Source organism: Oreochromis niloticus, linkage group LG3, assembly GCF_001858045.2.
Source record: "Oreochromis niloticus isolate F11D_XX linkage group LG3, O_niloticus_UMD_NMBU, whole genome shotgun sequence".
In the NCBI taxonomy this organism is placed as follows: Eukaryota; Metazoa; Chordata; class Actinopteri; order Cichliformes; family Cichlidae; genus Oreochromis; species Oreochromis niloticus.
This window is the reverse complement of record NC_031967.2, coordinates 44,183,485-44,254,549: the sequence shown is the minus strand read 5'-3', so window position 1 is coordinate 44,254,549 and position 71,065 is coordinate 44,183,485. Positions and strand designations below refer to the sequence as shown.

The 71,065-nt window shown below is 42.0% G+C and overlaps 3 protein-coding genes and 1 long non-coding RNA gene across 4 annotated transcripts in view; 2 read left to right on the top strand and 2 right to left on the bottom strand.

The window, feature by feature from the left end:
- LOC109198903 (butyrophilin subfamily 1 member A1-like) overlaps positions 1-913 on the bottom strand; it is a 1,858-nt gene extending 945 nt beyond the window's left edge. The window contains exons 1-2 of the mRNA XM_019354221.2: positions 429-913; positions 197-310 (exon numbers count right to left, since the gene is read on the bottom strand). Of these exons, the coding sequence (XP_019209766.1) occupies positions 197-310; positions 429-750 (436 nt within the window). The 5' untranslated portion in view covers positions 751-913. The remainder of the gene's footprint in view (positions 1-196; positions 311-428) is intronic.
- Positions 914-19,761: 18,848 nt separating this feature from the next.
- LOC109198905 (uncharacterized) lies at positions 19,762-21,829 on the bottom strand. Its single transcript, XR_002059439.2, has 4 exons — positions 21,693-21,829; positions 21,480-21,542; positions 21,091-21,239; positions 19,762-19,852 (listed from the first exon to the last, which is right to left on the bottom strand). It is a non-coding gene; the product is annotated as an uncharacterized LOC109198905 (long non-coding RNA).
- Positions 21,830-54,038: 32,209 nt separating this feature from the next.
- LOC112843279 (uncharacterized) lies at positions 54,039-54,893 on the top strand (the record flags this gene model as incomplete). The annotated part of the gene is made up of 1 exon (XM_025901654.1): positions 54,039-54,893. A coding segment is annotated over exon 1 (855 nt), but the record flags the coding sequence as incomplete, so codon positions are not given.
- A 10,963-nt stretch (positions 54,894-65,856) lies between these two features.
- On the top strand, positions 65,857-66,853 carry LOC109198897 (CD276 antigen-like). The gene is made up of 5 exons (XM_025905038.1): positions 65,857-65,890; positions 65,980-66,357; positions 66,444-66,536; positions 66,638-66,727; positions 66,810-66,853. Coding segments are annotated over exons 1-5 (597 nt in total). The 3' UTR covers positions 66,812-66,853.
- The last annotated feature ends 4,212 nt before the right edge of the window (positions 66,854-71,065 follow it).

Below are 71,065 nucleotides of genomic sequence, written 5' to 3'. Positions count from 1 at the left end.
TTCATTCAGGTAAGATCATGCTGAAATAGTCACTTGTTAATTTCCAAAACCCAGAGCAGCATTACTGTCTGTGAACGAATGTATTCAGACTTCTATAGATTAACAACAAAGCTGACACTGTGCTGAATTTAGTCTCAGAAATTCAGCCTTTCATACTCCAGAAAATATAGAGAAGGGAAACAAACATGTGACGCACCAGGTTTTTTTGATAGTATGAAATTCCAGACAAAAGCGATAACTGCACCAACGTACAGCAGGCAAACGATCACGATGATGAAAGTGGCCGATGGTTGTTTTGTGACAGTAGAACCTTAAAAGATAAAGAAATAGAAGTTATTCCTGTAAAACTAGTTCTGATTTGGTTCAAACTGCACATGATGAGGGTGAAATAATGAAATAGTTTGTTTCTGAATGTGAGTCATTATTACCTGGAACATGTTTGTGTGTCTCTCTGCTCTGGTTGGTGTTCCTCTGTTGGACTCTGCAGGTGATGTTATTGCTGTGTCTCTTCTCCACAGTCACTCTGCTGCTGACAGTATAGAGGTCATCAGGACCTCTGAGGGTCTCTGTAGGTCCAGCAGAGAGGAGGTTTCCCTCACCGTCCAACCACAGCAGCTCAGGCTCTGGATACCAGCCTGCAGACTCACACTGTAACACCACCCTGCTGCTGTCATTTGACATCACCTTCATGATGGGTGTAGATGCTGAAGCTGATGAAGGGAGATGGGAGAAACCACTGAGCCATTGCATGCAGGGTACCAGTAAGCAATTGGATAGACCAAAGCTTTTTCTTTATTTTCACCTCTTTCTTCACAGTAAAAAAAAAAGTTTGATGTTTCTAGATGCTTCTATAATTAGTAAAATACATTTTAAAAAATAAAAATATTACCGGCTTTACCTTGTTTTACACCTCCAGCAGAATTGGTCTTTTAGGATTCATATGCAAAAAAAGCCAGTTTTTGTCTCACACATTGAAACTTCTCCACTCCGTAGAGCTTTATAAGACGGGTCCTGGATGAATATGATGAAGAGCAAGATGTCCATGACTGAGGTTCTAGAAACTGCCAAACTACTGCTCACAGGTCTGTTCACTCGTTTGAAGCTGAAGAGAAATGCCAGAGAAGCAGAGGCCTGGAGAATAAATGGCCTGCTCTCCAAATATAAATCCAAGGTATACTCTCAGCTTCAAGAGAAGACTAGAACAAGGCCTGCAAGAACATCTGGGAGAAAGACACATCACACAACACTAACAGCAAGTGGGTGGTGGACCTAAGATTAGACCACAGAGAGTCAGTCAACATCAGAAATGCAGACAACTAACAACGAGTCTCCAGAATGAAGAGCTGGACAGCATCATGACCTGACATGATCCATGCCTACTGACTGAGGAAGCTGTGGCATGCTGTGATGGCAGCACAAATAAGCAGGTTACTAACAGCAGGTACTCATCCAGAATGACTAACACAATGAAAACCAATGCTGATCATCAAGGATCCCGGCACCCTCGTATCACACCATCAACAACAGGCCGATAAGCTGCCTCTCTACAACACAGAAGCTCCTCTCAGGCATCGTAGCAACCAAGCTGAGTAGACACGAGTCAATACATGAACAAACCAGCAGGCCCCAGCTCCTGGTTGACAGTGTAGTACAGCTGGACCTCAAGACAAGGCAGACCAAGCTGAGCACTGCCTGGATTGATTGCAAGAAAGACTACGACTCAGAGCCTCACACATGGATGCCGCCTCGGTGCATAGCACTGTACGAGGCTAATAGTGCAGTTTTATACATAATATTTTATGGCAGTCATAAGATACTCAGCTGGAGTAACAAACCCGTCACATTAGAAGATAGATGTGACTGATTTAAAGACAAATACAGATTATTATGTGTGCAGGATTCCACCCAAAGTCCAGCATCCTGATGCTCTATGAGCAATGGTAGTTTTCTCTATATTAAAGTCTGAGTTTTGGACAAATGTGACCATTAGTTTAGATTCATTTAGGACACAAAACAACAGCAAGATCGACGACTGAGCAAAGAATTTTTACATCTTGTTTCTGTAATTGAAAAAACAACAACATTGCTTTAATGTAGTTTCCATCCTTTTAAAGAAGGAATGTTTCTTGAACGCTACTTATTGTCTTTGTTGTCTTTAGAAGTTCTGTTGGCACATAACTGTGAGAATGTTCAGTTTGGCCACATTATCTCAGTGAGGAGCTACTTCATAGCAGATGTGAGGAAAAATCCAAGAAATCTGATTAGTCCCCTTGTTAAAAAAGAAGGAGCAAGGTGATGAGTTTTTCCCATGAAGATGTTGATTCAAGGTTCAACAAGTTTATTGTCATATACACCACAAAACACAAACGGTTACACATGACAATGAAATTCTTACTTTACGAGTTCCCTTCATACAACTAAATAATCAACTAACTACAATAAAGAATAAATGTAACTCTGACCATAGAAAGTAATAAATAAAGTAAAACAAGTGTAGCTTATGTGTCAGAGTAAGAGTAAGTAGTTGCAACACTGTCACAGTGGTAATATATTATAATAATAATATAATATAATATGTTCAGAATATGCAATATTAAAATCTTTGTATTGTATGAAGTTGTATGAAATTGTATATAAATGTACAAAATAGCAAATTTACAGGTCAAAGATAATCATAGTTCAACAACTAGTCGGTGATTCAGTAGCCTGACGGCCTGTGGATAGAAACTTGTTTTTAGTCTGGTTCTCGTTGCTTTCACTCCTGTAGCGTCTGTCAGATGGCAGGAGTGTGAAGAGTGTGTGCTGTGGCTGGGTGTGGTCCTTGATGATGTTGTGTGCCCTTTTCCTGACCCGAGTGTTGTAAATGTCCTGTAGTGGTGGGAGCAGCACTCCACAGATGTGTTGTGCTGTTTTAATAAGACGCTGGAGAGCCTTCCTGTCCTGAGTGCTGCAGTTCCACCACACTATGATGGAGTTTGTCAGGATACTCTCCACTGTGCATCTGTAAAAGTTGCTGAGAAGCTTGGAGGTTAATCCAAATTTTCTCAGAAGAGTCGTTGTTGAGTCTTCTTGATGATCTGACTTGTGTAATGGGTCCAGGTGAGATCCTCACTGATATGGGTGCTGAGGAATTTGAAGGTCTTCACCCTCTCCGCATGAGTCCCGTTGATGTATAGTGGAGCGTGCTGGTTTCTCCTCATCCTTAGGTCAATAATCATCTCCTTATTCTTCTCAATATCAGGAAAGCCTGGAAGTGTCACTGTGACATTTCCGTTTCTCTGGCAATGAGGAAATGCTGGCTGCTGTGTGATGAGCTGCAGTTACTTAGTGCAAAAAGAGATTGTGATTAATCACACGATGATCTTTAACAACTCTTACCATTCTGCAAATGCTCTCCTTTCACTTTTAATCATAGCAATGAGTTCCAATGTTGATATTTTTTATGACTTGTCTTCACAATCCTTTAATCATTTAACATTTAAACATTTCTTCGCCAGAGGTGGTGTTGTCCTTCTACTGGACAGAAGAAGATGCTAATTTATCTTCCGCTGACAGACAAATCCTTAAACATGTAAGAGGAATTCAACAGCAGAAACAGATGTTTCATCCCGAAGCTGCAGAGCCGAGTGAACTCTGCAGTCGCTGAACACACAACACACCAAACGATCTTCTGTATTTGTAAATGTGAGACTTTAAGACTTAAAGATAAACCAGATATTTGAATTTGTGCTGTTAAGATACAATAAAATATATTGCATTGAACAGCACAGACAGCAATGAATTATTGTTCGTATTAATAATAATTGTAAAACCCGTTGAAAGTGCTCTGATATTTCGTTCTGAAAGAATGACTTGTTGATCCAGCTCAGCTGTGTGTAACAGCATTATTAATACGTCACTTCTGTTGTGTAGGGAGTAGTGAGAAACTGACAGCGTGATCAGCCTCTGTTGATACAACACACATGTATCTTTAATATACATTTTGTATGACACATATGACAGGCCTCAAAGCCTAAGACTATGTTCTTAACTTAAATTTTACAGATAATAAATAACACAAAGTGCAAAAACAGTGCAAATAAATGACACTGGTACCATTATAGTAGTTATCTGGTCATTTTCTGTGTCTTTTACTGTGGAAAAGTTTCTATAAAGTGTTGTCAAAGAGGTTGCCTCTTTCCTGATTTCTTATTTTTTTGTATGTTTATCACATGTTTATCTTTCAGATCATCAAACAAATAAAAATATGAGACAGAGATAACACAAGTAAACACAAAATGCAGTTCTAAATGATAGTGTTTATTATTAAGGGGAATAGTTCAGTTATACTTCACTTATAAGATACATTAACCTTGGTGTAAGACATATTTTAAAGGCTGAGTTCAAGTTCTCTGACCACACCCAGACCTGATTGCTGCCATGCCTGGAAATCTAGACCAAAAGATCCTCCAAACCCAGAAATCATCCAAGGAAATTCAGGAACAATTGAGAAACAAAGTAATTGTTTCTCGAGAGATCTCTCGGTGTGGAAAACCTTATAAAGCCGCTTCTAAAGCTGTAGGACTGCAGCGAACCACAGTGAGAGCCATCATTCACAAACGATGAAACATGGAACAGTGGTGAACTTCCCCAGCAGTGGCCGGTCAACCAAAATATGCCAAGAGCACAGCGATGACTCATCCAAGAGGTCACAGACCTCACAAAGACCCCAGAACAACAACCAAAGAGCTGCAGGCCTCACTTGCCTCAGTTATCTGCCTCAGTCTGTTCAAACTCCACCATAAGAAGGAGACTGGGCAAAAAAAGTTCAGAGACTAAACCACTGAGCACTGAGCTTCAACTGACTTCATTTATTTATTGATTTTATTTTTTGAATTCAAATTAAAGTTCAAGAAAATCTGATTAAACAAGATTTTTTTTCTTAAGATGACATTTTAACTGTGTCCCTCCTGCAGATGGAGCTTAACATCAACTAATAACACAGATGTTACTTTAAGACAGTGGTTCCCAAACTTTTTTTGCCAGGCCCCCGTTTTTTACAAGAAAAATGTTCGCGCCCCCCCACCACCTAACCCCCTCCCCCACAAACACATCCTCCAAACACACACACCCATATTTTGCTCCATTGCGGTTTATTTCACACCTGAAACATTTAGTAAACAATTAAGCAAATACAAGTAAACGGCAATAAATTACAGGTGGTAATAAAATATACTGTGGTGGACCACTAGAGGGCTCCACTCACACCCAGTGTTGAGGAAGTGTGTTCCTCTGTTTTGTGGCGCGATATGAGCAGTTGATGTGAGAGACGAATAAAGAAGGAGTGAGAACTGAGAGCTCTGTGTCGTTGATGCTTACCTCCACATTGGTGACCCCTGACTCGAGCATGCAACGGGCCGCAGATGACGCAGACTCCGCTATGGAGGCATCAGCGGCCGCCGGTCCTCCGCCTCCTGTTGCAGCTACGTTCGCTGTGGCGCTGAAACTGCCGGACTTTTGGCTCCATGACCCCCCGTCATGGTTCATACACGTGGAGGCTCAGTTCGCCCTTCGCGGCATCTCGGCTGACAACACGAAGTATCACCATGTGGTGGCCTCGCTCGACCCGCTGGCCACCCGTCGCGCGATGACGCTCCTCCGGGACCCACCCGCCCAAGGTAAATACGCCGCCCTTAAAGAGCTGCTTCTTTGGCGCTATGCCCTCTCCGACGCTGAACAAGCCGACAAGCTCCTCAACCTGTCAGGCTTGGGTGGCGGTACCGCGCTCGAGCTCATGGAGAACATGTTATCGTTGCTCGGGCCGGAAGAGGTGGGCGAAGAGGAATCCCCCGTCATGGGGGATTCCTCTTCGCCCACCTCTTCCTCCGCCAGCTACCGGCCGCCGTGAGAGCTGTCCTCGCAAACTCCCCGCTTCTGCCCGCGAAGGATTATCGCTCCCTGGCTAGCCGCACTTTCAACGTTCACGCCCTGGCTACGGACTCGCCGGCGGCGCCTTCCACGCCTCCACCTGCCTCCCCCGGAGCATCCGCCCCCTTGCTGACGGCAGGGATTGCTACACGCCGGCACCGCGGAAAGAACATCTGTTTCTACCATCAGCGTTTTGGCGACAGAGCGCGTCGCTGCCTGCCGCCTTGCGCTTTCACGGCCCAGGGAAACGGACCCGCCAGCGCGCCGTAGCAGCCGCGACTGCTGGCAATACAGAAAGGCTGCTCTTCATAGAGGACTCGCGCTCCGGGAGACGTTTTCTCGTGGACTCCGGCTCCCAGAAGAGCCTCCTTCCCCCTACCGCTGCCGACGGACTAGCAGCGAACTGTGGCCCGCAGCTCCTGGCAGCTAATGGCTCTCCCATCAAAACGTTTGGGGAAAGGTTGGTGACTGTTTGTTTTCATGGCCGGGATTTCCAGTGGAACTTTGTTGTTGCCGCTAGCTCTGTACCTATTTTAGGTGCTGATTTTCTGTGCGCTCATGGACTGCTTGTCGATGTTGCTAACAGATGTTTAATTGATGCTCTCTCGTTTTCTTCGCTACCCTGTTTTACTCGGGCCGCCAAACCCCTGATTCGGGCTAATGTAGTGACCTCTGGGGATGCTTTTCAGCGTTTGCTTTCGGAGTTTCCATCGCTGTCTGTCCCTGATTTCTCTGGCACGGTAACGAAGCATGGGGTTGAGCATTATATTCCCACGGTCGGGCCCCCGGTGTTCGCGCGCGCGCGCCGCCTCGACCCCGCGAAACTGTCCGTCGCTCGGGAAGAGTTTGCAGCCATGGAGCGCCTTGGCATTGTACAGCGTTCGAACAGTGCATGGGCCTCTCCGCTTCACATGGTGCCCAAATCGGACGGACGGTGGCGGCCATGCGGAGATTTCCGCCGTTTAAATAATGCCACGGAGAATGGCCGTTACCCCATCCCCCACATTCAGGATTTTTCTGCCAATCTCGCCGGAACGTCGATATTTTCTAAAATTGACTTGGTGCGGGGGTATCACCAAGTTCCCGTGCACGCCGAAGACGTTCCTAAGACCGCTGTCATTACCCCCTTCGGCTTGTTCGAGTTTTTGCGCATGCCGTTTGACCTGAAAGGTGCCGCCCAGACCTTTCAGCGGCTGATGGACTCAGTTTTGCGTGGGCTGCCGTTCGTTTTTGTTTATCTGGACGATATATTGGTGGCCAGCTGCTCAGCGAACCAGCACGAGTCCCATCTGCGCCAGGTTTTCCAGCATTTGGCAGCGCACGGCCTGATCATCAACCCTTCCAAGTGCCAGTTTGGGTTGCCTGTTCTGGATTTCCTCGGGCACCGCATTTCCGCTGAAGGTGTGGTTCCGTTGCCCGACAGAGTCCAGGCCGTTTAAGCTTTTCCGCGCCCCATGTCGGTTAAAGCGTTGCAGGAGTTCTTGGGGATGATAAATTTTTACAACCGCTTTCTCCCCAGAGCTGCCCACCTGCTACAGCCACTCTATGCTGCCTTAAAAGGTAAAACAGCCAAAGATCCGGTTGACTGGCTGCCGGAATGCGTCCAGGCGTTTTCCGCAGCCAAGTCTGCGCTGGCTGACGCCGCCCTGCTAGCACACCCGCTTCCGTCGGCGGAGATCGCGATGACCACCGATGCGTCCGACGTGGCAGTGGGTGGGGTGTTGGAACAGCGGGTTTCAGGTCTCTGGCAACCGCTCGCCTTTTTCAGTCGTACGCTCCGGGATGCCGAACGCAAGTACAGTGTTTTTGACAGGGAGTTGCTGGCCCTGCACCTCGCCACACGACATTTTCGTTTTTTCCTCGAGGGTCGCAACTTTACTGCGTACGTTGACCACAAACCTTTGACGTTTGCGATGTCCAAGGTCTCTGACCCATGGAGCGCACGCCAGCAGCGCCAGTTGGCGGCCATTTCAGAGTTTACCACAGACATTCAGCACGTGGCTGGTAAGTCCAATCACATCGCTGACTGTCTGTCACGTGTGTTGGTTTCTCCGGTGTATGTCGGCATCGACTACGCTGCCATGGCCGCCGAGCAACGTGCTGACCCGGACATCCTGGCCCTTCAGTCAACGAAAACGGGCCTCGTGCTGGAGGACACCCCGGTGTGGGACGGCGGTCCGCACCTTCTTTGCGACGTTTCCACCGGCCGCCCCCGCCCGGTGGTTCCCCTTTCGTGGCGTCGTCGTGTTTTTGACTCGGTGCATGCCCTCTCTCATCCCGGTGTCCGGGCCTCGGTCAAGCTGGTCAGCGCCAGGTTCGTTTGGCCGGGCCTTCGCAAGACGGTGAAAGAATGGGCGGCGGTTTGTATCCCATGCCAACGCTCGAAAATCCACCGGCACACACAGGCACCCCTCGAACCTTTCCGTATCCCCGGTAGGCGTTTCGATCACAGTCATGTGGACCTGGTTGGTCCCTTGCCGCAGTCACAGGGTTTCACGCACCTTTTGACTGTGGTGGACCGCACGACCAGGTGGCCGGAGGCGGTACCCCTGGCGTCCACAACAGCGGCGACGGTGGCCAGAGCATTTTTGTCGACGTGGGTTTCACGTTTCGGTCCCCCTGCTGACATTACCTCGGACAGGGGCCCCCAGTTTGTTTCTGAGCTTTGGTCTGCCGTGGCTGACGGCCTGGGGGTCAAGGTCCACCGCACCACAGCATACCACCCGCAAGCTAACGGGATGTGCGAACGGTTTCACCGGTCTCTTAACGCTGCGCTCCGGGCTTCCTTAACAGGTGGCGACTGGGTCGACCGTCTTCCGTGGGTTTTGCTGGGATTGCGTAGCGCGGTTAAAGAAGACCTCGGGGTTTCCCCGGCTGAACTGGTCCGCGGCCAGCCCCTCCGGGTCCCCGGGGAATTCTTGCCTGAGAGCCCTCCCCCATGTTTTGATACCTCTTTGTTGCCTTTTCGCCCCCCACGAGACTCATTTTCTGTTCCTGGTCCTGTGCACCACTGCCTGCCTGACACTTTTGTTCCGAGTTCGTTGGACTCTGCTCGTTTCGTTTTCGTCAGGCACGATGCCCATAGGACTCCGCTGCGTCCCCCATATGACGGGCCATACAGGGTTCTTAAACCAGGCAACAAACATTTCATTTTGGACTTTGGCGGTCGGCAGGAGGTTGTCTCTGTTGACAGACTTAAGCCTGCACATGTTATGCATGAGGATCAGGTGGTCCCGGCCCAGGCCCCTCGCCGCGGCCGCCCACCTGCCACCGGGCTGATGGATTCTGTTTTTTCCCCCAGGAGCGACCCACAATCAACGGAGTCCGAGTCGTCTGCAGCTTTTTCTGACCGCCAGTGCCAGCCTCGCTTCCGGGCTGGGTTGCCCTCTGTCAGTTCCCCACCCCCCGGTTCAGCCGTTCCGGCCGTTTGCTTAAGCCCCGGGTCCTGGACTAGTTCTGCTGGGTGTTCGGGGGGGCATGTGTGGTGGACCACTAGAGGGCTCCACTCACACCCAGTGTTGAGGAAGTGTGTTCCTCTGTTTTGTGGCGCGATATGAGCAGTTGATGTGAGAGACGAATAAAGAAGGAGTGAGAACTGAGAGCTCTGTGTTGTTGATGCTTACCTCCACAATACTACTAACTCTTTTACGCTACGTCCACACCTACACGGGTATTTTTGAAAACTCAGCTGTTTCTATGCGTTTGGGCTTTTCGTCCACACGTAAACGGCGTTGCGATTCACCGAAAACGGAGATTATTTAAAACTCCTTTTTTGCGTTTACGTGTGGACGAGGATTATAGAGTTCGTCACGCAACGACAAAGGTATGTGCCTCTTTTCACGTCACGCTGTGCGCCACGTTATTGTTTACATGAGATGAATTGCAGAATGGCAGATAGAGACAAAATACTGTTACTATTACAGTTTTTCTCGATTGCTAAAACACATTTCTTGAAACTACGCCTCATATCCGCACAACAGTAAACACAAATCCATAACATCTCACTCAATTCCCCAAACATCCTATTTCCAGGTCAAAATGAAGCTCTACACCCAAAACTATTCACTCCTGCTGAAAAACCGAACTTTGCCCTCAGACATCAAACACAAGCCCTCAAAAACACACACACTACAACAGAGTTTTGCACACTGGTACAATTAATTCAAAACATTAGTTCCAAAACAATTAGGTTGCTTATGGTTCTCCCCTTCAAAACCCTTGTCACATGATAAACACAAAAGACGCAACCAATGTATGTACAGTGGCACATTGTCATTCATGTACTATACAGTACAACACACACCAGAAACATTATCCCACCACAGCATCTTGTCTTTGGTCTGGGTCAGGCCAGAGAATCTCATCCACATCACAGGCTATATTGGCCCCAGCCAGGCAGCGGGGGTAAAATCCTCTTGCATGCCTGATCCACCCCTGGCATGCATCTACTGATATGTCTAGGCAGGCCTCTTCCATGGCCTGAAGGAGGTGAACACGGACATAAGGTTCTCGATCATACACTTTCCACCGCCATGCCGAAAATAACTCCTCTATCGGGTTTAGAAAGGGGGAGTATGCAGGCAGAAAGATATTAGAAAACCTTGGGTTATTGGTAAACCGGTCACGAACCAGAGCAGCGCGATGGAAGCTGACGTTATCCCACACAACAACGTAGTGAGGCTGCTCTGGCTGTGCTGGTTCCCTGTAGTCCAGCTGGAACATATGTTGTCTTAAACCATCAAGAAAAGCAAGGAGAAGCATAGTGTTATAGGGTCCTAGTACGGCATGGCGGTGGAGTACCCCTCGTTGGCTGATGGCTGCGCACATAGTGACATTCCCCCCACGCTGACCAGGGACATTTACAATAGCCCGATGGCCAATTATGTTCCTCCCCCTTTTCCTTCTTTTGGTCAGGTTAAAACTCATACCTGAACATATTCCACACGTTGGTTTTTCACTCTGTCAGAGTTTCGTTCGAAAGGGACTCGGTATGCCTGTTTCATCCGGAATTGATTCTTTCGGAGGATGCGGTCAATTGTGGAGAGGCTGATGGCATTTATGCCTCGAAAAAGATGATCATCCTCAATCACTCTCCTTTGAATCTCTTGCAGGCGGATTACATTATTTGCAATTACCATGTTTACAAGTTCCCTCTCTTGCTCCTCCGACAAAAGCCTTAACCTGCCTCCACCAGGTGGTCGTCTCTGTGTCCTACAAAAATAGAAGCACTCATTACTGTAACTGTCACACATTCATTTTACAGGAAAATAATGGAAACATACTGAAACTCAAGACACATAAATTCAGTAACTTAAACGTTACTGTACAAAGCAGTCTTACTGCAAGTATACCAGTATACATGTTTTCCTCCCTGAAGGTTCTGATGATGGAGGCAACAGTGAAGCGACTCAAATTTGGTTGTACTCGTTGCCCAGCCTCCCTCATAGTCATCCCATGGACAAGGACATGGTCAACTAAAGTGGCTCGAATTTCATCCGAGACTGACTGTCTTCGTGCCCTTGCTCTTCCCCTTCCTTGTCGCCGTCGTTCTCCACCTCCACCTCCTTCACCACCTCCTCCTCCTCTTCCACCACGTCCTCCTCTTTCACCATGTCCTCTTTCTCCACCACGTCCTCCTCCTTCACCACGTCCTCTTTCTCCACCACGTCCTCCTCTTTCACCACGTCCTCTTTCTCCACCACGTCCTCCTCTTTCACCACGTCCTCTTTCTCCACCACGTCCTCTTCCTTTGCATCTCTTTGGATCCATTGTTTCAAACCTGAATGAGCTGACTTTGGCCCTTTTATCTATCCATCGCAGGTTCTGATTGGTGTGTGCTAAATTTTGACTCCTAGTGTTTCCACCTGGTTAATTGTGTGCTAATTGGGCTCAAGCTATGCTGACTTAAGTTAACATTATTGCATGCTAGTGCTTTCTACATGACTACATGGTGTAAGCACTGTAAAATGTAGGGATTTGTGTGTAGAGTTTTGCAGTACCAGTTCACCAAATTTGAGTCATGTGTCAAAGCAGGGAATAGTGTTTATAGTTCAGGGAAATGGGTGAGCTTTTTGACCAATAGCGTTTATGGTTTTGAAATTTTAGTTTAGAGGCCTGGTTATAGTGTTTAAGCAATCGAGAAAAACTGTAATCTGACTATCTGCAGGTTTTACACGCTTACATACACACACGCAGTTACTGTCCCTCCATTTAGAAAGGCAGAGGCATCACGGTGTAATTATTTTACGTGTAGTTGTTTTTTTTCCTGTGTAATAATATTCAACATTGCTATCAATACATTTTTCAAAAAATGTCTGTCTGTGCAAAATGGGTTTAAACACATAAACAGCTGTGGGATACTGTTTGTCCGTGATTTGAACCGGGGGAACAAATTACGGCAGGATCAGCCTGATATTATTTGTATCCCACTGTAACTTTACTGTATAAAGAGCTAACATGTCCAAAATGTCAGGAGTAGTTAGTTATTACAAGAAGTGTTTGTGAACTAAAAATCAAGAATGTGGGATACTGTTTGTCCGTGATTTGGAGAGCCCAGCGCTGCTCCCGAAGCAGGGAAACTAATTTTGCAAGGGAGACCTACCTTGGCACTTGTGCAGGTGAAGCCAAAGGGAAGATATGCTTCACCATATTTTCCTGTCTTTGGCTTGGAAGGAAGTTGGTTTGGAAACATATTTGGCGATGCTTCATCTCCTGCCTGCTTTGCGTTTGTGTGGGAGCCCCGTCAAAAACCTGTCCACAGTGTCCAAGCGCTCTTTTTTTTTTTTTTTTCATACCGCGCCCCCCTGCAATGGCTCTGCGCCCCCCCTAGGGGGCGGGCCCCACAGTTTGGGAACCTCTGCTTTAAGAATTACAAGAAAAAACTGAAAGCATTTTGTGGTAGTGCCGTCAAATCGGGCAAAAAAGCTGAAGCTACTGCCTGACCAATAAGCTCTTGGAAGATTTAACCAATCAGCTGCTGGCTCCATCGAGGGGGCAGTACCATTCACTTGGTACATGCGGATACTTCGTTTCGTGTGTTAAACTTAAAACAGCTCGTACTTTCTTGAATCCACTTGCACTGTTTTATTCATTTAAACATTTATCAGCTCAGTTTGGAAACACAGAGACTCTGAAACAGTTTCAGGATTGTCCTGCTGGAGAAACAGAGCAAAACTCTTCACTGTGAACATGAAAACGGGAAACAGTAACTAATGCTAATGGTTTGTGTTTGATTTCCACTTCTGCTCGTGTCTACAGTGTTTAACATGTCCTTTTACATGCATGGTTGCTGTTCATTATATCATTATAGTTCTTAAAAGTGAACTCAAAGTAGAGTCTGTTAAAAACATACTTATTTACCTTCAGCAAAATCCAAGCTGAGAATAAAAATCCACAGAGAAACAGAGTGAAACCAGTTCATGAAGACTGCTCAGATGATGGACGAGAACGAGCCCACAGTCTGAAGACTGAAGTCAGTATATGTCTCCTCTTCACAATCAGCCTGCAGACAGTGAATCACTCCATGAAATCCCAACACACAAGTGTGAAAATCACATTTTTAGAAATATTTTTGAAAATAAAATTCAATCTCAGTGTTAAACAGAATTAAGTTGTTCCTAAAAGTGCAGAACTTGCCTGAGAAACATCACGTTTTCAGCTCCTTTCAGTGTTAAAGTGATTCGCTGACAGCTGTCATCACTGACACATCAAACAGCAAAGAAGAAATGTTCACAGTGAATTTAATTAATTTACCAACATGTGAATCAAATCTAGCTGATCAGCTGTGATAGTCTGTAATCTACACAGCTGCTAATGTGACTGAGAGTGATTCTAAATAAAAGCTGTTTACCTTGAAAGCAGAAGAGCGAGTTTAAAGACACGACACAGATCAGTACAAGAACATCATGACTGTAGGACGGAGCTTTGACTCTGGTACCAACCTGCAGTTTGTTGTTGAGCTGCTCCACCCACATTACTGCAACTGGGATTTTAGTGGTTTGAATGTGAGATTGGACGGAGTCTGCAGTTCCTCAATCTTTCATCAACTCATGTATAATGACATGAAAAACATTCCAGTAAAAACAGGAACTAATGACCACTTGATTTTGCTTTTTTTTAAAAAAAATACTGCTTTTTTGGTGCAGTGCTGAAAACACTCTTCGGTAACGTAAACTGAACTCAGGGTGACTTTGATAAATCACATCACAAATATTGAAAACCTGTTTGGTCTTCAATGGTTTGTCTCAGGGTGAATGTCTGAATATAAAACATTTAGATCTTAAACTATGATTTTATTTGTTGATAATGTTTTTATTGTGTGTGAAAACCTGAACATATTTGATTCTCAGCACTTTAAAAAAACTGTCAGTGTTGGATTAACCTGGTCAGAGTTCTCCAAGTATGATGTTTTTTTCGCTGAACATCAGCATCACTGGGTTTTAGATTATTGACGGTAATAAAAGTTTAATCCTCAAAACATTTGATCCTAAATGAAACAAACTGTAGTTAAATGACTTTAATGGCACCAATAATCTCCTCCTGTTCACAGATGTGAGGCTGTCACTGGGCGAGAGGCCAGTTCATTATGTGACTTTGGGGTTTTTTCCTCAGTTCCGATTTTCTGCTTCCTGTTTGTCTGTAAGAAGATCAGTCACATGATAAATGGAAGTTGCTGCTAACATTATTTAGATCAGGATCACAGCCATTAAATAAATTCACTGTCAGCACTTTGAAGTTGTGACAGAATCAGAGTTTAAGGTTTCAGATATAATTTTATAATCAAAGTCAAATCATACGTGAGGATATGATCATCGTGTTTGTAAGCAGAGATTTAACAAAGTTATTGTTGAACACAGCTGTTTAAACTGCAGCAGCTTTATTAAAGAAAGCCTCACTGTTCAGCAAATGATACACTTTGTTTTATCATTTGGGTATTTTATGTTCATTGCAACAGATTAAAGGTTAAAATTAAAGAGTAGATACTTTGGTTCATTTATGAGTGATAACACAACCAGAAAACAATAAAACAAAATAACAAAAAGGTCATGTTGAAGCAGAGATGAAAAGATTCACACAGTTTTACTGCCTGAAAACATAAAATGTAACATTTGTTCATTTCTTTCTTTAAAGAAAATTATGATGTTTGATAATGAATGAAAATAAAATAATATCATCCAGGATGAAGCTGCAGATCTCTTTATGATTAACCTAAACTCTGTAATATGAAGCAAGTTCACTTAACCTGACATCAGTCATGATGACGAGAGCTGACATGAAGCTGGTTACTGATGTGAATGTAGCTGTAACACTGTGATAAACAATGGAACTATAAAAACATGAAGAGGTTACAAACACAACTGGAAAAGAGTTCCCAGAGCTCTGTCAGTCACACATGAGAGGATCTGATTTCAAGGGCGTAGATTTGGCATGGACGGAAAGGACATGTCCCCACCAATAATTTGATCTCTTCGAGTAGTAATTTAACATTATATAATTCAAACTATGAATTGTAATTTTAAATGGTTTAAAAGCATGTAGAATAGCATATGTAGGCAAGTATATTTCTCCTTTTTTTTTTTTATCAAGAAGCAAAGACAAAAAGGAAAAAAAAAGAAACAGGGCAGGGTTCGGTGGTTGAATCATCCGTCCCCACCAACGCCAAAAACCAAATCTACACCCTTGTCTGATTTATTCTGTTGTTTCATTAAATGAATGTTTCAGCCTGATGATGTTTCAGTATAAACTGATCAAACATGTTTAATCTGGTTGTGCTCCGTGTGGATGTGATTTACCTGCTTATGTATGATGGTTACAGAAATGGCTCAGATGTATGTGACACACATAGGTTGAATTGATAAATGAAACACAATTAAAACTTAGTTTCACTGTTTCTAACTTGTCTTATTGTGGAATGAAACACTTCCTCTTTTAGACAGCTTAGGACACGGGTTAGTGTTAGTTTTATGAGTAATTATTTTAACTTTAAGAAGAAGAATTCTGGGATATGTTGGGCCACGAAGGATAAACCGACCCATCCTTAAAATTCAGGGAAATGAAGGATGCATTTGAGGCTGCATTTGGAGCAGCATTCAAATTGGAACAGCCTTTGTCGCATCGCTGTGATGTAATCAGGCCTTAAAATGCAGCCTTCAAGGCTGCAGACCCTGAATTTGGATACAACCGTATTTAAGGTCAGAGAAAGGTGAGCTATAGGACCAGAGAGCCATGTTGGTGGTAGCAGCTAGTGAGCTGCGTGTGTTCTGATCCAATTCTGCAGAGAGGAGTGTTTAGTGACTAATCCTTCTTTACTTACTTTTCAGTTTACTGACCAACACTGGAGTTTTGTTTTGTTTCTATAAATGGTGACAGCGGCTTGTCTGTCTCTTTTAGTTCAGTTATTAATAGAAGCACATTGTTCATTCACTCATGAGCTGCTGTAACAGGAGTCAAATGGTAAAAACTTCTTGACACAGAATTAAATTGAATTCAATTTTAATTCTTTTTTATTAATGTGATTTACATATTAAAATATATTATATACAGTATGTTATTAAAAAAATATATGTCCATGTCCATCACTTAACCCAGATCTTTCATACTGAGTTGTTGTCACAGCTGTGTGCAGTGCAGAGATACAGGACACAAGAGGCAGAGCTGATCATATTCAGGCAACAGAGCAGAAGTAAACATTTTAAAAACAGAACAAAGCAGATTTATATACAGCAAGAACAGGAGTATTTCTACACTGGACACTGATCGAGGGTTAGACACAAGAAATAAATCAGCTGCAGGTGAGAGCAGCTCTATCCTGGGAAAAACTTTGGATTGGGAACATAAACCTGACCAAGATCTTGGAGTCTTTCTGAGAGGAACAGTTCACTGATGACTTTGAATTTAAGATGATGTCCCTAAAAAAATTCAATTACAGAAAAAAGATTTTTATATATGTATAGATGTCTTGTCCAGTTTACATCCAGACATCATGTGTTCAGTTCCTGAAATCAAATTTCAAGTTGTATAAATTTGTGTTAAGGTTTTGTTACTGAAGCTCTGATGTTGATGATGAAGGTCGATGAATAAAGAGAAAGCAGAGGGAGGAGAGATGCCCTCAGCTAGTTTAACCTCTAAGTATCCAGACTGCAGTTATCTGTCGGTGAGTCGGTCCTCACATCAGCATCAACAGCTGAGGTTCATTCAGCAGACAGCGAGGACACAGAGACTGTGCAGGGGGGGGGGGACTGTGAGGGCATCACCAGCTGATATGAAACACTTCAGTAATCATCACATTTATAGGGACAGTTACATCTGAATATATCAAATCAATAAGTCAAGTCAGACCCAGTGCAGCACAGAGCCTGCTACTGCCCTGTTTCCAAAGTAACTGTGACTGTATGTACTGTAAACCATCACATACACCAGCACTTCTAAACTATTTGTAACTTAAAGCTCTCGTCTCCAACCTTTAGTATCATATGTAATTTAGAAAACATGCTGTTATATTAAAAATATAGCAGCAGAACAAACGATTAAAAAGTTTTATGTTCAGTGTGGAATAAAAATTAAAATTAAAAATACATCAAACACCTGAAGTGGTTTTGTTGATCAAGTTTATTCATTTAAGGAAACAATACAAATAATATACACACTGTGTACAAACCAGTATGCATGTTTACTATAAATATAATATAAATAACATTGTGCAGGCAGATTAACAGGATGCTGCCATCTACTGACTGATCTGCAGAAATGCTGTTTGTCAGAAATCAGATTTTTGATGACAAACATATTTTTTTAAGGATGCCACTGAAACCTGCAGTCAGAGTTTATATTGTGCTGTCAGGTTTATCTATTCTCATCATTCATAGCAGGTTTCTTTAAACCCACTTTAAATCAATATAAATCACAGATTCTTTAAAGTTTTGGAAATCTTGTTCAACTCGATCCAGCTGGTTTGTCTCAGAATGAGTTGAAAGATGTCAACATGAGACTGAAGCCCTGGATTCAAATGTTTCCCTCCGCTGGTTCTTGACACTAACTTACTGAACATCTCATTACCTTGTTCAGTAAGCAGCAGTGTGGGACAGAGCAGAGTGAGAGGTGGTTGGAGCCACAGGGCCACACAGGAGCTGATCCAAGACTTCAGCTCCAAACATTGTAAATGAAGTGAACTCCAGCTTAACCCAGAGGTGTGTGTGTGTGTGTGTGTGTGTGTGTGTGTGTGTGTGTGTGTGTGTGAGAGAGAGAGAGAGAGAGTGTTGTGCTGGGTTCAGGTAAAAACTTGTTACAAGCATCAAACTAAAAATTTCCAAATATCATCATGTTGTTGTGAAGAGTTTCTATTCACAGTCTGGCTCTACAGTTTCCAGCTGTTCTTGTCAGTCCTGACACTGAATGAGGAGTTTCACCTGCTGAATAGTTCTTCATTATGAACTCCCTGGATTTGTGTGAGGAAGTTTCAATCTGTTTAAAATTGAAAGACAATTCAAAGATTTACTGAGTTATACCGAGTATAATTTAAGAAACTTTAAAGTTTGACTGAGAACAAACATACTGACAGGAACTGATATTTTATATTTACAGCACTTCACAAATATTTTTTTTTTTTTTTATCTCTGACAGACTTACTTGGTTTAGACATTTCAGAAGAAGCACATATCCACACAGCATCAGCAAGCCACACATATATACAGCAAGGATAATTATTCCCCACACTAAAAAGAAGAAATCCCACAGTTACATTATAAACACAATTCAGTATTCATGATAAAAACAAGCAGATTTTTTTTTAAATGGAAAAAAGGAAAACTCAGAAGCCCAGGATGTGTTTATGGATGGGTTTTACTTTGTTTGATGTATTTTTAGAGCTAATGCAGCTCTGAATTTTGGCACAGATCACCTGCCTTATCTGTACTAAAGAGTGAATAAATTATCTTAATATTTAAGTGAGCTTTAAAGACTTCATTTATTTTTGTGTTTTATTTTTACCTTTGACTTTGGATTCTTTATCCAGATCTGGTCGGATTCTTCCAGTTTGCCGAGATTTTTCTTTTTTCTCAGACTTTGATTCTGAAATTAAATAAAATATTTTTTTTTATATTTCATATACATCTCCAAAAGTTGATTCTGTTCATCTGGACGTAGCGTTTTGTGGGAGAAACGTTTCGTCACTCATCCAACTGACTTCTTCAGTCTCAGCTGACTGCAGGTTTCCCCAAACCTTATAAACAGTACATTTGCATAATGACTGAAACCAGCGCACTGAATATACAGTACATATACAGTTGAAATTTGATATAATATTTTGGCAGTGAATTAAGTTGCTGTGATGATGTGTTGGATCCTCACAAGAATTCTGATGTTTAAATACAGCATCCTGTATTGGGACACCATATTGTCGACTCCATTAATCAAACAGGATATTTAAAAAGAAAATGTTTGAAGGTGGAAACTTTCTAAACAAACGAAACCTTTTTGTTTTTTTGTCTCTTCTAAAAATAAATTTTAGAATTACAAATAATTATTTTATGTTTGGATCCAGCCTTGATCCAGTTTAACAGCTCACAGTGATCACATGTGTATAAATGAATCATCTTACCAGAGACGGTGACTCTGCAGCTGTTGGAGCCGCGGCCATAACCTGTGTCCACCTCACACAGGTACAGACCCGAGTCCTCAGTCCTGAGTCTGGACAGCTGGAGTCTGATTCGTCCTTCTCTGAGGGCGTCTTTGTCACTCTGGACTCGTCCTGAAAACTTTTCATCCTCTGAGAACTCAACACTGTCACGAAGACAATAAGTTAAGTGTTTATGGTCATTATTGAGTCTACAGAGGATGTTCAGTGCTGAGATGGACGTGTCTGGTTTGGTGGTGAACGTCCACTCCAGTGTGATGTTGTGGTTCTCCTCTGCCTGATAGGAGCTCTGTGTCACATCCACTACAAATGATCCTGTTGAGGAGACAGAGAGGAGCAGACACACTCACAGCTTTATACAACATCAGAACTCCTTTCACAGTGAGGCAGAGACAACACTGTCAATAATCACTGCTTTGTTGGTTGATTTGTTCAAAAAGATCAAACACACATCTACAAACTACAAAATCAACAACAACAACAATCTCATGAAGTTCTGCTGTGACAAACATGGAAACAATGATTTTTCCTCAGCATGAAGGAAATAATGAAACCATCAGAGAGCTGTGCTGCAGGACGCCTTTATTAAGGCCATTAATAGAGTTCATTATTAGTTACTTATTAAAACAAGATCAACTAAATAAAACAATTATCGTGTTTCATTGTTCTTGGATCAGTTTCTGATTTTGAACTAAAGAGTTACTTAAACTTGAATAAATCCACTTTGTTTCCACAGTCAGTGAGATGAAGGTGATCTCAGTACTGACCAAGATAACTGTGATGATGATTTTGTTTCCATGACTTTCATCATGAATCTGTTGATCAGACTTATTCAGTCTCTCTGCAGTCAGCACAGTTAAGCAGCCACAGTTTGACCATCCACCAAAATCTAAAGTCAATTTAAACAGCTCACAGAAAACTTGATTCACTGAGAGGTTTTGAAATCATGAAGAAGAAACTGGATGGTTGTAATTTACATGTGAGCTCTGAAAACATGTCACATTAGAAGGATTTCAGCCTGTAAGCATCCACAGCAAACATCCACTCCCACTGAGATCTGCTACATGATAAATGAACACTGATGACATTTTAACTGTGTCCCTCCTGCAGATGGAGCTCAACATCAACTAATAACACAGATGTTACTTTAAACATTTCTCAGCTCAGTTTGGAAACACAGAGACTCTGAAACAGTTTCAGGATTGTCCTGCTGGAGAAACAAAGCAAAACTCTTCACTGTGAACATGAAAAATGAGGAAATATAAACCACTGTTTATGGTTTGAGCAGGATTTTCCCTTCTGCTTTTGTGCACAGACTGTTTACCCATCCATGTTTGTTTCAAACAAAGAAAAAATTAGGGGGAAGTTAAATTGTCTCTACTCATGTTCATGGGAAACTTGCTGTAATCTGACACTCTGTCTTCTCAGTTATTTTAAAAAAGAAACAAACGGTTTGTAAATTACAAATAGAAAGTAATTAGAAAGCATTAGAAAAGTCCCAATCAGAACTATTTTAACACATGAAACTTGATCAACAGAAAAAGTTTAGTTACCTTTAATGAAATTGAAAGAGAGGATAAAAATCCACAGAGAAAGAGAGTAAAATGACTCCATGAAGTCACGATGCTGACAGACAATGGACAAGAAAAAACCCAGAGTGAGTCTTCATTTGGCTGGTTGCTGTCCCCTCTTCACACGCAGCCTGCATATATAATGACTCCATTAAATCTCAACACACTAAAGAAGAAATATTCAAAGTGAATTTAATTAATTTCTCAAAATTTGAACCAATCAAATTTGATCAGAAGTGGTAGTCTATAAAGTGCTCCATGAAATCTCAACACACAGACATGAAACTCATATTTCTAGAAATATTTTTGAAAATAAACCTAAATGTCAGTGTTAAACAGATTTAAGTTCTTCCTAAAAGTGCAGAACTTACCTGAGAAACATCATGTTTTCCGTTCCTTTTAGTTTCAAAGTGATTCGCTGACAGCCGTCATCACTGACACATCAAACAGCAGAGCAGAAATGTTCACAGTGAATTTAATTAATTTACCAACATGTGATTAAATCTAGTTGATCAGCTGTGATAGTCTGTAATCCCCACAGCTGCTAATGTGACTGAGAGTGATAATAAATAAAAGCTGTTTACCTTGAAAGCAGAAGAGCGAGTTTAAAGACACGACACAGATCAGTACAAGAACATAATGACTGTAGGACGGAGCTTTGACTCTGGTACCAACCTGCAGTTTATTGTTGAGCTGCTCCACCCACATTACTGCAACTGGGATTTGATTGGTTTGAATGTGGGACTGAGTGGAGTCTGCACTGAGAAACTTGATAATTTAATGGTTTTACTTCTGCTTTTTTGTTAATCTGTGTTGGTAAAAACACTTTGAGTAACTCAAACTGAAAGTACAGTAAGTTCAATGCATTGTGTTACAAAAGATGGAAACCTGTTTGTTCATTAATGATTTCTTGTTGGGTGAATGTCTGAATATAAAACATATTGATCTTGGACTTTGAATCCATTATGATTCATTTTTGATCATGTGCTTTATTATTCTTGTATCTGAAAACATGAACATGTGTGATTCACAGCAACTTAGAGAAACGTACCAGTCTGCTGAGTCAGTGAGGCAGAAATTGATTTCCTCACTCAGCAGACTCAAAATGTTCAATTGTGCAGGAGAGCACTGTTATTAGTAACTGAGCAAATGTGTGAAAGTTTCCAAACAAATGCAGAGTTCTGCATTGGTGATGTTTTTTATGCTGAAAATCAGCATCACTGTGTCTTAGATTATTGAAGCAAATAAAGTTTAATCCTCAAAACATTTGACCCTAAATGAAACAAACTGTAGTTAAATGACTTTGATGGCACCAATAATCTCCTCCTGTATGCAGTGATGGTGAATGTTTGGCGGTCATTTGCTGAAAGATCAGCTACAGTCTCAACAGGAATCCAGTTTCAGGAACTCACTTATTCAAACTACTACAGTCTACACTGCTATTTCTTCTTTCAGCAACAATTATTGAAGTGCTGCTGCTTTGCCTTTTTTTTCATTTGATCTTTCTGCGTTACTCTGGTTCAAGTGTTTTAGATTTTGAGGGAAATAAACTCCGAGAAATAAACACTGCTTTCTGTGTCATTTGCTGAAACAAATGAAAAGAGTAACGTTTCCAGTGACATAAATCTTGTCCTTCGCCTACAGATTGGACATATTCATGTGCAGATGTTCATTTACACAGATCAGTGATCTGTAATCAGTGACATGTTCCATCAAATCAAAGGACCTTCTTGCTTTGAGGCACTTAGTAACCACTGAGTCTATGGTATTATTAAATCTATTCTTTTTTTTTTCTTTTTTTTGACAAAACAAATATGACATTGGAGAATAGCTGTGTTAGAAGTAAAAATTTCAAGGGAGAAAAATGCTGTTAAAAGCTTTGGTAGAGGGAACTTCCCAAATGTGTTTCACTGTGGTGAAAAATGTTAGGCTTTTATTTTCTTGTTCTTGCAAAGAACCACAAACCAAAAAAATTGAGGAAGTTTGTCTGTAGTTTGTCCTCAAAGAGGAAGTTTCTTTGTGTTTCGTCCTCAAAGCTTGAGGAAGTTTTTTTGTACAAGAACCACATTGGATCAAAAACATCAAACAGTGCTTTTGATCATCTGCTCTTAAACCCCGGATGTTGACCAATCCTTAAGTCTTCCACTCTCAGCACTTCCTGTGACTCAGTGTTACAGCGTCACTAACAGCCTATATAGCAAAGTTAAATGCCACTCGTGACCCTGTGTTAAAATCTGACCATTAAACTAACATCGCAACAACACAACATCAGGGAGTGTAAGGAAGCAAGACAGAAACAAATGATGATGACAACACACACTATGATGGAGGTGTGGTGATTGAGAGCTTAAAAGCTTTAAGAGTACAGGAAACTAACTGTTCAGGTCATTTAAAACATCCATCCATCCATCCATCCATCCATCCATTTTCTTCCGCTTATCCGAGGCCGGGTCACGGGAGCAGCAGCCCAAGCAGACAAGCCCAAACCTCCCTCTCCCCAGCCACCTCCTCCAGCTTCTCGGGGGAACACTAAGGCATTCCCAGGCCAGCCGAGAGATATAATCTCTCCAGCGTGTCCTGGGTCTGCCCCGGGGCCTCCTCCCGGTGGGACATGCCCGGAAAACCTCACCCAGGAGGCGACCCGGGGGCATCCTTGTCAGATGCCCGAACCATCTCAGCTGGCTCCTTTCGATGTAGAGGAGCAGTGGCTCTACTCTGAGCCCCTCACAAATGGCCAAACTTCTCACCCTATCTCTAAGGGAGACGCCAGCCACCCTTCGGAGGAAGCTCATTTCTGCCGATTATAGCCGCGGTCTTTTTCTTTCGGTCACTACCCACAGCTCGTGACCGTAGGTGAGGGTAGGGACGTAGACTGATCGGTAAATTGCTTCACTTTTACACTCAGCTCCCTCTTCACCACAGCAGACTGGTACAGCGTCTGCATTACTGCATCCGCTGCACCAATCCATCTGTCGATCTCCTGCACCCTTTTACCCCGAGATACTTGAACTCCTCCACTTGGGGCAGGGTCTCGTCCCTGACCCGGAGTGGGCACTCCACCCTTTTCCGGCAGAGAACCATGGCCTCAGATTTGGAGGTGCTGATCCTCATTCCCGCTGCTTCACACTCGGCTGCAAACCATTCCAAGGCGAGCTGGAGGCCTTCACCCGATGAAGCCAACAGAACCACATCATCTTCAAAAAGCAGAGATGAGATTCTGAGGCCACCGAAGTGAAAGCCCTCCACCACTTGGCTGCGCCTAGAAATTCTGTCCATAAAAATTATGAACAGAATCGTGACAAAGGGCAGCCCTGGCGGTCCATCACCCACCGGACACGAGTCCAACTTATTGCTGGCTATGCGAACCAAGCTCTTGCAATAATTGTATAAGGACTGAATGGCCCGTAGCAATGGGCCAGACCAGTGGCGGAGCGGGTGGGGGGCTTACTGGGCTTAAGCCCGGGTTGTTTTTTCAGAAGCCCGGGGTCTTTTGGAGTGTAATTTTTTCATAGTTAGATGCCTGGCTGACAATTGTTAAAAACAAAAAACTACACACAATATTCGAAGCACATAGTGCACACTGTGGGAATTTACAACTGTGCGTAAATCCCCCCTAATATTGGTATGATCCGAGCTCAGACACTAAGAGGGGCGGGGCAGCTGCTGCCTGCCAGTGCGCTGTTGGAGAAACGGAGCGAGGCAGACAGGAGAACTGAAGTCTGACCAGGTACCAAAGCAAATCATTCATACTGTACAAATAATGTAAATATGACGGTGTATCACGAAAGATTGATATCAAACTGATCACTTGACCCATATTACGTTACTTGCTCTTCAAGTGAATCAACAAATGGTGAAATGAAAAGCAGAACAACAACAATGCTGTTTTTTTAGAGAGTCTTAGCTTACATGTGTGTTTATTTCATATTTTCAGTTGTTTCCCTTCACGGCTAAATACATCGGTTTCAGTAATGTACTGATATACAAGAATGGACATAAGGAGCTTCTTTCAAAGAAAAAACTCTGGTAGATGTTATTTTATATATTATGCTTTGTATGTTGTTCAGTATATCTATGCAAAACAAGAGGAATTTCAATACACAGCAGTATATTCACAGTTGAAACCAGATATTTACATACACTTTATGGAAAACACAAGAACATTTTTTTACTGTACAACATCAATTTAGAGTAAACTTGTTTTGTTTTGGATAAATAAATATTGAAATATCTTTTGAAATAGTTAAATGTCAGAATAAAGAGAGACAGAGCTGTCTATTTTAATCACTTTCATCAAATTCAGATAGTTTCTCTCTTTACTCTTAAAGTTAACCAATATGTTTTTTATATTTATCAATCTAAAAAAATAAACATTTAGTCTGATTTGATGTTACAATTAAAAAAGCGTTTGTGTTTTTATCTGAATAGTATAAATATCTGGTTTTAACTGTATATTTGATGATGTTGGTGTTTGGCTTGATTGTCAGCACAAAGAGGGAGAGAGAGGAACAGAGAGGGAGAGAGAGAATGAGGAAAGAACAGAGATGGAACAAGAGCAGGTGAGACAGACATGTTAGTCAAATGGTTGTTTACCAAAAGTATCACCGGTAATGTGGTAGGTAATGTGAGTGAAGTTGGCCCCCCCACCTTGTTCAAATCCAACAAAAGTGGTATCAAACGTTTGTGCTGGTTTGTGCTGCAACAATTTTTGTTTGTGCCGCTATCATTTTAAAGATATTAACAAAAATTTCTAGAGGTCAACAGAGGTCAACATGCCCCCCCACATTAATGGAATCAAACAAAATTGATGTCAAACGTTTGTGCTGGTTTGTGCTGCAAAATTTTTTGTTTGTGCTGCTATCATTTTAAAAATTTTAATAAAATAACGTCTTGATGCGTGCTTAATCATCCAGGTAAGTAAATCCCAAAAGGTTGATTCTGTTCATCTGGACATTTTCAGTTGGAGAAACGTTTCGTCACTCATCCAAGTGACTTCTTCAGTCTCAGCTGACTTTAGGTTTCCCCAACCTTATAAACAGTACATTTGCATAGTGAAGGAAACTAGCACCACTGAATGAACAATGGGCTGGGGGGTTAGTTCCATGATTGTTAGTATGCAAATTCTTATGACCATTGATCAATGACAACTAATCAAAGCCTACTGATCAATGGCCATGAGTACCATTCACAGAAAGTGGGGAATGGCTACAATCACAGCGTTGTAGGATGGCGAAAGATGTACCCTTGGGCCCCCCTTCTCGATTCAGAGATGGCCAGCATCCTGACAGCTGATTGAAGCATGGATGGATATCTGCACAGGCCTCAAAGCCTAAAAGACTATTTTCTTAACTTAAATTTTACAGATAATAAATAACACAAAGTGCAAAAACAGTGCAAATAAATGACACTGGTACTGGTATTGTAGTTATCTGGTCATTTTCTGTGTCTTTTACTGTGGAAAAGTCTCCATAAAGTGTTGTCAAAGAGGTTGCCTCTTTCCTGATTTCTTATTTTTTTGTATGTTTATCACATGTTTATCTTTCAGATCATCAAGCAAATAAAAATATGACACAGAGATAACACAAGTAAACACAAAATGCAGTTCTAAATGATAGTGTTTATTATTAAGGGGAATAGTTCAGTTATACTTCACTTATACGATACATTAACCTTGGTGTAAGACATATTTTGAAAGCTGAGTTCAAATTCTCTGGACACACCCAGGCCTAGTTGCTGCCACGCCTGTTCTCAATCAAAAAAATCTAGACCAAAAGATCCTCCAAACCCAGAAATCATCCAAGGAATTTCAGGAACAATTGAGAAACAAAGTAATTGAGACCTCTCGGTGTGGAAAACCTTATAAAGCCGCTTCTAAAGCTGTGGGACTGCAGCGAACCACAGTGAGAGCCATCATTCACAAACGATGAAACATGGAACAGTGGTGAACCTCCCCAGCCAGTCAAAATTATGCCAAGCGATGACTCATCCAAGAGGTCACAGACCTCACAAAGACCCCAGAACAGCAACCAAAGAGCTTCAGGCCTCACTCGCCTCAGTTATCTGCCTCAGTCTGTTCGTAACTCCACCATAAGAAAGAGACTGGGCAGGATTTGAAGTGTGCTAGGACCAGCTACTCTAAGCACTTTGTAATGCTGCCAGGTAGTTACAAAATATCCCTTCAGCTATTTTTAGTAACTGTTTTTGCTCTCATCCAAACTGCTGCCATCAGCTTCAAACTGAGCCGATGTTTTTTAATAAACAGTGAAACGTTAACAAACAGTTGATGTTTTCTATGTTCTGCTGTGAATCAAATAGGAGTTTATGTACATTGAAAATCACTGTTTTTAATTACATTTTCTACAACGTCCCAACTTTTTTGAGATACACAGAAAGAGATCAGACAATTTATTGGTCAACCTGTGAAATTAATTACCCAGATCGTGATAGACATGACATTTAAAAATAAGTGTTTGAGCAACAGTCCATCACCATTTATTTTTTTCTATATGTTCAGTAAACATGTATTGTACTGGTGGATGTAACAACCTCACTTTTATGGAGGATCTTAACCCTAGTGTTGCCCTGAGGCAACAAACCACATTTTGTAGAGATGTGTTTGTGTGCATTTATATGATCATAGTCAATGTTTTTTACTTTACAATCTACTCATAATTACAGGACATGGATGTAAAAACATTTTATGGAAGGAAACCAAGGGAATGTGCACTCAGAAAGTGAGGACAGTGAGCTTTCAGGGAGTGACAGTGAAGTAGAGGAGTGGATCCCTGAATCAGGTTTGAGGGACACTTAGGGGCTCAGGGGTCAGTTGGTAAAGTAACTGTGTCTGTGTGTGTGTTAGTGTGTGTGTGTGTGTGTGTGTGTGTGTGTGTGTGTGGTCATGTATTACTTATTGTTGTGGGGATGCAAATTTGTTTACACACTCACATTGTGAGCTCTCACCTACTTAATCATTCAATTTTTGGGTGAAGGCTTGAGTCATGGTTAGGGTAAGGTGTGTGTGTGTGTGTGTGTGTGTGTGTGCATGGAGTTAGGGTCAAATAGTGGATGTATTTTGGTGTTTTATTGTTCTGTGAAATGTTTACATTATTTTTTGTTGTTTATTTATTTTTTCATCCTTGTTGCCTTGAAGCAACAAACCAATATCTGTTTTGGGGGGGGGGTCAAATTTTATGATTGGTATATTATTAGGGACCCTAAAGCTCCCCCAAAATAGAGTGAAATATTTTTTCCCCAAAAAACTAAAAGTTCATGCAGTAGAGGGTTATTATTTCTGCCATTATGGAAAAAAATGGCTGAGGTAACACAGACACAGGAGCAGAGTGAGAGGAAAAGCTCTCCACAGGCAGCAGGTTAGTATTAAACTGTGTGGTTGTGTGAGGGTCAGTGAGACCAAGATCTTGGAGTCTTTGTGAGAGGAACAGTTCACTGATGAGTTGGCACTGAAAATTTGAATTTAAGATGATGTGTTAAAAAATATGTACTGTAAACCATGAAATTCACCAACACTTCTAAAGTATTTGTAACATAAAGCCCTCACCCCCACCCTTTTTATTTTTAACCAATAATAGTAATAATACCAAAAAAATAGCATTCGATATTTTGTCTTTGTATGATCTTCAATAAATGAATGAATGAATTAAAAATATATATTTAAAACACATAGAATAAAAAATATCAGAGCTGTTATGATAAATGTGGAATATGAACTGGTTTTATTGACCAAGTTTATTGAAATAAGGAAACGTGTTCTTATTTGTCATCATAGTTGCATGATACAATGATACAAAATTCAAGCAATAAAAGAAATATAGGGTGTACATACTAATATACATATTTATACTATAAATATAACATGAACAACATTATGCAGGTAGATTTAACAGGATGCTGCCGTCTACTGGCTGATCTGTAGAGATGCTGTTTTTCAGAAATCAGGTTGTTGAGAGTTGATGACATCACTGAAACCTACAATCAGAGTTTATATCGTGCTGTCCAGTTGATCTACTCCTCCACTCATCATTCAAAACAAGGGGTTTTTTTTAACCCACTTAATATAAATGACAGTTTCTTTAAAGTTTTGGAAATCTTGTTCAACTTGATCTAGTTGACAGATGTCAGTATCAGACTGAAGCCCTGAATCTAAACATTTTCCTCTGTTGGTTCTTCGCACAAACATGCTGAACAGCACCAAACTGAAAACTTCAAATCTGGTTTTTCATCATGTTGTTATGAAAAGTTTCTATTGCAGTGTGAGATCTGCAGCTTCTGGCTGTTGTCTTCAGTTCTGAAACTGAATGCTAGGGTCCATTTGTTGAAACTTTCTTCATCAATAACTCACCGTCAGAAAGTGTCGATCTGTTTAAAATTGAAAATTAAAATTAAAGTTGTGCTGATTTCAATTTAGGAAACTTAAATGTAACTGAGAACAACCACACCGATTGAAAATGGTTAGATATATTTTTTATTTACACAAAAATATTTTGTCTTAAACAGACTTACTTGTTTTAGACACATCTTCATCAACACACCTCCACACAGGATCAGAAAGCCACAGATAAATGAAGCAATAATAATTACTTCCTGGCCTAACAAAGAAATTCTACAGTTAGATCATGAAGAACATAATTCAATGTTCATGATGAAAATGAGCACATTTTAAAGACAGGAAGTCTAATTAGGGAATGATCAGTTTAATTCTTTTTTTTTTTTTCCCCCCCTGTCCCGTTTGAATCTTTAGCCATCAGAATTGTTGTCTTAAGGCCAAGAGAGATGCCAAGCGGATTTACTTTACCAACTGGATCATCATGGCCTTGCCATATTGGTCCATTTGATTGACCTTTATTATAATTATGTATTTATTTTATTTTCAGTTGTTACAGTCGGGACAGACATGACTGGGAGATAGGACAGGGAGAAAGAATGAAAGAAAGAGAGGGAGAGAAAGAAAAATTGAGGGGAGAAGAGATGGTGAGAAAGGGGAGAAGAAAGAAAGAAAACAAACAAAACACCTGGATCACCTGTATGGAGAGAAAAAACAGAAGAGACAACAAACAAACAAACAAACAAACAAAAAAAACAGCTACATAATAAATACAGCACCATCACAATAAACTAGCTAGCAGTAGATAACAGTAGATACTAAATATTAAATGTTGTTGTGCAGCACGCAAGATAGATAGCGCACAATGTGCTTTGAGGTAGCAGCCAAGAAAGGTGTAGTTTGTGTCTGTGCACACCTGTGTGGATAAGCATGCTTGTATTCCAAAGGTTTCTCCATGTAACGATCTGCTAGGGAGTGTGGGGAGCCATAGCCCCGTCCCCCAGGGCATGAAGCAGCTATGGAGGAGATCCAGGCCCCAGACATCCAGAGGCCCCAGAGTATGAGGACCCAAGGAGGACCACCAAAGGGGGGGGAACCGTGCCACCCTCCTGGGAAGAGCTGAGTAGACCCCCAAACGAGATGTCACCCAGCAGCCACAGAGCAGAGGCCGGAGGGGGTTGCAGTGGCGTGCCCGGGGGCTCTGCCGGCAGCCGGCTGCGCCAGAGAGGACCGAGCTTCAGGCCCAGAGGCCAGAGGCCTGAGGGCACCCCAGCCCCCGGAAGGGGCCCAGCCGGGCCACAGGTGCCAGGCCCCGCCAATCGGCCACCAGGAGTGAGCCGGTACATACATGAGTGCCCAGCCCCAGTTGACAAGAACCACCAGCACACCAACGTCTGAGGGCATCAGCCACTGGCAGGGAGTGTGGTGAGGGGAGATAGGCAGTGTTGGGAAGGTTACTTTTAAAATGTATTCCACTACAGAATACTGAATACATGCCCCAAAATGTATTCTGTAACGTATTCCGTTACGTTACTCAATGACAGTAACGTATTCTGAATACTTTGGATTACTTAATATATTATCATGCTGTTTACAACTACGTGAATGTACTATTGCTGTGATTTATTACTGTTACTGAAGGTCCGCGGCTCCGAACCGTAGTAAAGGGACCTCTGGCTAATACGGTGGGTTCCCTGTCGGGCTGGTAGCCGAAAACTAGCTTCACTTTGTTGTCTGGGTCAACTTTGCTTGCCAGAGACAGAGAGAGGCGTTGAAAGGCTGCTCCAACGGAACTTATTTTTTCCGGAGGAAAACACGAACACAGTGTACAGTTGAGTCTTAATAGCTTACTTACAGCTGGGCTCGTCAGGCACTCTTCTTGGCTGCAGTGGTTATTATTATATTTACATGCTTCCAGCTCCCGTTTTTGCTCCGTGACAGCTCAGACTTTTCCTTTCTCTCCCTCCCTCGCTCACAGACACATAACGTGTATGGCAGTCCATTCTCCCTGCAGCACGGACTACACTGCCCATCAGGCTACATTCTTTAGGGAATCATGCCTGTAGCAGTCTGCCTTTTAGCTTAGCACAACAACAACGACAAAAAAGCGCTCTCTCACCCAGGAAACACGCAGAGAGAGAGCGCGTCACCCTGTAACCATGGCAACCGTAACGCTGCCGCCTGGAACAACAGAACACAGCTGTCAAACAAACCCAAACAGTCCTGACCCGCGACAATATGAAACAGGGAAGTACCGCCGTGTAATCCATTTATTTCAACAAAGTAACTGTATTCTGAATACCACCTTTTTAAACGGTAACTGTAACGGAATACAGTTACTCATATTTTGTATTCTGAATACGTAACGGCGGTACATGTATTCCGTTATTCCCCAACACTGGAGATAGGCCTCCGTACTTTGGAGGGCCTGAGATGTTCCCAGAGAGGTAGAGTCTAAGGCCCAACCTGACATATAGACACAGACAAACAGACGCACACAGACTCAAACGTGCATTCCCACCCCCATATACACAACCAAATACTCGGCACTCAGTTTAATTCTGAGAGTTGAACACCAGACTTGATTTACACATTTGTGATAATCAGAAGCCCAGGGTGTGTTTATGGATGGATTTTAGTCTGTTTTATGTATTTTTAAAGACAATGCAGCTCTGAATTTTAGCACAGATCACCTGCCTTAACTGAACTGTATGAGTGAATACATGGACTTAATAGTTTTGTTAAATTTAAAGACTTTGTAATTTAGTTACCTCCATCTTTGATCTCTTTCTTCAGATCTGGTGTTTGGAGACTTTCGGGTTCCAGAGTTGTTTCTGTCTTACCAGAATCTGATTCTAAAATAAATTAAAACAAAATATAAGTTGCTCTGATTTCCTCAGTAAGGATCAAAGTAAGATCAATAAACTATTTTTATGGAGTAAATGTTCTAAAGAGACCAAAACCTTTTTTCTGTTATTGTCTTTGTCTCTTCCCAAAACTAAATGTTAGATTTACAAATAATTATTTTATGTTTGGATCCAGCCTTGATCCAGTTTAACAGCTCACAGTGATCACTTGTGTCTAAATGAATTGTCTTACTAGAGATGGTGACTCTGCAGCTGTTGTAGCCGCGGCCATAACCTGTGTCCACCTCACACAGGTACAGACCCGAGTCCTCAGTCCTGAGTCTGGACAGCTGGAGTCTGATTCGTCCTTCTCTGAGGGCGTCTTTGTCACTCTGGACTCGTCCTGAAAACTTTCTATCCTGATTCTCTGAGAACTCGACACCACCAAGGAGATAATACAGAGTTAAGTCATTATTCATGTAACAGAGGATGTTCAGTGCTGAGATGGACGTGTCTGGTTTGGTGGTGAACGTCCACTCCAGTGTGATGTTGTGGTTCTCCTCTGCCTGATAGGAGCTCTGTGTCACATCCACTACAAATGATCCTGTTGAGGAGACAGAGAGGAGCAGACACACTCACAACTTTATACAACATCAGAACTCCTTTCACAGTGAGTCAGAGACAACACTGTCAGGATCACTGCTTTGTTGGTTGATTTGTTCAAAAAGATCAAACACACATCTACAAACTACAAAATCAACAACAACAACAATCTCATGAAGTTCTGCTGTGACAAACATGGAAACAATGATTTTTCCTCAGCATGAAGGAAATAATGAAACCATCAGAGAGCTGTGCTGCAGGACGCCTTTATTAAGGCCGTGCCATTAATAGAGTTCATTATTAGTTAGTTATTAACACAAGATCAACTAAATATGGATGGTTGTAATTTTCATGTGAGCTCTGAAAACATGTCACATTAGAAGGATTTCAGCCTGTAAACATCCACAGCAAACATCCACTCCCACTGAGATCTGCTACATGATAAATGAACACTGATGACATTTTAACTGTGTCCCTCCTGCAGATGGAGCTCAACATCAACTAATAACACAGATGTTACTTTAAACATTTATCAGCTCAGTTTGGAAACACAGAGACTCTGAAACAGTTTCAGGATTGTCCTGCTGGAGAAACAAAGCAAAACTCTTCACTGTGAACATGAAAATGAGGAAACAGAAAGTACTGTTTATTGTTTGAGCAGGATTTTCCCTTCTGCTACTTTGACTTCATAGTGTTGGATATGTCTCAAACAAAGACAAAATTAGGGGGAAGTTAAATTGTCTATACTCATGGTCATGGGAAACTTGCTGTAATCTGACACTCTGTCTCGCCAGTGATTTTTAAAAAGCAACACATTTATAAATGTATAAATCTATATATGACCATTGAAAAAGTCAAAATGGAAATATTTTTAACACATGAAACTGGATCAACACATAAAGTTTAGTTAAATCAGTTACATAGTTATTTAAAATGAACTAAAAGAAGAATCTGATAGAAATAGATGTATTTACCTTTAATCAAATCGAGGATAAAAATCCACAGAGAAACAGAGTGAAGTGACTCCATGAAGCCCACGATGGTCACAGATGATACACGAGAACAAACCTTCAGTCTGAAGAGTAATGAGTCTTTTTACGTCTCACTTCACACTCAGCCTGCAGACATAATAACTCCATTAAATCTCAACACACACACCCAGAAATCTCATATTTTCAGATTAGACTAAACTTGATGATACAATCATTCTGTTGAATAACATCACTTTTCAAGCTACAACATCAAACAGCAAAGAACAAATATTCACATTGAATGTAATTAATTTACCAACATATGAATCAAATGTAGTTGATCAGCTGTGATAGTCTATAATCTCCACAGCTGCTAATGTGACTGAGAGTGATAATAAATAAAAGCTGTTTACCTTGAAAGCAGAAGAGCGAGTTTAAAGACACGACACAGATCAGTACAAGAACATAATGACTGTAGGACGGAGCTTTGACTCTGGTACCAACCTGCAGTTTGTTGTTGAACTGCTCCACCCACATTACTCCAACTGGGATTTGACTGGTTTGAATGTGAGACTGAGCAGAGTCTACATTTCCCCTGTCTTTGCATTAGCCTGTTTACAATGTCATGAAAAACAACTCTAGTTAAATACAGGAACTAATGACTGCTTGATTGTTCTGTTTTTTCAATGCTGCTTTTTGTTTTTTGTTACAAAGGTTTGATGTGGTAAAAACACTCTTTTGAAACTTGAACTGAAAGCAAAGTGAATCACATCACAAATGATAAAAAACTTGCTTGGTCATTAATGATTTTTCTCTGGTTGAATGACTGAATATAAAACATATAGATTTTATTTGTTGATTTGTCATGTGTCTTAAAACATAAGCATATTTGATTCTCAGCACTTTAAAGAAAAGCTTCATTGTAGGAGTAACTGTCAGTCTGCTGGGTCACTGAAGCAGAAACTGACTTTCTGGACTTTTGTTTCCACCACATGAAACTACAGAAAGATTTTTTTCTACTAAACTTTATTGTGATGATTTACTGTCTCACTAAAGTCTGCAGATTTCTGCCTGTATGATGTTTTTATGGTGAACATCAGCATCACTGTGTTTTTGTTCAAACTGCAGCTGACTTTGTTATTACATATATTTTTGTTTAAAACTTTATTGCAACAGATTAAAGGTTAAGATTAAAGAGCAGCACTCACTACAGTAACAGAGACTTTAGTCCATGAGCTCCTTGGTCTTGCTGACATTTAGGAAGAGGTTGTTCTCCTGACACCAATTCTCCAGGTTCGCAATCTCCTCCAGGTAGGCCTTTTCGGTGTTGTCAGAGATCAGGCCCACCACAACAGTGTTGTCAGCAAACTTGACAATGGAGGTGGTGTCTGATGTGGTTACACAGTCGTACGTATACAGTGAGTTATTGGACTGTAACAGGTTTAATTCATAAAAGTGGCAGCATCGCGTCACCACACCAATGACCACCTCAGTGGCTTCAAGTGCAGGCTTAGCCTCTGCACTCTCCTTTTCTTGAACTTCTCTTGTCTACATCTTTCCCTTTCCTATCCCTGGTCATGTCTGTTCAATTTGCAATAACTTAAAACTTAAACTTAAAATAAATAAAATAAATAAATAACAAAGATTAATCATTTTTTTTGCCTGTCCCGTTTGGTTCTTTTGCCATCAGAATTATTGTCGAAAGCTGAAGAAAGATGCCCAACAGATTTACTTTACCAAATGGACCATCCCAGCCTTGCTGTATTGATCTATTTGATTCACTTTTTATTGTTTATTTTTTTTTCACTTTGCTAAATACAGGACAGACATGACTGGGGAAAAGAAAGGGGAGAAAGAAAGAGGGAAAGAAAAACAGCGGGGAAGAGGGACGGGGATAAAGGGCAAAAAACAAAAACCAACAAAATAAGCAGACAAAAAATACATATATCAATCACCTGGATCACCTGTTGAGAAAGAAAAAAGAGAAAACAAGCAAAAAAGAGAGCAATATAATAAACAACAACATCACAATGATCTATGGGAATATAACAGTAAATACTAAATATTGAATATTATTGTGCAGCACATAAGATCGACAGCGCACAGTGTGCGTTGAGGTAGGAGCCAAAAAGGGTGTAGTTTGTGTGTGTGAGCACCCGTGTGCACACCTGTGAGCATGGACGCGCTTGTATTTAAAAGGTTCCTTCATGTAATGATCTGCTCGAGGGTGTGGGGGGCCACAGCCCCGTCCTCCAGGGCATGAAGCAGGTATGGAGGAGATCGAGGCTCCAGAGACCGTCAGAACACAAGAGACCAAGGTGAGACTGAACCCCCTCCATGAAAACAGCAAACAATTGAATGTCACCACAATGCCTCCCTGTTGACCATCCATGGAGGGGGGTTCACTCTTTTTCACTCTGCAATTTCATCCTCTGCTTCAGTTTCATTAAAGGTGACAACTACTTTGTGTTCATTTAGTATATAACTGGTAAGTAATGCTAAGAACCATTTTCTGTGTTGAAATGTTTCCAGTATTATTTTTCTAATGCTCACATGGAATTTAAAAAATATCCAGCTTTCAAAACCACAAAAGAGACAGTGTCAGGTTACAGCAGAGGCTCAAAGGAGTTTTCCTTTTTATGCCGTCACAAGAAGAACACTAGATGTCAGCAAACACCACATGACTATGGTAAAGTAGTTTGTGTTTCATAGTTTTTCAGGTTCACAGTGAGGAATTTTGCTTTGTTTCCCCAGCAGAACAATCATGAAACTGTTTCAGAGTCTCTGTTTTTCCAAACTTCATCAGATTAATGTTGCTGATTTTGTAGTTTGTAGATGTGTGTTTGATCTTTTTGAACAAATCAACCAACAAAGCAGTAATTATTGACAGTGTTGTCTCTGACTCACTGTGAAAGGAGTTCTGATGTTGTATAAAGTTGTGAGTGTGTCTGCTCCTCTCTGTCTCCTCAACAGGATCATTTGTAGTGGATGTGACACAGAGCTCCTATCAGGCAGAGGAGAACCACAACATCACACTGGAGTGGACGTTCACCACCAAACCAGACACGTCCATCTCAGCACTGAACATCCTCTGTAGACTCAATAATGACCATAAACACTTAACTTATTGTCTTCATGACAGTGTTCAGTTCTCAGAGGATGAAAAGTTTTCAGGACGAGTCCAGAGTGACAAAGACGCCCTCAGAGAAGGACGAATCAGACTCCAGCTGTCCAGACTCAGGACTGAGGACTCAGGTCTGTACCTGTGTGAGGTGGACACAGGTTATGGCCGCGGCTACAACAGCTGCAGAGTCACCGTCTCTGGTAAGATGATTCATTTATACACATGTGATCATTGTGAGGTTAGTCTGGAACCTGAGATAAGAATATATTTATAAATCTAACATTGTGTCAAACACTTGCCTTCTGTTTGTTAACAATCTAACAAAAAGAAGAGTTTTGTCTCTTTGATAGTTTCCACAGCTGTACTGAGGGTTAAATTTCTTTGCACCCCCCTATTGTGTTCAGGCAAGACTGCCTTGCTCAAAGGAACATTGGTATTAATGAAACTGAGGGGTTTTTTTATCTTTGCTGGATCTTCAGTCAGGTTGGGAGTTCAAACCTGCAGCCACAGGGAGACAGTCATGCCCATCAGTACTGAGATCATCATATTGACAGATAAAAATTTAATCTACACTAAAACTTGGCAGCTGAACCCTCCAAACTGCAACAGCACAAGAATCGGTGAGAAACCAGTCCAACTTGTCTCTGCATCGTTTCTGTTTGTATGTTTGCATGAGTTTTTGTGGTAATCTTGGGGGGGGGGGTTGTTTTTTTTCTTAATTTTACATCAGCAGGTCTGTCCAGGGTCAACGTGTTCCTGATAATTTCCACCTCGGTTGTCGCTGCTCTTGCTGCATATTTTTCTCAACGCCTTCATCAGGAACTAAAAGCAAGTCTGACACAGACAAACACGGACGTGTTGTGCTGTCAGACTGACTTCAACTACTTAAAACAGAAACATTCAGAAGACGAAGATTTTTCTGGATTTATTCTTTTGTTCATCTTTGATGTGTGAAGTTGCTTTTTTTGCTTTTGCTCGTCTTTATAAACTTTGTTGTGCCATCAGTGATGTCATTCCATAGCTTATGTTTTATTACTATTTATATTTATATTATATTACTATTTTATTCATTTATTGTTTTTGTCATGAATCGAAGTTCAGTGCACAAGCTGAACCCAGAAGCAGAGCCAACACACACGCAGGAGTACGAGAAAATAAACTTTATTCTAACTAAAGGTGTCCCGGGAGGGTTAAGGAAAACACACGTGAAACTAGAGAAACCAAGGCACCGGGAGACGAGTCACGCAGGAACGCCGAGAACGGGACTGAGGGAGGCTGCAACAGAAAAAGGAGAAGAATTACTGGGGCGCGGGGAAAAGCAGCATACGTGAGGGAGAGTATGAGTCTTAGAGTCAAAGCGGGGCCGTGAGAGCCGGAGGGAGGGGTGAAGGTCCGCGGGGAGCTCTAGGAAAGGCGAAGTGAGGGATACTGAAGGTGATCAAAAACTCCAGGCGGGCAGGTGGACGGGCAGGTGGACAGGCAGGTGGCTCAAAAAACACGCCGAGCTGTTATCTGAGTGCACAGGGAAAAATCAGCGCTCATACAGACAAATGAGGGTTTTCACAATCGCTTCCCCGTAGGCATATGTTACCGCTGTGAGACGACTACGGACTGGCGTGGAGCAGCAGGCTGGGCTGGATCAAATAGTCCACCTGATAATCGCCTGGGATGAGATGCAGGTGTAGAGTTAACAGCCATGCCCGTGGGCGTGAGTATCCCGTCAGCTCCTCGGATGCCGGCCGCGGACCATGACAGTACCCCCCCCTCAAGGGTCGCCCCCAGGTGACCGGCCGGACTGCTGCCTGTGGAGAGAAGCATGGAAGGCAGAGATGAGACGGGGATCTAGAATGAAGGAGCGCGGGACCCAGAGGCGGTCCTCGGGGCCGTACCCCTCCCAGTCCACGAGATACTGCCAACCCCGCCCGCGCCGGCGCGCATCCAGGATCCGTCGGACCGCATAAGCAGGATGGCTGCCGACGAGCTGTGCGGGAGGAGGGGGCTCGGGAGGAGGGCACAGAGGACTGCAGCGGACCGGTTTAATCTGAGAGACATGGAACGTGGGATGCACCCGCCAAGAGGCCGGAAGCCGGAGCCTGACTGCCACCGGGTTGATGACTCGGTCCACTTCGTATGGTCCAATGAAGCGGGGTGCCAGTTTTCGAGACGAGCCCCGAAGCGGGATGTTTCCAGCTGCCAACCAGACCTTTGGTCCCGGACGATACTCAGGGGCCGGGGCACGGCGGCGATCGGCATAGTGCGCGTGCCGTTCCTTCGCGCGCAGGAGGGCCCGGCGTACGCTGCGCCACACCTGTTGACAGCGCCGGAGGTGATGTGGAGCTGATGGGACGGAGAGGGCCAGTTCCTCTTCTGGATAGACCGGAGACTGATAACCGAGGGACGCTTCGAATGGAGATAAACCGGTGGAGGACGAGGTGAGAGTGTTATGGGCGTACTCCACCCAAGGCAGGTAAGTGGCCCAAGAGGAGGGATTTTGACTGGCTACGCACCTTAGCATAGTCTCCAGCTCCTGGTTTAGACGTTCGGTCTGTCCGTTGGACTGCGGGTGGAAACCGGAGCTCAGATTGACCTTAGCGCCCAGAATGGAGCAAAAGGTCTTCCACACTTGTGAGGAGAACTGGGGACCTCGATTGGAGACGATTACAAGGGGGATTCCGTGGAGTCTGAAAACATCAGTGATTAATGTTTGGGCTGTTTCCGCGGCCGAAGGTAGCTTTGTCAGTGGGATGAAATGAGCGGCCTTAGAAAATCTATCCACAACGGTGAGGACTACACATTTCCCGGAGGAGGTAGGGAGACCGGTAACAAAGTCTAGGGAGATGTGAGACCATGGCCGGTGGGGTGTAGTGAGTGGGTGGAGCTGACCTACGGGGTGCTTGGTGGACGATTTATTACGAGCGCAGACGGCACAAGCAGACACGTAAGCCTTCACGTCCTTTATTAGTGACTTCCACCAGAAATGTCTTCTGAGGAGGTGTGTCGTTCTACTCACGCCTGGGTGGCACGTGAACCGTGCGGTATGGATCCAGTGGATGACCGCCCCACGGGCGGCAGCGGGAACGAAGCGCCGCCCAGGTGGACCGGTACCTGGATCAGGGTCCTCCGGGAGAGCTCGGCGAATGGTCTCCTCGATTTCCCAGGTGAGAGCGCCCACCACGCAGGTGGCGGGTAGGACGGTGACGGGAGAGGACGCTTCATCGTCAGAGGTATATAGACGGGAGAGCGCATCGGGCTTGATGTTCCGTGACCCTGGACGATAGGAGAGAGTGAAGTTAAAGCGAGCAAAGAACAGAGACCAGCGGGCTTGGCGTGGATTTAACCTCTTGGCAGTTTTGAGATACGTTAGGTTTTTATGATCTGTCCATATGAGGAAGGGCTGTTTAGCCCCCTCCAGCCAGTGGCGCCATTCCTCTAAGGTGAGTTTAATAGCCAAGAGTTCCCTGTCGCCGATGTCGTAGTTCTTCTCCGTGGGGGTGAGTCGGCGCGAGAAGTAGGCGCACGGCCGGAGTTTGTTTTGAGGTCCGGATCGCTGGGAGAGAACTGCTCCAACTCCAGCATCACACGTGTCAACCTCAACGATAAACTGTTTAGAGGAGTCAGGATGGGTTAGAATGGGTGCGGATGTGAATAAGTGCTTTAACTTAACGAAGGCCGCGTGGGCCTCCGGAGACCAGGTGAAAGGTACCTTAGATGAGGTGAGCTGGGTGAGAGGCGCGGCCACTTGGCTGTAGTTCCGATTGAAGCGGCGATAAAAGTTCGCAAACCCGAGGAAGCTTTGGAGCTTCTTCCGTGACTCCGGGACCGGCCACTCCAGCACCGCCTTGACCTTCACTGGGTCGGTCTTCACCTGCCCACCTGCTAGGATGTAGCCCAAGAAGGAAATGGATGCAGCGTGGAACTCACACTTCTCTGCCTTGACATACAGTCTGTTCTCGAGCAGCCGCTGTAGTACACTCCTCACATGGACGTGATGCTCCTCGAGCGTTCTGGAAAAAACCAGGATATCATCCAGATACACAAAAACAAACACGTTCAGGAAATCCCGTAACACGTCATTGACTAGGGCTTGGAAAACCGCCGGGGCGTTAGTTAAACCAAACGGCATCACGAGATATTCAAAGTGCCCTAATGGAGTATTGAATGCGGTTTTCCATTCGTCACCTTCTCGTATCCGAACCAGATGATAGGCATTCCGCAGGTCCAGCTTGGTGAAAACCGTGGCTTCCTGGAGCGACTGGAAAACAGAGTTGATTAGCGGGAGGGGATATTTATTCTTGACAGTGATGTTGTTTAAACCCCGGTAATCGATGCACGGCCGGAGCGACCCGTCCTTCTTTCCCACAAAGAAAAAACCCGCAGCAACGGGGGAGGACGACGGCCTGATTCTTCCTGCTGCTAGCGACTCTTGGATGTAATTCACCATAGTTTCTCTTTCGGGACGAGACAGGTTGTATAATCTGCTAGAGGGCAGCGAAGCTCCCGGGAGTAAATCAATGGCGCAGTCATACGGTCGGTGAGGTGGCAGCGAGAGCGCCTTGTCCTTACTAAACACCTGCTGTAAATCGTGATATTTGGGGGGAATGGAAGAGAGGTCTGGTGCTTGTGGCGGAACTGGAATCTGTTCAGCTGAGGAGGGGGGAACGGCTGATCGTAAGCAGTTCGCCAGGCAAAACAAACTCCAGCTGGTGATTCTTTTTCCAGCCCAATCAATGTGAGGGTTATGTCTCTGTAGCCAGGGATAACCTAAGATAAGCGGGGTGTCAGGGGAGGGAAAAGTGAAAAAAGAAAGCTGCTCATTGTGGTTTCCTGATGTGACTAACTGTACAGGCACGGTCTGGTGAGTGATAAAGGCAAACACCTGATTGTTCAACGTAGACGCGGGGATGGGCGGTTCGAGTGGAGTAAGTGATAACCCTAACTTGGTGAGAGGTTAAATAAGCCTCAGCCCATGCTAAAGCCCGTCCCCGTAACAACCCAACAAAGTGGGACATCTTAGCAGCATCCGTGGGGAAGGCGTGGGGCGTGCGGCTGAAAAATAAGGAGCATTGGAAAAGGAACCCCCCCACACAGGTCTAATTCACCGTGGAAGGGTTCCAGCGGAGGAGGTGAAACGCTGCGGTGCACGGGGTCGGGCTGCTTGACCCGCAGCTGATCCTGAGTGTCACTGAGCTCCTGGTAATGGTCTTGGAGTGATTGGAGCTGCTGATCGTGGCGACCGAGAATAGCGCCCTGTTTGTTAATGGCGGAGCGTAGTGGCTCTGCTGGGTCCATACTGGCCAGTCCGTACTGTCATGAACCGAAGTTCAGTGCACAAGCTGAACCCAGAAGCAGAGCCAACACACACGCAGGAGTACGAGAAAATAAACTTTATTCTAACTAAAGGTGTCCCGGGAGGGTTAAGGAAAACACACGTGAAACTAGAGAAACCAAGGCACCGGGAGACGAGTCACGCAGGAACGCCGAGAACGGGACTGAGGGAGGCTGCAACAGAAAAAGGAGAAGAATTACTGGGGCGCAGGGAAAAGCAGCATACGTGAGGGAGAGTATGAGTCTTACAGTCAAAGCGGGGCCGTGAGAGCCGGAGGGAGGGGTGAAGGTCCGCAGGGAGCTCTAGGAAAGGCGAAGTGAGGGATACTGAAGGTGATCAAAAACTCCAGGTGGGCAGGTGGACAGGCAGGTGGCTCAAAAAACACGCCGAGCTGTTATCTGAGTGCACAGGGAAAAATCAGCGCTCATACAGACAAATGAGGGTTTTCACAATCGCTTCCCCATAGGCATATGTTACCGCTGTGAGACGACTACGGACTGGCGTGGAGCAGCAGGCTGGGCTGGATCAAATAGTCCACCTGATAATCGCCTGGGATGAGATGCAGGTGTAGAGTTAACAGCCATGCCCGTGGGCGTGAGTATCCCGTCAGCTCCTCGGACGCCGGCCGCGGACCATGATAGTTTTGATTTATTTCTGATATTAAGCTGATCTTACTGTTGTTTCTTTTCCCCAAAATGTTCTTTACTAAACAGTAAAATCAGTAAATGGGCACCATGATGGTCCATATGTTGATTTAGTGGTTGGCACTGCTGCCTCACAGCGAAAAGGTTGCTGGTTGAAAAATGTGCTTCTTGCGTTCATTAGTTATTCTAAATTGTGAGGAAACTAAAGTGCTTGAAGTGCTCAGGTTAAACTGTTCCATGAAGACAAAATATGATTTGTAGTTAGCAGTGTTGGGTAAGTTACTTTAAATTAGTAACTTAGTTACATTACTAGTTACTTCTCTAAAAAAGTAACTCAGTTACTTCAAGTTACTCGTTACTTTCAGAGTAACTAGTTACTAGGGAAAGTAACTTTGGTTTTACTCAGAATTCTCTTGTTAATGTGTTGCTTCCGTAACTGGATACCCAGCAAGATTGCCAGTCTTCTAGCTTGCTTACTTGCCACAAGTGCACTGTGCCACCTACCAATAGAAAGGAAAAAATAATGTGCACATTTCCACGAGAGAAATCCCACGCCTGGACCGTCGTTGACCGCCGCCATGATTCTAGCCTGCTTTTTACATCCAACACAAAAACTGCAGTCGTGGTGCTTTCGATTGTACTCAGAACTCGGAAATTCTGCCTTCTGAATAGGAAGATGTAGGTAACACCAGACTGCAGATGAGCTGCATCCAGGGCTGGACTGAGACAAAAAAATCGTCCCGGGCATTTTGACCATTATAGGAAAAATCATAAAGCCTTTGAATGAAAACATACACTGTTGTGACAGTGATGTACACTGTTCTGATGGTATATATGTATCAATCTATCAATCGTTTGTTGTAAGACTCAGATAATTATTTTTTTAAAAGCGAGACATTTTAAATGAGAATAAGAAAGAAAAGTATTTCCTTGTGCCCCCCTTTCCCTGTTAATGCCCTACATGGCCCCCTGGCAACACTTTGCTAGATCCGCCCCTGCACAGTTACCAGCTGTCAGCTACGTAGAAAAGGATCCTGGTGTTATTTGTCTCTCAGAAACAGTTCATAACTTCCCTTCAACTCATTCATGTCACCTAAAAGGTAAACCTGTTTCTCCATCACCTGTTCAGTTGTGGTATTTAAGCAGATTCAGTATAGCGACTTCAGCCCTGAGGTAAACAGCCTGACTGCTAACTAGAGAAGGTTAAGAGCTAAATGCATTTTTCAGGATCTGTCTGCTGCTATAAACCTCTTCTCAGCGGTTTGTGTTCCAGCCTAATTGAACTATAGAAACTCCTGTAGCAGCTGCTGTTTTTGGACCCTGCTGTCTTGTCCCAGTTGATTTTATTTTTATTGGTTTCATTTTCTTTCACTTTGCCTTGTTTTATTTGGTCTATTTGTGGACTGTAGTTTATATTTGTGCCCACGTGGCCGGGCCAGAGTGATCCCCTGCCCGTGTGTCGTGCTGCTTCTTTGTTACCTCTGTACCGACCCAGCTGATTTGCTCCGGGAGCTGTGGAGGATTATGCTTTTTGGGAGGAGCTATTTTAACCACTGTAACCAGTATAGATCACTCTTCACACGAGTGGTGTTTGACTTTAAGCTCCTGTTTGTGTGTGTGTCGACCAGCAACGCCCATCATAAAGGTGTTACCAGTGTTTGTTTACATGGTTCTCCCTGCGTAGTGAAGCAGGAGGGAATCCCTCTGATGACATCAGACATGTAAAAGATGTTTATGAAAGCGTGTGAGAGGTCATGTGGAATGACTGACACTCCCAGGGACAGGTCAGGCGATAGGTCATGAGTTTATGACCAGTTTCAGACTGAACTGCTTTTCTGGGTCACTGACTCACTTTCTCACTGCAATTTTTATTTTTCTCTAGTATTTTCTATTATTTTCACTTCAGCTGGAAACATTTCATTTGTTCAACATCAGCTTGATTTAAGCTGCTAAATCTAAAACAACTGTGGGTCAGTAATAACTAATCCATCAGTGTTTGCACCGTAAACATCTGACTGCTTGGCTGCAGCAGGAGAGGACTCCTTCAACCTGACGACAAAAGATGACCTCTCACCTTTATCATTAACACACTGAGACTGTATCAGTCCCACTCCCAGTGACAAATCCACAGTTATCGCCTGACCTAAAAGATTTTAACTTATTCATTGCTAACATGTTTAGGAGCCATTCATTGTTACAGTATAGTTACTTGTGTTCTGTTTCCTCACAGTGTTTCCAGCTGTGTTCACTTTATCTGCAAATTTTCATGTGTTCACACAACAGCTGGATTCAAACATGTAAATCCAGAAAACTGAACTAGTAATAAAGTAAACACACAGAACTGCTGCTGAAAATAAGTGAACAGGATTCTTTTGACACTTAAGATTAAAAAAAAACATTAAAGAGGAACGAGCTGTTTGTTCAGTGTACACCTTCACGTAAACAAGGAAGGAGTTCCCTCCTGTCTTTCATTCCTAGTTCATTCTTTTTGCTGACGAAAAGGAATGAACTATAAATAACAGAGCTATAAATAACTCATGTTTCAGAAACTACGTCACAATAGTGAAGGATGCAGATATGTGTGTTGACCAGCAACGCCCATCATAAAAGTGTTTCCTGTGTTTGTTTACATGGTTCTCCCTGTGTAGTAAAGTAGGAGGGAATCCCTCTGATGACATCAGACATGTAAAAGCTGTTTATAAAAGCGTGTGGAATGACTGACACTCCCAGTGACAGATCCACTGAGAGTTATCGCCTGACCTGAGATCGTGAGTTCATGACCAGTTTCAGACAGACAGTTTTTCTGGGTCGTTGCTTTACAATAAAGCGCCTTGAGACGACTGTTGTTGTAAAATATATACATACACACATACAAGGTTAGTGGTTTGATCCTTGCCTCCTCAAATCTGCGTGCCATCCTGCAACACACTAACCCTGGTGCATCCATCAGAGTGAGAATGTTAGAAAGATAAAACGCACTCGAGTATTGAAGAAGTTTATGTATGACTGGATGAATGTTGTATAAAGTGCTCTGAGTCTCCAGGAGTCTCTGTTAAATAAGAATCAGTCCACTGATGAAACAAATCCATTGCTGGAAACAGCAGCAGTTTTTGATATGGGCGACACGGGCGGTTGCCCAGGGCGGCATCACGGCCATCAGCAAAAAAAAAAAACAACAAATTAACAAAATTTGCTCATTCTCATGCTGCCCCGACATCAGCCAGCGCATATTGGGAATGGCATAGGCACCGATCGGTTTTCTATCGCCCATTTGCTGGGAGTAAGGGCGCCCTCCGTTTGCGAGGTGCGCCTGTTTCTTGCGGCACAGGGAGGAGAGGGCGGGGCGGCGGGGGATTCTCTGGCTGGCTGGAGCAGCATCTAATAACCAACTCGCAAAATAAAACAAAATAAAAACAAACCAACAAACACGAAAACACCAGACATCATGATACAGACTTATAATTTGCACCGATGTTTTTTTTTTTTAGAAATTCTATACGCGAAAAGTGAGCGCGAGAGCCCTCGGTGCGCCTGCGCGCTGCTGAAGTCAAAGAGGGAGTGTTCACTCGGGGCGCCAAGCAGGCTAGGACCGCCACTTGCTGGAAGCATACTTAACATTAAGGCTGATTCTTCTCAAATTGATCAGATGTTGAAATGCTTTTTGTGACCATTTGTTAACCATGAATCTAGCAGTGCACAGTTGAGGTTCTTCTTGGTTCAGAGGTCGCTCAGTAGAGGATGATTTAAAACATTTTTGGTTCACCTGTGTGATTGGTCAGAATTAGCCAATGAAAATAGGTCAAATGTTACCTTTTTGTAAAGAAGACATTAGGTTGAGAAAACACACCAGCCTTTCTCTGCATGATTTCTTTTTGGGTTTTTGTGTGTTTGTGGTGACCTTATTTTCCACATCAGCAGATCGGTGCAGGGTCTCTGTGGTCGTCGTTATCTTATCATCTGTTTAGGCTGTTGCTGGTTTCCTGCATATTTCTTTCACTCTAAAAGTGAGAGTAAGTATGTTGTTGCTGCTTGTGCAATCAGACTGACTCATCATTCACTTTCTTTTGTTTGTCTGTATAAACTTTGTTGTGCCATCAGTGATTCATTACATCACGTGTGTTTCATTGTCATTGTTAAATTTTATTTGTTTATTTCTGTTCTATGTTTGTAGTTTTTGTACTTCTGTTGTTTCAGTGATATTAAAATGCACTACAGTCGTATTCAGCTGAGTTTATAATTTATAAAGTTAAAATATCAACTGAAAGTGCTAGTTTTATGTATTTTAATCATAATCATTTAGTGATGTATAGAGTGCAAATGTCAGAGACAAGATTTAGGTAAACCAGTGCATGTGTTACAGTAAAAACCCACTGAAGTTTATTTCACTGTAATACTCTTGGATTGTCCAGGCCGGCTGCGGTGACATTAATTCTCAGTAGAGGCAGTGGCCAAAAGTAGTGGTTGCTACATGCAGTCTGTGCTAAATGTGAGACGCGTGTGCTGGATGAGGAAGTGAGAGTTTATTCCTGTTAAACTTTGCTGTCATTAATGCATCATCTGCTTCCAGTGAAGCACAGACTGTGAACAGCTGCAGAAACAGCATGTTCATATTGTTTGAGCTTCTGTTGAGCTAATTGATGTTGTTATTGGGAATTCATCCATTTAATTACTGGCACAAAAACTCAAAGGTACGAGTCCTGATTTCATTTTAGATATATTAAAAGTAATGGTAGCACTTTATATTAATGCTAAATGAGGTATTTAAAACATGCTTGATCCATAATGTATATATTATTACTCTTCTTTGGTATGTTATTTATAAATACAGATGTATTATTATGACTCTGATTATAGTTATTATTAGCAGTGATGTGATAGCTGTGCGTGGTGTATACAAATAAAATATCTGTATTTACTAATAGCATATAAGGAGGAGTGCAGTGCTGCCAGCATCAGTGTAACCAGCAGAGCTTCCATTGTTCTCTGGACTGACATGTCTGAGCATTTATACTGGCAGGTGGAGGATGTTACACCATCACAACATTTTAAACTGCGCTGAATCTTTGCTGCAGGTTTGATCTCACATGATGAAAGATTTCAGTTTGAGGGGGTTTGACGGTCACCTTCTGTATCTAACAGATTATTGGATTGATCAAAACAGTCGTCAGACGCATTATATCATGACTGAGTCTTCAAACTGAACATAAAGTGAGACAGAGGAAAATTAATTACAAACTGAGAGTCGGAGATGATGATCCAAGCAGTTTAGGTGATGCGTTAAAGCACAACAGGCACGCAAGCGTCACAGTGAGATTTCGCTTACTTTAGCAATGCGGTCACGTCATGGGACTTCATAACACTCCAGGGCTCAGTTAACCCCGCCCCAGTAAACTGTTATATATAAAGAGCGAGTGAGCCTCACAGCTCTTTCATTTTTTCAGAACGAAGCAAAAGGGACCGATTGGACTGCAGTTCCCCCCCAAAAAACCTGGCGTCAGTCAGAAAACCGAACTTCTAATCATCTGTCATGTCTCTGAACAACTTCTACTTTAAAGTCTCTGGATTTTTCTCCTGTGCTCGGCTTTATCCCTCTGGACTCCTGCGCAAGGTAAGCGGATGTTTCTAGTTTCCAGCCCTTATGTTAGTGCAGATTACACTGAATGTTAATAGTGATGGGAATAACGGCGTTGCAAGTAACAGCGTTACAAACGGCGTTACTTTTTCAGTAACGAGTAATCTAACTAATTACTATTCCTTACAACGCCGTTACAGTTACTAACAAGGAAATGCGGTCCATTACTATTTTTCAACAAACAGACGGTTGAAGCTGTGTTCAGTTTACCGCATCTTATATCAGCTGCAGGAAGTAGCTGTAAGTAATCTGGACGCTACAGCTTTAAGCAGCTGCGCGCTCCCGCGGACGGTAATCACGATCACTGTCTAGCACAACACCTGGAGCTCAGGGGGCAAAACAATCGCACGAGTGCTGCTGTTTGAATGAGGAAGAATAAAGTAGTGTGGTAAGCCAATCACATGACCACTTAAAGACAAAGCAACAAGGTGATATATACCAGTTTATAAACTGTGTTGATAGGCCACGTAAAACCAGAGTCATGATAAACAAGATATACGCGTGTTTTTTCCTCAATAGTTTCATCACGTTTAATGTCTAAGGACAGCGCTAGCAAGCACTCTCTGCTTATGAGCAAAAAAACAAAACAAAACAGGGAAGTTTTAGGAGTGACGGGGAGAGAGAGAGAGAGAGAAAGAGAGAGAGAGAGAGAGAGAGAGAGAGAACAGAAAAAGAGAGAGAGAGGGAGTTTTGAGATGTGAGAGATTTGTGACGTTTAGCGTGTTTGGAGTGTGTAGTTAATGTGTTGTCTTGTGTAGTTAGTGTGTAGAGTTGTGGATAGTTTTGTGTTGTGTGTCAGAACAATGAGGCGACTGCTGTCTCCAGGTAGAAACAGCAGTGATACACCTGCTGTCAGACCTGCAGGTATCAGGCTGTGATGTTCTCCTTTATAGTGGACAGAAATTATTTTTTTGGAGTGGCACAAATAATTTGTGTGGCATCTTATTGAAGAACAGCTGATTGTTCTGTAAATAGTTTGAAATGGTTATTTAAAAAATCAAGGTAAATGGATGCAAATAACTTTGTTGTTTGCAAAACTTGTGCATAGGATTTTAAAATTGACAATTAATATTTGCATTTAAAGTTATGAAATATCATACAAAAATATGTTTGTGGTTGTTACAGTAAAAAATATAACTTTTTCTACTCTGATTTTATGTTTTTTGTCTGATTTTAGATCAATTGTGTTAATACAGTATGTCAAAATGAAAACATAACTGTAAATTCAGGCACGTGAGGTTGTAGTGAAAAGAATGATACCAAACAAGGCAAAGCAAATAGTTTTTAAAGGGAAAATGTGGAGGGAAAATCAAAAGTGGTAAAAAATGACCAATTATACCCTGGACAGCAGAGGGTTAAACATTTTCTTTTAAGTAACGCAATAGTTACTTTTCAAGTAATTAATTACTTTTAGAATACTGTAACTCAGTTACTAACTCAGTTACTTTTCTGACGAAGTAACTAGTAACTATATTTGAATTACTTTTTCAAAGTAACTTGCCCAACACTGAATGTGAATCACATAATGGGGGGTGTGAATAAGGTGAATTGACTATTATCAGCTGTGCTGTGTTGTCCATCACTAACAGTGGTGACAGCTGTCAGCGAGTTACTTTAAAACGGGAAGAAGCTTAAAACGAGAAGATTGTCAGGCAGGTTCTGACTGTGTGAAGCGACTGCTCTCAGTTGAGTTTTATTTTTATGGCTTTTTTGGTACTATTCTGAGCGCATAGTAAATTTTTACATGTACAAATGTTGCATTTCGAGGAGAAAATGATTTTGAATGAACACAATTCATATCTGCGTAATGTATTGAAGTGTTTGCTATTACACACACGATAACACCCCTCTCACTCCTTGTTGGCATTTGATCTTGCTGAGATCTCTGCTCTGTGTTCACAGACATCTACGGACCTGCTCAGAGTGCGTCGCTCCCGTTCTCAAAATTGGTGCTCAAAGGAATGGTAAATCGACTAGTTCTTATATACTGCTTTTCTACTCTGCTTTAGCAAACAACGCACTTTAACTTTGAGCCCAGGTGAAGACTCGAGCCACGTCCAGTTCATTTATTGAGCACTTTCACATAAATAATATATATACAAAAAATGATCCTCCTTGATCATCGCTATGCTGCATTGAAATTGATCATTTCCAAACAGCAGGACTGGAACGTTTTCTAGGATCCACTATGATCGCAGTATTAAAAATATTCTGTCCATAAATGTGCACATTTCTGACACAGCTCAGTTGGGAAGATGGAAATAAAAACTCATCTGAAAACTGTGTTAGAGTCACAGAAAAAGGTATAAAAACAGGTTATTAGCTGATTACTTTACTGCACTGTGTATTTGTGTTTACTACACAGTGCGTAATGCAGTTCAGATTCTACTTGGTTTTAAAGCTGGGACTCCCCACCAATTGACCCTTAGAACTGAAGAAGCTTCTCGGATGAGAGGTGAAACATCTTCAAGCAACTCAAAGAAGTCCAGACGCTTTTCTTTCCAAGCTCCTTAGACTTGGTTTTAAAGCCTTTACTTCAAAATATACTCATATACTCTTTGTGGATAATTAAAATCAGTAGCCAAACGGACTTTAACGTGTGTTTGAACGAGCTGACGGTTCACTCGTTGAGCTGAAAGAAAGATGCTTTAATCACAGGAGTCACACATGTGTCCACTGGACCATCTGGGAACTCTTCTTGTTTAGCACTCGTAATAACACAAACACTAAATCCTCCTTCTCTTGTGCTGTTTTGTAGCAGTGTATACACCTGAGACTGTCACCTGTCTGTCTGTCCTGCACTCTCTCTCTGTTTCTTTCTCTCTGATTGTGGAATAAAAGTATGAACATGTATTTATAAGCTACACTTGTGTTTGAATCCTGCAGCTTATCGCACATTTGATTTCCATGTGTGACAACTGCAAGTGTCCAGAGTGAGGACAGACTGAGGGACCCACTGCTGCACATCATCTGTGAGGCTTTGCACCCCTGATGATCCACCAGGACAAACTCAGCAGTGTGTGAGGAAGAGGAGGAGGAAGAGCCAGCAGCAGCTGACAGATGGAGAGAATAGACAGACTGTTCCCTGTTTGTGAAGGACTGCTAGGAAAGTTTAACATAACTAATTGTCTGTCCTGAATCAGTCTTATTAGGAAATGTTCAAATAATGTTATCATCCCAGTGTTTTCAGTGTGGGAGAAAGTACTCAGGGCCTTCAAGTTACACACTATGAAAGGCAGCAACAAGTTTAATATTCAGAAACCTAAAGTATGTATCAGCAGCAGAATGGAGCTAAAAATAAATGTTTGTTTCAGTTCTATGAAGCTTTGAGTATTTTGGATTAGTAGCACTGCTGTGTTTGTTGCATCATATTGCTGTAATTGTTTATATGCTTAATATATTCTGAGGTAAGTTGATCTATAGTGTTACATTGTTCAACGTTCAATACAATCCACCCCTCACAACTCATCAGGAAACTGACAGACCTGGGCATCAGTTCCCTCATCTGCAAATGGTTACTGCACTTCGTGACCAACCGCCCCCAGCATGTCCGGCTGGATAACCGCTGCTCATCAACAATCACAATGAACACCGGTGTACCACAAGGCTGTGTGATGAGCCCTTTCCTCTACTCCCTCTTCACCCACGACTGCAGACCTGCTGATGGTTCCAACACCATCATTAAGTTTGCAGATGACATCACGGTGATTGGCCTCATTAGTGACAACGATGAGGCCGCCTACAGGGAGGAGGTGGATCGTCTGGCTGAGTGGTGCGACACAAACAACCTGCTGCTTAACACCGAGAAGACTAAGGAGCTCATCGTGGACTACAGGAGGAATGCTGACCCACATCCACCCATCCACATTAAGGGGACGGCTGTGGAGCGTGTGAGCAGCTTCAAGTTCCTGGGAGTCCACATCTCTGAGGATCTCACCTGGACGACCAGATGCATAGTTCACATTTCTGTATAACTGTATATCTCATATTTCTGTATAGTTTTTTATTTCATATTCTGTATAGTTTTTCATATTTATATCCTGTTCATAGCCTGTACATACTTATAGTTATAGAATATTCATAACATACTTCATACCGTGTACATTATAACATATCATAATAGACCCATTTCTGTAATATACTTACATATCTATATTATTGCTAATATATATTGTAATATATCTATATCACGGCTAAAGCACTTCTGGATGGATGCAAACTGCATTTCGTTGCCCTGTACCTGTGACATGTGCAATGACAATAAAGTTGAATTCTATTCTATTCTATTCTACATCATATTCTATAAGGATGTTATGTGTTTGTAGACTTTCTGCCCAGTTTGACCCATTTAGCAGAAGTCAGCCTGTTTAAGGCTCTGATATCTATTCTGTATGACTTAAAGCAGTTATGACCAGAGATGGGCAGTAACGTGTTACTTCTAACGCATTACTGTAATCTGATTACTTTTTTCAAGAAACAAGTAAAGTAAGGGATTACTATTGAAAAAAAGGTAATTAGATTACTGTTACTTTCCCATAGGAACGCTGCGTTACTGCGTTACTAAAACCGTGATTTTTTTGCGAGAATGTCTCGTGACAGTGACGTAAGTGAGTGCGACGTTCGTGACAACAGCTGTGTGCAGATCAACAATGGACAGTGCGGGAGAGAGTATGAGCGTGCAGCGTTTAAAGCGTGGAAGTACTGACCTTACTTTAAGTTTGATTCCATAAAAAGTGACAAAAACTTTAGTGTCCGTTGTGCGTGGGAAGAAAACTTCTTTTTACTGCGAAAAACCCCCTAAACTTCCAACCGAGTGCACTACGACTGTAACGGGAAATTCATAGAGAAACTTGCAGATTCTTCCACTGACCGCTGCGGCACACCTGCACCAGGGTAAACCTCCGCCTACCACACTCCTGCTTTACAGGTGAAAATAGAGCAACTAGTCTTTGATTTTATTTATTTTCTGCTGTGTTTTACTTGCATCTATTTGAAAGAGTGAGTGTAAACACAAAAAAATATTTTATTTTATGTGCTGGAATGTGCAGAAAATAGGTTTAAATGTTAAACAAATTTCTTCCAGTCAGAGAATGTTGCATATAATTACATTTTTGCTTGATGCATAAAGTTAAAAGATTTAACGTTTTAAAAAGAGACGTTTCCATTCTCTTGGTGGCGCTGTCACTTGGTGTTCGCTCGCTTTGTGGTAGAGTATCACTTCCTGTTCCTGCTCAAACACAGTGGTGTCTCTGAGTAGCTTTTCTGCTTAGCAATTTAATTTAAATCTTTTGATACATCCCTTTTTCATAGTATAATCTTAACGTGCTTCATCTGAATCACCCTTTCTGTGTACTCACTACCTAATTTATAGCCAAAGTATTCACTCACTGTCTCTTTACTGTTTCGCTAGCTTAGCTTAGCTCGTAGCCGACTCGTTAGCACCATGGCCTCTTCACCTGTCCCTCCTGCACTTTCCTGCTCATTGTGTCAGATGTTTAGTTACTCCTCGGCCTCCTTTAGCAGTAATGATACCTGTAACAAATGTAGCATATTTGCAGCTCTGGAGGCCAGGATTACTGAATTGGAGACTCGGCTTCGCACTCTTCATTCACCCGTAGCCAGCCAGGCCCCTGTAGCTGGTGCAGCCGAAGATAGCGTAGGCCCCGCTAGCTGTTCCCCGGCAGACCCCAAGCAGCTGGGGAAAGAGGGCGGCTGGGTGACGGTGAGGAGGAAGCATAGTCTTAAACTGAAGCCCCAGGTACACCACCAACCTGTTCATGTGTCTAACCGTTTTTCCCCACTCGGCGACACACCCGCCAGGGGTCAAACTCTGGTAATTGGTGATTCTGTTCTCAGACATGTGAAGCTAGAGACACCGGCAACCATAGTCAATTGTCTTCCAGGGGCCAGAGCAGGCGACACTGAAGGAAATTTAAAACTGCTGGCTAAGGGTAAACGTAAATACAGTAAGATCATAATTCACGTCGGCAGTAATGACACCCGGTTACGCCAATCGGAGGTCACTAAAATCAATATTGAATCGGTGTGTAACTTTGCCAAAACAATGTCGGACTCTGTAGTTTTCTCTGGTCCCCTCCCCAATCAGACCAGGAGTGACATGTTTAGCCGCATGTTCTCCTTAAATTGCTGGCTGTCTGAGTGGTGTCCCAGAAACGATGTGGGCTTCATAGATAATTGGCAAACCTTCTGGAGGAAACCTGGTCTTGTTAGGAGAGACGGCATCCATCCCACTTTGGATGGAGCAGCTCTCATTTCTAGAAATATGGACAAATTTATTAAACCCCCCAAAATATGACTATCCAGAGTTGGGACCAGGAAGCAGAGTTGCAGTCTTACACGCCGCTCTGCAGCTTCTCTCCTCCTGCTACCCCCCCAGAAACCCATCTCCATTGAGACTGTGTCAGCTCCCAAACAGACAAAAAACAAACCAAAAACCAGCAATAAACAACTTAAACATAAAAAATCACAAAGAAAGAACAATACAGAATCCACATCTGAACCAAAGAGTAAAACAGTGAAATGTGGATTATTAAATATTAGGTCTCTCTCCTCCAAGTCTCTGTTAGTACATGATTTAATAATTGATCAACAAATCGATTTACTCTGCCTTACAGAAACCTGGTTGCAGCAGGATGAGTATGTTAGTTTAAATGAATCAACACCCCTGAGTCATTCTAACTACCAGAAATCTCGAAGCACAGGCCGAGGGGCGGTGTGGCAGCAATTTTTCACACCAGCCTATTAATTAACGAAAGACCAAGACAGACTTTTAATTCATTTGAAAGCCTGATGCTTAGCCTCGTCCACCCCAGCTGTAAAACTCAGAAACCAGTCTTACTTGTTATCATCTATCGTCCACCTGGGCCTTACACAGAGTTTCTCTCTGATTTCTCAGACTTTTTATCTGATTTAGTGCTCAGCTCAGATAAAATAATTATTGTGGGTGATTTTAACATCCATGTAGATGCTAAAAATGACAGCCTCAACATCGCATTTAATCTGTTATTAGACTCAATTGGCTTCTCTCAAAATGTAAAAGAACCCACCCACCACTTTTATCACACTCTAGATCTCATTTTAACATATGGCATAGAAACTGAACATTTAACAGTGTTTCCTGAAAACCCTCTGCTGTCTGATCATTTCCTGATAACATTTACATTTACAATAATTGATTACACAGCAGTGGAGAGTAGACTTTATCAAAGTAGATGTCTTTCTGAAAGTGCTGTAACTAAGTTTAAGAATAAAATCCACCCACTGTTATCATCTTCAATGCCCTGTACCAACACAGAGCAGAGCAGCTATCTGAACGCTACTCCAACAGAGGTCGATTATCTTGTTAATAATTTTACCTCCTCACTACGTACGACTCTGGATACTGTAGCTCCTGTGAAAACTGAAGCCTCAAATCCGAAGTACCTGACTCCGTGGTATAATTCTCAAACACGTAGCCTAAAGCAGATAACTCGTAAGCTGGAGAGGAAATGGCGTGTCACAAATTTAGAGGATCATCATTTAGCCTGGAGAAATAGTTTGCTGCTTTATAAGAAAGCCCTCCGCAAAGCCAGAATATCTTACTATTCGTCACTGATTGAAGAAAATAAGAACAACCCCAGGTTTCTCTTCAGCACTGTAGCCAGGCTGACAAAAAGTCAGAGCTCTACTGAGTCAACAATCCCTTTAACGTTAACTAGTAATGACTTCATGAACTTCTTCACAAATAAAATTTTTATCATTAGAGAAAAAATTACCAATAATCATCCCACAGATGTAATATTATCTACAGCTACTTTTAGTACCATCAATGTTAAGTTAAACTCTTTTTCTCCAATTGATCTTTCTGAGTTAACTTCAATAATTAATTCCTCCAAACCATCAACGTGTCTTTTAGACCCCATTCCTACTAAACTGCTCAAAGAAGTCCTGCCATTAATTAATTCTTCGATCTTAAATATGATCAACCTATCTCTAATAATCGGCTATGTACCACAGGCCTTCAAGCTGGCTGTAGTTAAACCTTTACTTAAAAAGCCATCTCTAGACCCAGCTGTCTTAGCTAATTATAGGCCAATCTCCAACCTTCCTTTCATATCAAAAATCCTTGAAAGAGTAGTTGTCAAACAGCTAACAGATCATCTGCAGAGGAATGGCTTATTTGAAGCGTTTCAGTCAGGTTTCAGAGCTCATCACAGCACAGAAACAGCTTTAGTGAAGGTTACAAATGATCTTCTTATGGCCTCTGACAGTGGACTCATCTCTGTGCTTGTCCTGCTAGACCTCAGTGCAGCGTTCGATACTGTTGACCATAATATCCTATTAGAGCGATTAGAACATGCTGTAGGTATTACAGGTACTGCACTGCAGTGGTTTGTATCATATCTATCTAATAGACTCCAATTTGTACATGTAAATGGAGAGTCCTCTTCAGACACTAAGGTCAATTATGGTATTCCACAGGGTTCAGTGCTAGGACCAATTGTATTTACATTATACATGCTTCCCTTAGGCAGCATCATTAGAAGACATAGCATAAATTTTCACTGCTATGCAGATGACACGCAGCTCTATCTATCCATGAAGCCAGGTAACACACACCAATTAGTTAAACTGCAGGAATGTCTTAAAGACATAAAGACCTGGATGGCCGCTAACTTTCTGCTTCTTAATTCAGATAAAACTGAGGTTATTGTACTCGGCCCTGAAAATCTTAGAAATATGGTATCTAAGCAGATTCTTACTCTGGATGGCATTACCTTGGCCTCCAGTAACACTGTGAAGAACCTTGGAGTCATTTTTGACCAGGACATGTCCTTCAACGCACATATTAAACAAATATGTAAGACTGCTTTCTTCCATTTGCGCAACATCTCTAAAATTAGAAATATCCTGTCTCAGAGTGATGCTGAAAAACTAGTTCATGCATTTATTACTTCCAGGCTAGACTACTGTAATTCTTTATTATCAGGATGTCCTAAAAACTTGCTGAAAAGCCTTCAACTGATCCAAAATGCTGCAGCAAGAGTCCTGACAGGGACTAGAAAGAGAGAGCATATTTCTCCTGTTTTGGCTTCCCTTCATTGGCTTCCTGTTAAATCCAGAATTGAATTCAAAATCCTGCTCCTCACATACAAGGTCTTAAATAATCAGGCCCCATCTTATCTTAATGACCTTGTAGTACCATATCACCCCATTAGAGCACTTCGCTCTCACTCTGCAGGCTTACTTGTTGTTCCCAGAGTATTTAAAAGTAGAATGGGAGGCAGAGCCTTCAGTTTTCAGGCCCCTCTTCTGTGGAACCAGCTCCCAGTTTGGATTCGGGAGACAGACACTATCTCTACTTTCAAGATTAGGCTTAAAACTTTCCTTTTTGCAAAAGCATATAGTTAGGGCTGGACCAGGTGACCCTGAATCCTCCCTTAGTTATGCTGCAATAGACGTAGGCTGCCGGGGGATTCCCATGATGCATTGAGTTTTTCCCTTCCAGTCACCTTTCTCACTCACTATGTGTTAATAGACCTCTCTGCATTGAATCATATCTGTTATTAATCTCTGTCTCTCTTCCACAGCATGTCTTTATCCTGTTTTTCTTCTTTCACCCCAACCGGTCGCAGCAGATGGCCCCGCCCCTCCCTGAGCCTGGTTCTGCCGGAGGTTTCTTCCTGTTAAAAGGGAGTTTTTCCTTCCCACTGTCGCCAAAGTGCTTGCTCATAGGGGGTCATATGATTGTTGGGTTTTTCTCTGTATTTATTATTGTGCAATCTACTGTACAATATAAAGCGCCTTGAGGCGACTTTTGTTGTGATTTGGTGCTATACAAATAAAATTGAATTGAATTGAATTGAATTGATTACATTTTGTATGATGGATTATGCAGAAAAAGTAGAATTGGGCTGAAAGATCTATCGCTTTATCACCTATTCAGGTTGTAAATCGTGTTTTTAAAAAGTAATTAAGTAACTAAGTAATTAGTTTTGAAAATAAGTTATCAGTAAAGTAACGGGATTACTTTTGGGGGGAAGTAATCTGTAATTAGTTACTGATTACTTTTTTCAAGTAACTTGACCAACACTGGTTATGACATGGTATGATTTTCTCACCCACTAAAGGAATATTTAATATACTGGTCTACTCTTCTGATGGGTCTGTCTAGCACAAACCCGCCACTGGAACGAGACATTTCAGCTACACAGCAAAGCAAGACACGATTAGGCAAAGCTCTTTGTTTCTCATGCACGAGGAAGAGCAACTGGACAAACGCCGTTCCTTCTACTTGACTTCAGTTGCTCTCATCCGCTCCCTCGTAACACTGCTCTTTTATTGAGGTTACATGAATATACATAGGTTCATTTACATATGGCGTCTTACATAGGTATACATGTGGACAAAGAGTACCTTGTCTGTGCGTTGTGTGTGTGTCAAGATGTGAGCCTGTGAAGACTCCCCAAAGCTGGTGCCAGGAGTCTAGCGGTCCATCTAAACAAAAGACTCTTATACTAAACCAGATACAGAGTAGGTGTCCTCCTATACAATAAATCATAAGTGAAGATATAACCTCTCTCATGACCTTAAAGTGTGTGTGCATGCCAGGACACTCTGGAAGGCACACAGAGTCTTTACAGACTGCTAAGGATCAACCCTCTATCATTATGCAATCTTTTATAAAACTCTAAGCATATATAAGTAGATATTTCTAAGCATAAATGACAATCCAATAATATAACCCTGACATCTTCATTCTATCAGACACAGTTGTCACAGCTCATACATTTTCTTTTTACACATATATGTAAGCACTGAGCCAAACGTAATAATGCCAACATATTAAACAAACAATATTTGTCAACAATATTTTGTTAATATGTTAACAATATTTCCTGCTCTACCGGACAAATAAAAATCCCAAGTGACAGCAAGGAAGACAGAATGACTCAGCATGAAAATGTCTGTAACTCCCAACAGTTATGTGATATGTTTTTTGCATTAAAACTGCACTTCAGTTACTTCAGATTTACATTTAGTTCCACATTTATCATTTAAAAAATCCACACGCTCGCCTCTGTAGTCAGCTGACTTTATGGTTTTACCAAGTGATCTGAAACACGAGACTGAACTGAAGAAACACAAACATCACTTCCTCTAATTTCCACATTGACTCACCAGTGACTCAGCATGTGAAACATGTCCAGTGTTCTGTTTCAGGGACTCGAGTAAGCTCCCCAATCTCAGTGTTCAAATGACAGTTGTAAAATAAATTCACTTGCAGAGTTGATGGTCAATAATATCTAAAGAGACCACAAGTGTTGTTGTACTTCCTTTATAGTCATTTAAAACCTCAGGCAGTGCCTGAGGTGTCACACTGCAGTGTCATAGCTGTCACATGTCATGACGATGCAATTTTACATCATCACCATAAATTCCTCTTCTGCATATGAATCACACTTTAACCTAATGACCAAGGTTCAGTCGATGGTGGTTGGACCTTGAAATATTTCTTGATGGTCTTTTTGGCCTGGCATGAACTGAAGGGTCATTCTTCAAAACCAGACCCTTTACTTAATCATTTCAAGCCATGTTATTAGATGTTAATAACACTGTTTGAAAATGTTCTTCACAATGAAGTTAAAAGATGGTCATCCTCTTATTGAATACTTACTCAATTTCAAGTAAATAATCATTTAGATTTTTCAATTGTCACATGTTTTAGGTTTCATTTTCAAATCGAACACACAAACTCCCTGAGCGATCCCTTGGACCACTGTGAGCAACATCAGACGTGTGCACTGTGGTCACGACAGTATCAAATCCATCCCAGTTACATGGTTTATTAAAATAATCAAATTAGAGCATTTACATTGATGTTAGACTACTTTTAATTAACTGCTTTAGACCACTTACAATGAAAAAAAAAATGTTCATGACCTGTGTAGTATGTTAACACTATTGGAAGTAAAAATAAGTTAAACTCCGATTCTGAAAACACAACTTTCTTTTTTTAAAATAAAGCTGACTTGTATTATGAGTCTGTGGTCTGGGAGAGAGTCTGTAACTCTGTGTCTGCAAAATACAGTATATAATGACTAATGTTGGGCAATTAATTATATAGTTACTTCTTCAAAAAAGTTACTGAGTTACTTTGACACGGAAAGAAGTTTCAACAAGATGATAGGCAGGTTCTCCTTTGCGATGAGCGGCTTTCCCCCGTTTAAGCGCTCATAGAGGATTAATTATAACGGACAACACTGAACAGGCTGAAAGTGTGAGTGTGAACGCGTTAGACTGGTGTCTCTGTTAATACTGGAGGGCAGCGTGTTTAAAGTGTAACAGAAGACACGTGCTATACTTTGCAGTTTGGCAGCAATATCTGACAGGTGTGGAGAATCCCGGTAAACGTTAAAAACGTCCGCTGAAAAAAAACAGGGAGACTTAGACACCGCATCTGGCTACATCCATCCACCCATCCCATATCTATGGAAGCCCGTTACAACCATTGAAGAAAAAAAGGATCTATAACTCGAGTTATTTTCTCGAAATGTTGAGAAAAGTTACTCGAAATTTCGATTTTGGATACTTGGTTTTTGGGTTGTTGGGTTTTTTTTAGTGGAAACGGTCTTCAATACGTATCCGTCCGACAGTGAGTCAGTCAGTGAGTCACGGAGAATTGTTGTAAAGTATTCCATCAGTTAATCAGCTCAGAATTGATGTGACTGAACAAAAGGACGTCGTGACATTTTACATCCCGGTAATAACAACTCATTTGTTTTAAATGCTTAGATGACATTTGGATTTTCCAATTATAAACAGCTCTGATGATTTTGGTGACTGTTGTTTATCTGCCATGTAGATCGTGTTTGAATAACCACCAATACTCAGTTATTGCCTGATATACGCAGACATCCATTTGTGTTAATCGGTTAGGCTTCTACTCTGCTGTGCTACACATCCTCCACAAAGACACGTTATGAGTTAAATGTGAAAAACAGCTCTGTTTTGTAGTTTTAAAAGCTCTCTGCTTCTTGCTGTTTCTTCATCTCATCATCTTGTAACTCTTAGTACCCCAAAGACTGAAGAAATGAAAGAAGACAAAGGGGATTCTGTTTAAACTGGAGCTGGAACCAGGGGCGATTCTAGGATCAGAGCTTTGGGGGTGCTGAGCACCCAGAGAGCTGCCCAGCCAGGCAAGATAAACTTTACATGTCACGATGAGACATCTTCCCTGTCTCTGTGAGTCAATGCATCCTTAAATGTCTCCAGTTGTCCCGAGTTCTCTCTGACTGTCTCCTTGGTGCATTTAAACCCCTGTTCCTCCCTGTCCTCATCGTCTGTTGTCTTCATCTCCGCTATCAGTCATCATAATTTTACCATCTCTGCGCAAGTCTGCAAATTTCTTTATTAAATCATAAGATTCTTAAATTCAACAAGTCTCTCTCTGCCTGGGTCCTCATCACAAAATATGACATCACCGTTTTGTACATTTTAACACAATTTAATCCCCACATTTGTGAAAGAAAAGCAAAACACTTTTTTGATTAGTCTGTAACAAAACCATCAAATCTGATAAAGGTTATTTAAATGATGCTCATAGTGAGTAAGAAGTAAACTGAGTGCATGTTTTGGACAGAGATTCACTTTTAATGTGTTTGTATAATATAATACAGATACATAAAAAACACTCCCAAAACAGAATAAATTATTACAAAATATCAATAAAACTATAAAAATGGAGGCAACTTTGCCTGTGGTAGAATGTATACAATGTATGAAAAAATCTTTACTGCAGATACTAATTTAACTAATTTAATAATACTAATTTTGTGTTGTAAGATTTATGAGTTTCATGCTTTCATAGTGGTACTTGGGAGAGCTTGACATTTTTCTCAGGTGGTACACACTGTAAAAAGTTTGAGAAACACTGATAAGTGTTTCTCTGCCGCATAAGTCTGTATGCGGCAGTCATACAGACAACTGGACAGTCCAAAAGTTGGCCTACCTATTACTGGCTGAGGTTTTAGTAGAGTTGTGGCTGAACCACATAAAAATATATCATTAATTTTAATCTCGCCAATCAATGATAATGTTATGTTGGAATGTTGTTAAAGAGGGTGTGGTGGATTTTTGTATGATATGTATAACTATGTAACTATATACACTATATATCTATGCGCACTGAACATATATATTTTAACTTTCATGTGGAGTCTTAAGCACAAGACACCGAGGTTTATTAAGTTGGTACAGTAACAGGGCAGTTAATGTAAGGGGAGAGTTCTCCTGAATAATTTACTCTCCGGTAACTAACCTTCCCTAATACACACTCAACGTCTTTAACGCAGCACAACCAAAACAGTAACATTGTAACAGAGATCCTGAACACATCACGATAAAATACCATACAAAATAAACACACACACACACACACACACACTTTGAACCCACACTGAAGTGTTTTTATATATGAGAAAGCATGTAACCTATGTATTATATGTTATAAGATTGTGCCACTTGCTGTATAAGATTTAATAATTAGGATTAATGTCTGACCTTTGACCGTGTCATGACCTATTGTGATAAGCCAGAGCAAGGGGTACTCAGAGTCCTGACTGGCCTTTGGCCAAGACCTTGGCCGCTACCTGACCCCTGCAGCTGTGTTGGGCGTGTGGGAAAGTTACCCAGCAGCAGGGGGCGGGGATACTGGTCCCTATATTAGGGGACCAGAAGACACCCCCAGAGCTCTTTTTCCTCCTGCTGCTGCTACCTGTCCGTCTCTGTGTTGCTCTGCTGTCTGTGCTTAAGGCTGTACACCCCGGGGTTTTGCTTTGCTTGCTTTCTGCTATGTAATTTTCTTGCTAAATGTCTGTATGTATTTTTCCTGCTGTTCATATGATTCAGTGTATTAAACTCTGTTCCAAGAATTCTACTCTTTTACAGAGCATCTTTTTGAGTGTCTTGGTTTTAATTGGATTTGGATCTCCACATCGTCGGTGGAAGAAAGTTATCAGAATGGCTTCAAAAATTGGCGACCACAAGGGTCAAAAATGTTTCAACCCAGTTTGTTTTGCAGATTCTGTATAGCAGCTTTAATATAGGGAGGACACAACTTCCAGACTGTATGAGTAAAATCAGGTTTTTTCTCTTCGTCAGTTTAACAGTTTCTGTTTTGCCTGTCACTGTTCCCTGTCTGTTTTCTTACCTGGTTCTTCCTGACCTTGTACTTTCTCCTCATGTTCCCCTCTTTCCTCTCTCCCTCTTTGGACTGACAATCATACACAAATAGATTGTATTCAATTAGATGAAAAATTACATTGATATGAAAAAAATAATTATTAAGATCACTAATGAAAAGTCCTCTCTCAGTGTACTTTCAACCAAAAGGCAAATAACCAAACCACATGAACATCTAATAAAAGATATAAAATATTGAAACACTGATCCAACATTATCCTTTATTGATGGATCATTTGTTCTTACACTTTTACCTGAATGTGGCTCCTGTTTTTGAAAAAACTTCCTTATATCCATTATGAACCTGGCTGTCTCTCTCTCTACACACACACACACACACACACACACACACAACAGGAGTTATAAGGTTAATGGGCATTCAGTCAGTTAGCTAGTTAGTATCCATTTCAAACAGGACAGTGGTAACAACAGCAGGCTACGGACAATTTTAAGTTTTAGATTTTAAATAGGCTGTACATTTCAGTGGGAGCAACAGGACGGTCAAATGTCGCTGATTTTACTACAGAGTAGGACGGATTGTAGGGTAGCAAACATCATTGGAAAACACGTTTTCAACACTGCAGGTTACCTGGTGTAAGGTTTTTCAGCTAAAAAGAAACATGACTCCTATCTAACTACATAAAGAGTAACTGAAGGTTAAATGCTGCTAATATGTCCTGTTTTAATCCAGGCACTCCACCTCCGCTCTGCTGCGTCTCAGCTACCATCGCTCTGGCAGCAACGACCCTAGAGCCAGAGTGGGGGTGAGCTGGAACAAACCATTTTGGGAGGTGGGGGGGTTATCTATACTTTTGTTGTTAAAATGTTCCGTCTCAACCAAGTACTGTATGCTTTTTATATTTTTAGTAATGTGTCACACAAACAGCAAATATTGTCAAAATAAGTAAGAAATCTTTGGGGGTGCTTTGATTCATTTTGGGGGTGCTTCAGCACCCCCAAAAATGGGCTAAAATCGCCCCTGGCTGGAACAAACAAAAATCATCAGCACCCTTTGCTTTTCCTTGTCATGTCTAACGGTTGACACGTCTCTGGCCTGGGAGGGTTATCACGAGCATTTGATTAACAAATTAATCAAATTAAAGCTGCAGTGTTGAACAGTTTTGAAGAAGGTAATCCAACGTTTTTCATATGTTAAACCAGTTTTGTTACTTGGGTCTTCCTTAGAAAATCTGAAGGATGCTTTTGTTTTTGAAATGGTGATAAAGAATAGAAATTGACAGAACTCATGAACTCGCCCTGTTTATGATGATTAATCCCCAAAGGTCCATCTATCTAAAGAGGAATCACTGAAACTAAGAAATACTCATTGGCAATGTCTGAAATCTCTCAAATGTATGGTGAGTGTTATGGGTCAGAGAAATGTATTTTCTTGACGTCTATCAAAGATAGAAAAGAAAAATGGCAGAACCTGACTTTAATTGACCTTGTATTCCAGTTTCTTCAGTTATAAAAGCTGACAGAGTCCCACATATTGAACCTTCAGTGGTGTTGTGACCTATGATGTGCAATGTCACTGTCACCCTGTGATCATATGGGTCCTTATGGACACATGGGCTGAGGTTTATACACAAGCTCAGCCCATGTGAACTCTGAACTGAGGTTTACCCAGGTCCCAGGCTCCTTAAATACTACTGACTCAGCATCACTTATTAGAACTAAGTAAGTAAGAATAAGGAAGTTAAAAACAGAAAATAAGTCCAGATCTTGTCCTGATGGCCATCATGACCTGGATGACTAAAGCATCATTCAGGATGTCTTTGAAGCTGACTGTCTGTTTCTAGCAGGTTTTTCAGCTCAACCCTCAAATGTATTATTATTTATTTCAGTAATAGTTATTTAAAATCTCCCAATGTCATTGAATTTCTGAAGGTCTGTGTTCATCACACCCTCACAAATCTCCCATGAGTTCTGTTGTTTTTGGAAACATATTGAGGAGGACTTGTTTCATTTAACAATTTAGTCCCAGAAAGACCTCTACAGTAACACCACATAGACTCATGGGCCTCTTCATGATGTTCAGGCCTTCAGTGTGTAACGTTATAGAGCTATACACTGATGATCTGAGGATCTGTGGAAGTTCTGTAGGAGTTCAGGAGAATTAATTTTCCATCTGTTTCCAGGTGAGGTTCTGCTGATTGGTTCAAATCTTCCAATCATTGCAGCTCCAGGTGATGATGTCATCCTGTCGTGTCACCTGGAGCCCACGTTCGATGTCCAGGGTCTGACGGTGGAGTGGTCCAAACCCGATCTGAAGCCCGACCCGTCAGACCGGCTGAGCCGAGTGGAGTACGTTCACCTGTACAGGGACAGGAAGGAGGTCCCCGACATGAAGATGGCCTCGTACTTCAGGAGGACGGAGCTGTTCATGGACGACATGAAACACGGGAACATTTCACTGAAGATCCTGAACGTGTCGGAGGAAGACAACGGCAGATACAGATGCTTCATCCCCAAGCTGAGGAGCCGAGTGAAAGCTGCTGTTGTTGAACTTGTAGTCGGTGAGAAGATTTGTTTTGGTGCTCTTTTGTTTTCAACTCGTTTCCAAACTTTCAGGTGAACAGATCATGACTCTACTATATTATAGATCCAAAGTATGCTAAGACCTCTACGACAGAGAGTCCGGTGTATCCTAGAAACTTCCAAACTCCAGATCCTCGTGACGTGTCTCCAAGAAATAGTGAGATAACAATCCACATTTTCTCTGCATTGCTTTTGTTAGGGTGATATTTTTTGTGTGGTGACCTTGTTCATTTTTTTTTCTTTTTTATATATCAGCAGGTCGGTCCAGGGTCTTTCTGGTTGTCGTAGTTACTGCCTTCGTGTCGGTTGTGGCTGTCACTGCGTATTTCTCTCACCGTCAAACAAAATGTACATCAGAAACAAGCAAACACAAACATGTTGTTGCTTCTTGTGCCATCAGACTGACTTATTATTCAACTTCTTTCAACAGAAGCATCAAGGCGACGAAGTGACCCAAACCAACCATAACAATTCAAGGTGCTCAAAGGAGGGTTAGTGTTAATTGACCTGAGAGCGTTGGAGATTTATCTTTTCTGGCTCTGCTGGATCCTTATGGTCAGGTTGGAGGTTCAAACCAGCAGCCACAGGAAGGCACTTGGCCCAGCAGCACTGAGACGCATCATAATGTCACTTCTATAAACGGAGTCTGATTTAAACTTCGACCTCAGGTTATTCTTTAAATTGGATTCAGATCCAGTGAAGTAGCCAGTCTAAAACCAATTGTTAAATTCTTTTCCATTCCTTGTCAGCAACATTATTTTGATCTAACCCTAATAAGTGTTTAAAAACCAACACTGGGGTAATGCCAAGCAGCAGTCCCCAGGGGAACTGCAGTTCATCTACTCTAGTCAGCCCTCACAGACTGTCATGTTAAATCCCAGCAGAAATGCACGTCTTCATAGCCAGCTACAAAAACAGGATGTGTTCCTCCTCTATAATTGTACGCTAGTTGAATATTTCTTGCAACTTTTAACTTTTGAGTTCAAAGGCTCAAAGGAGGATGTGCCAGCAGAGATGTCCAAGCTTCACCTCTTTGTAGTTGTGATGTGGTTTGTGGCTCAGCTGCAGGGGAGGGGTGGAGCAGTGGGTTCAGGGTGTGGTGATCTGGATGAGAGACTAGAGGCTAGTTTGAATGTGATTCTATCATGTCGTTTCAGCTTTGTTCTTTGGTTCATCTCTTTCATCCTCTTTGTACTTTCTTTTTTCACTTGTAGCTCTCTGTCAAACACTGGAGGACTGCTTGGACTTCATTAGAGAACTGAAGTTCAGTCTGCAGATCAACACTTAGCTGGATAAAGAGCATTATTTATTACTGTCAGGTTTAATGTCTCATTTATTTAAATTGTACATCTTGCTGGTCAAGGTCACCTTGAATCCTTCAGTGAGGCTTCTGAATGACCTCCAATGGACAAATTTAACCTCCTAGGACCTGGCATCACATTTTGGGTTATTTTGAACAAAATACTCAATTTTGCTTTACAAGGGCCTGATATTCACTTACAACGACATTATACTGCTACTGTTCTATTGAAATTTTAAATGAATATGCTCGTATGTGGCTCTTATTTTTCTTAGAAACAAAAATCAGGTAAAGAAATTTCTGGTAATTCTTTGTTTTTACATTCATTGGGTCCCAATCAGCCCAAATATCAAAGAGAAATTAAAAATGCATGCTGTGGAAGAGTTCGGGTCTTAGGAGGTTAAGTGGGAAAGTCCTCCGTGATTTTCACTGTGTTGAACTGAAATGAACATGCTGGTTTATTGGTCACAGTTTACTGGATATTTCCAACCAACAGCCTTGGAAAGACATTGGAGAGACACTGAAGACTGGAAGGACACCAAAGACCTCTGAAGTAACAAAAAACATAATTTATGGAGACTCTATTAAAAAATTATAAATTTTAATTAAAATTTTAATTAAAAATAGCTCAGTGATCATGAACCTAATTAAAACTTGGTCTTACAACTCCTTTTATTCATGGTTACCCTCAGATCCACCCTTTAGGGTGTGAACGGCCATGAACTGAAACTTGAAACCGCAAATATTCATTTGAAGTTCTGGATCCCGCCAACATGTAGGCGGTGCAGCTCCATATTTATCCTGTTTGTCGTTTGTGCTGTTTATCTCTGCTGCCTTCTGTAAAACTTCTTTGTCATCTCTGTTCTCAATGTCAACAACACAAACCCCCGGAGGGGACTGAATGTTCAGTAAGTCAATTTGGTGAGCAGGAAAAACATTTGGTAACTCAAGAGTTAGTGTCATCACAGAGGTGCAGTCTTCTTTTTGTCATTCTTACTGTCGAATATTTTAAGGCATTTTATTCTAACTGATTAAGAGAGCAGAAACAGCTGCTGAACAAAAACCTTTTCTTGCCACAAAGTCAAACACTGAAGCAATGACTTGAACTAATACCAACGTAATTTTCACAGCAACCAGAAAAAAAAAACCTTATCACTGTATTTCTTACATTTGTGGATTTCATTGATTTTTTCTTGTTTTAACTTTTAATAACTTTACTTTTAGAATTTATTTTATCAATTTTTATTTTGCTTGTCAGCTCAAAAAATATTTTCTGACTTTTACTGTAAAAGTATTATATTGTTATTTAATTATTGCCACTTTTGTGCTGTTTAATTTATTTCAAAGAATGTTCCTGTTTAATCTCAGAGCTGACTCTTTCTGCTCTTGTGCCAAATTAAAGTTGTGCATGTTTGTGTTCTTTGTATATCTGTTCTGTTGTGTATCTTTCAGATGACCTCAGACTGCCGTATCATGCCCTCCAGTTGCCTTATTACAGCTTCATACATGACATTCATAATGCCCACAACCCTAAAAGGCCAGCAAAATGTAGCATGATGAGACCAAGGAACCAAACATTTATCCAGCATAGACAACACCAGTCAGTGTGATAAACTGTGCTGTGAGGACATCTCCACTCCCATCAATATCACCTGAATCAGCAGAGCTCAAACACCGATACTCCACGGGCACCCAAAGAGAGGGGCCCATAGCAACTGCACAAGCTGAGGGACAAACAGACCCGAAGCCCAAGAGGAACACCAGCCAGCATGACTTGTGTGCCGCAGCACACCCCCGTCGGCACACGACAATCAGTTCCCCAAGGTGTCCACTTGAGCACCAGAGAGCCAGGCAAAGGGACAGGGGAGTGGACTCAAAGGGAGGACCCCAGGACTGCACCACACAGGTCCGCACAAAGCAAGGGGGAGATCAAGGCCAAGGGAAGGGAAAGAGAAAATAAGGAAAAAAGAAAAAAAAAAGTAGCATCACAGAGCCCAGTCAGAAAGTCTGAAAGGACCAGCAGCCTCCACTCCTCCCAGGTCCTCCCCAGAGTCAAGAGACAACATGTCTGTTGTTTCTGTTCTAAACTAATGTTTTCTTTTATTACAAAACCTCGATTAGTCAGTTTGACAGACATAAAATAATATTTTTATACAAACAGGCTGAGTCCCAAAGCAGTTTATGCTTAAAAAGGAAACGCTCCACACTCAGCCGAGTTGGAAGAAACTGGCCAAGTGGAGGACGAAAGAAGTAGTGACAGGCCTAAAAAATATCTACAGCAGATGAACAGTATCTGAAGACCTGAAATAGGACCTGAGATGCAACTGTCTGTTGGTCCATACTGTTTCCTGAAGCCCTCATCAGATATGGTCTCAGTGGAACGGTGACTGTCAAGAAGCCATTAGGTAGGGAAACAGGCAGAAAAAGATGAAGCACGGCAAATTACACAAGAACTGGACAGAAATACAGTTTCAATACAACTTATGGAGTGAAGACACCAAACTTGAAATGTTTGATTTAAATAATTGTCAATATGCATGGAGGAAAGTCTGCAGTTATCTGTGAAACACGGTGGAGGCTCTGCCATGGTTTGAAACTGCATTTCAGCCGGTGGTGTTGGAGACAGAAAAGTACCATCAGATTTGGATCCACAATGCAAGACCACCTGGAAAGCATCTGACTGGTGCTGACAATTGACTATTAGTCATGGATTGGCCTCCCCCAAGAAATATCCTTCAAAAAGCCCGGAGAACAATTCCTGAAAATACTTAAAGATAATAAAAGTGGCCCAAATTTCTTATTTTCCTACAAAATATAAAGAAAAGAAGGATGATTTGGGACTTTTGAACAGTACTGTAACAACTGCTTCCACGTTGAGTCGATTTTGCTCCCTTGCTTGGAGCAAATGTCTCTTCCCACAGGCCTCTGTGGAAAAGCCTTGTATGCTTACTAATAACTTCAGTCCATATCTACGATAAACTATCATTACCCATAAGAGTGGTGCTTTTCCCATACAACCCAATTTGGTAGTAAGTATTCAGAAAATACAGTCAACAGTATGACGGATGAGTGGGAAAGACTGTGTTTAGTGTGGGACACAGTCTGTGAGGTTTTCACATGGGTTGCTATAAATATAAAACTTTCTGTTGACTTTAAATGAGAGACTGACCCTAATAAACTGACCAGGAAAACGTTTGCAAAGCTCATATCATGCTTCATCAGTCATTGAGTTGACTGTCAACTTCTCTGTACACCAAAGCAGTATAATAAAGCTTGGCTGAAACTGGAAAACGATCCCAAGCACAGCAGCAAATCTACACCAGAATGGCTGAAAGTGAAAAGAGCCAAAGTGCAGCAATGAGCCGGTCAGTCCAAACCTTCAGAGA

Bases quoted from the DNA above. Each gene is read 5' to 3' on its own strand.
- LOC109198897 (XM_025905038.1), top strand. From the start codon at position 65,857: ATGGGCCTCTTCATGATGTTCAGGCCTTCAGTGT. The intron at 65,891-65,979 runs GTAACGTTATAG...ATCTGTTTCCAG, and splicing joins GATGTTCAGGCCTTCAGTGT to GTGAGGTTCTGCTGATTGGT. The intron at 66,537-66,637 runs GTGAGATAACAA...ATATATCAGCAG, and splicing joins TGACGTGTCTCCAAGAAATA to GTCGGTCCAGGGTCTTTCTG.